Raw genomic sequence first — 72,089 nt, forward strand, 5'->3', positions numbered from 1 at the left:
GGAGCACACACACTTTCGCCCAGCCCCGGAAGGATCCAGCCCAGCTTCACTGATTACAGGTTTGAAAAGGCAAAGTGACTCTGCCTGCAATCAAACTACACTTGGGGAGGACAAGCCAGCCAGGGTCCTTCCCTCCAGCCTTTGCCCAAAGCCCCGCACCAGGAGGATGAAATTTGAATTCCTCCCCCTCCCTCCGACCCACATGTACCTTTTCCAGCTGTTTCAGAGAGGATTTCAACTCTGCTCTTGCCTCATGTCCTCTGAAGAAGTCCCGCCCAAACGAGTGCCCTCTACTATGAGGCAGGAGAACTGCGTGCCTCACCTACTGTATATCAGGAATTTTTAGGCTTTTAACCCTTGCTTAATTGCTTGAGTAATCATAAAACGCCTAAAGTCAGACTAGATGAGGCATGCAGTTTTCCTGCCTCATAGTAGAGGGCACTTTTTTAGAGGCTTTTTTAAACAGTTAATCAGAGTCATCCACGGTGAGGAAGCAACTAGCTCAGCCTGACCTCAGCTCTTGCCTTTTTCCTTTTACATTATTTTTTCTTTTCATGACAGTGGTGAGGCTGTGCCTCCCCTGCCTCACCTGACTGCACGTCACTGGTTAAATGAGGCATCACTTACAGGGACCAGTTGTCACTTGGATCAAGAAGGACCACACTAGATGTTGGAGTATCTTTTGCCAGGTAGGTTACAGGACTCAAAACGAATGGCCAAGCAACTGCAGGACTAATGGAATACATGGTTTTACTGATCTTAAATAAATATAAAAAGGCAGAAAACAAAGTAATCATATAACGAAGTCATTATCAGAAATAATAGATGCCCTTGAGTGTAGTCCCAAATCATTTATTTTTATTTTATTTTATTTATTTATTTCATCAAGCATGTTTGGATAACAGATATAAGTATAAACATGATTTTGAATAGATGAAATAAATTATACTAGAGTGCTAGCTGACTCTTATTCACTGCACAATTCAGAACAATAAAAAATTTCAAAATCACAATAAAATCAAGCAAAAAGTATCTCCCCTTAGTGGCATAGTCGCTTCCATTATCCACAACATGTGTTTATTTTTAAAATCACATGGAAGAAGCTTAATCCAAAACAGGATGCCATTTTTGGAACGACTGGCATCATTCCATGAACCTTCCGTCAACAGTGAATGAAAATATTTCACCAAATTCATCTCCTGTAAATGGAGTGCAGCTTATTCACCTGTTTTACAAGGGAATCCCAAGGCCAGTGAGGTGGAGAAGTGAAGATGCAGTATGAAGAGCGAGGAGACACAAGCTCCAACTTCAGTCGTGAAAGCTCATTGATTAGAAAAATCAATATCAGCAAAGTAGTCCAAAGAAAAAGCACAGCACATGAATTGTAGTAGTATCTTTATTGTCAGTTTGCAGTAACAGAATCTTGTACGTCTGAAAGCTCTTCTCGCTTTACTTTAACTTTCTGGAAAACTAGGGAGGGTCCTTCTGAGATACTACTACCCACTCCCCTTTTCCATTCAAAGCACCAACAATGCAATAACTACAACAAAAGAATTTTAAAAATATAGAGCGATTTTAAAAAGCTACCAGCTACAATTAATAAACAATGCAGCTTTTTGTGCGGATCCTGATAAAAATAGGCTTGTCAACATAATCACCAAGATCCAATTAGGGATATGGGGGAAGAAGAAGGAGGAGGAGGAGGAGGAGGAGGAGGAGGAGGAGGAGGAGGAGGAGGAGGAGGAGGAGGAGGAGGAGGAGGAGGAAGAAGAAGAAGAAGAAGAAGAAGAAGAAGAAGAAGAAGAAGAAGAAGAAGAAGAAATAGATTATTATTATTATTATTATTATTATTATTATTATTATTATTATTATTATTATTATTATTATTATTATTATTATTATTATCACAAGAATAGAACTCCTAAAATACACATATTAAGTTTTATTGGAGTCAGACATGAGAAAGCTGGTGTCATATCATGCTGGAAAAAAATTACTGCTGAACTGAGTTCTAATATTGGTTAGAGGATCCTTCAGGCTTAGGTGATTCCCATCTTGATGGTCCCCAAGTCGTATCCTGACCTCAAAAAGGAGAACTTTGAAAATAACAATTACTAAAAATGAAGCATTACCTGAAGATGCGAAAAATCTCCAAAGAGAATCGGCAGGTGTCTTTCGGTATCTAAGGATGAGCTCTTTTTCAATGACTCCGGTTGGCATCCACTTGATGCAGTTAATTCCTGCTTCAAAGAAAAAGCTGCAAACTTTCCCAGATAGAAAAAAAAACAAGTTGTGCCATATGCGTCTCTGACTTTCGCAATTTAAAGTGTAATCGCACACAAGATGAAAGGAAGTGCTTGAAGATACCATCATATCACAAGGGGATAGGAGTTTAAAGGTCATGAATTGAGATTTGGATCATGTGTTGACTTATGGTACGATAACTGAAGAGTAGCATTTAAGAATCCTTTTACTAGATGTGCCCTAACTACAGTTTGCCAAGTTGTTTATATATGCAAAAATGGAAGGAAGAGTACATACCCCACAGTAGAAGTACTGGAATTTGAAAGTAAGATGATGATGATGAAATTGATTGCTCTGCTTAAAGTCAATAATTAAGAACAAATGTATTGTGACTTGGGAGATCAGTTTTTTTCTGGGTTCGTATAAGGAAAAGGTTGACTTTGGTTTGTATGCAAGCCATGCTTATTAGACCAGCATATTCTGTGAAGCCAGAAAACTGAGATTAATGCCATCAACTCTGGTTTAGCTCTGTGTGTGAACTCCCCGAAGGTAGTTTCAGAGAGTTCATATGCTTTGGTTGGTGTTCCCTCAAAGCAGAAGTTTTCTTGGCTCACAGGCTATACCTAAATAAACCACACCAAAGATGGAGATGAAATCCATTTTATTCTTTCCAGAGTTGGTCACATGAGGATTCCCAAATCAAAGGACCAGGGACAAAATTTTCCAGCATTTTTATGTCCATGCTCAAAAGGAGCATGGAAGGCCATTCACAATATTACCATGGCTCATAAGTACAAAATGGCGGAATGGACCAGTTGATGCTCCCATGTGTCCCATAGTGTTCCAATATCTCAGAGGTTGCCACAAAGAAGAGGGAGTCAAACTATTCTCCAAGACACCTGAGGGTAGAACAAGAAGCAATGGGTGGAAACTAATCCAGGAGAGAAGCAACTTAGAACTGAGGAGAAACATCCTGACAGTTAGAACAATTAATCAGTGGAACAGAAGTTGCCTCCAGAAGTTGTGAATGCCCCAACACTGGAAGTCTTTAAGAAGATGTTGGATAGCCATTTGTCTGAAACAGTATAGGGTTTCCTGCCTAGGCAGGGGTTTGGACTAGAAGACCTCCAAGATCCCTTCCAACTCTGCTATTGTATTGTACTCTATGTACCCTTCAAGGGTAGTCTTGTGTAAGATTGTTGTAGTCCAGTCTGGAGTTCACGAGGGATCATGAGCAGGGCCTCTTGGTCCAAGAATACTTGCAGTGGATACACAAACTTACGCTATGCAAAGATGCTCCTAGACTACAGTAAGTGTGGTTCACCAATGGGATTAATTTTTTTTTACTGCCGGTTCTGTGGGCATGGTGTGGCTTGATGGACATGGCTTTGTGGGCATGGCGGTTGAAGAATACTATAAAATCTCCATTCTCTCCCCATTCCAGGGGGAGGATACTTCAAAACCCCATTTCCTCCCCATCAGCTGGGAGATCAGGAGGCAGAGATTAGATAGGGGCAGGGCAGTCAGAGGTGGCATTTACCGGTTCAATGAACTATTCAAAGTTTCCGCTACCAGTTCTCCAGAATTGATCAAAACGTGCTAAATACCACCTCTGGTGTGGATGCAGCCCCTCCCAGGTCGTCAGTTAGAGAGACAGGTTTGCTATGGCCCTGTATCATGGACCTCAATTGCAAAACAGTTTTAGTTATGGTACCTTCATTTTCACGATTTTTGACATGGTTCTGGGTAGTTAGTTTATAGCAGTGGAGGGAACCTACTTGCTTTCCACATTTTCCCCCATTTTTCAAGATGAACTCTGACAACATACTTTTTTGAGGGAAACAAAATAAGTTCACATTTTATTTTTCTTTCAAGAAACACATTTTTGTAGTCCAGCAATTTCCAAGATTAGAGACAAGTTAAAACTAATTTTTTACAGAGAGGTTGAAACTCTGCTTGTAGATATCTCTCTGCTTTCAGGAGCTTCATCTTCCTTGAAGACTCTTTGAAAAACGACCTTGATGCTCTCCCTGGTCTGATCTCGTTTCTTTCTCCCAACCAGGTAATAGATCACTGGGTTAAAAGTGCTGTTTAGGGAACCACCCAAAATTATGAACTCATACAAGCCAAACCCTTGAAAATAAAATCTCATGTAAGAATAAAGAGCATACAACCCCAAAATATTTAATGGAAGATTAAAAATAAGGAAACAGAGAAGAGTAATTAAGATCATCACTAACAGTCGTCCACGTTTGATCTGTTTGGGTTTATGACGTATTTTGACAAATAGGATCAGAGTAGAGATTATAATCGATGGAAGGCAAAGCACAGCAGTCACAACCAAATAGAGATTTGCGAAGCCATCATATTTAAATACAAATTGCATAATGTCTAAAATTCCAACCAAGAGGAAAGAGCAGATCCAGCTGAGGACACACACAACAGGGGACAAATATTTTGGCCGGGAACAGCGATGCCAGATTGGGAAGAGGACACACAGACACCGGTCAATGCTGATGGCTGCCAGAAGAAAGAGACCGTTGACATAGAAAATGTCGGAAAGATAAATGAGGATAATCAGGGGAATTTCTGATCCTATAAAATGTATATACTTTATAAAATAATAAATGCTAACTATTTCCCAAATTGCGAGAAAGCCAAAGTCAGCAATTGCTAAATTAAGAATCAACACGGTGAAAGGGTTTCTCTTAATTCGAAATCCAAGAAGCCAAATAACAATTCCGTTTAACGGGACTCCAATACAGCAGATGATGAATATGATAGCATCTATGATAATATAAACAGACATATTTTTGTGCTCATCTAAATAATTGACAAATAATCTAAAATAAAACACTGAATATTCTGCTCTAGTATTTCAGGCTGAAATCCATCAAGAGATTTTTGTAGTGCAGCAAGAATCTCTGCTTTTCAAATGGAAGTTCCTATTGGAAGAAAAGAGAGAAGAGTGGATTAAATCATTCCTCCATAATTATGATATTGTCATCACTTTCTTTTCTAATAATAATAATAATAATAATAATAACAACAACAACAACAACAACAACAACAACAACTCCGCCGTTGCCGGTCCCAAGCCCGGATGAGAAAGGAGGAGGGTTGGGGTCAGATTGGCAACCTGGCCCCATAAAAAAACCTTGCCAACCCATACAATATGGTGAAAGAAACGACTAAAAATTCTATACCGCATCGGTCATCGCGCTTGTTAACAAGGGCAGCGGCGGATGTTGAGGTCCCTGGGCATCCGTCAACAAGTGGGCTATAAGTGGACCAGCCAACAAAACGACAAAAATAACGTGCAGATGAAAATCGTGCGATAATGGCCTGTTATTACAACTCAGAGCCAGAAAAAAGAGGCTACTTAAAGCGAATGTATGATTTATGGAAACAACAATATCCAGATTTAAATATTAGTGAACAACCACGTGCAGATGAAAGGCCATTTATTATATGGAATAAAGTGTTTAGCGAAGTTGAACTTGAGGAAATTCAGGCAAATTGCAAAAAAAAAAAAAAAAACACCATCACAAGAGGAATTAACTGATACTCGTGACACAACTAAAGAAATCATAGAAGAACTCTCAGAGGAAGCTGCCAGAGAGGAAATAACAACACTACCACCAGAACCAGTTACCATTGAACCAACTGATGAACCAACTCAAAAACAAAAAGAACTGAAGGACAAGCTCACGGAGCATTTTCTGGCTAGTGAGGAAAGGCAACATTTACCATCATTAATAACTGTCCCTAAGAAAATTTTGGGTCCTATCATGAAAATGGTTAATGCAGTGCTTTCAACAATTGAATCGGGATCCATCTTGGAATGAATCAGTTAATGTACATTGCAGCTGTAATAGTCACTAATGAACTAGGCATTAAAATCAAAGCACCTAAGCACACAATGGAAAAGCATCAAAGCCAAAGTGGAAAATCCGATTAGAACAAAAAGTCAAAAAATTAAGGGCAGATGCTAGCAACTTAAGGAATATGCATGAGCAACGGCTTAAAAACAGCAAAATCGTAGATCAGCTAATCAGAAGATATAGATTGGATACAAGAAACATCAATGAAACTTTAGAGATTGTAAAACAGCAGATAACAGCAACAACTAGAAAAATTGAGAGATATGAGGCACGAATCATCCAATACAAACAAAATCAATAGTTGTGATCAGACCTACGGCGTTTTTATCAAAGTCTTAATGTGAATGGTGACACCAAAAGTGAAAAACCATAAAAGCAGGCCACAGCTGAATTCTGGAAAGGATTGTGGGAAAATGCAAAGGACTACAATAAGGAAGCAAAGAGGATACAGGACTTTGAGAAAAGCATTGGTAACAAACAAATGCAAGTATTAGAAATAACATCTGAGATGGTCAAAAATCGAGTAAAAAAGTAAAGAATTGGACAACACCTGGAAATGACCAATTACATGGTTTCTGGCTCAAATATCTGACCAGTTTACATGCAATATTGGCCAGGCAACTGAATGAGATTTTACAAAATGTTCAAATTGATGAATGGTTGACAACTGGAAAAACATACTTGATTCAGAAAGATGCAACTAAAGGAACAATACCAGAAATCTACAGACCAATAACATGCTTGCCAACAACCTTCAAATTACTCACAGGCATTATTGCAGATAATATTATGGATTATTTGGAAACAAACAACATCTTGCAAGTAGAGCAAAAAGGCAATAAAAGAAGGAGCAGGGGCACAAAAGATCAGCTCCTGATTGATAAAATGATGCTAGAAAATTGTAAGAAAAGAAAAACGAACTTGAATATGGTCTGGATTGATTATAAAAGGGCATTCGACTCATTGCCACATAGTTGGATCATAAAATGCTTAGAAACAATTGGCATTAGCAAAAATAATACATTCTTCACTGAAAAGGCGATGAAACAATGGAGAACCGAGTTGGCAGTAGGGAATGAGACCTACGGAATGGTTAATATCAAGCGAGGGATTTTCCAGGGTGATTCACTTTCACCTCTTCTCTTCATCATTGCGATGATCCTGCTAACGGTAATTTTTTAAAAAAATGAAATTAGGCTACCAAACAGCCAAAGAAGCTGAAAAATTTTTGCATTTATTATATATGGATGATTCGAAACTCTATGGTAAGTCAGAAATAGAAATCCAATCACTGACAAACACAGTCCGAATATTCAGCACCGATATTTCAATGCAGTTTGGCATGGAAAAATGTGCCACTGTATCCAATGGCCAACTAATTAAATGCAATGAAAATGAAGCCTACAAATACTTAGGCATTCTGCAGTTGAATAACATCAAACATGGAGAAGTAAAAACTATTGTCAGGAGAGAGTATACCAATAGAGTTAGGAAAATTTTGAAATCTAAATTAAATGGTGGAAATACAATCAAGGCCATAAATACCTGGGAAATACCAGTTACAAGATACACAGCTGGTATAGTTAACTGGACACAAGCCGATTTGGACATTTTGGACCGAAAAACCAGGAAACTAATGACAATGCACTACAGTTTACATCCACGCAGTGACACTGATAGACTATGCCTGCCCCGAAAATCAGGTGGCAGAGGATTATTACAAGTGAAGCAAATAGTTGAAGAAGAAAAACATGCACTGGCTGATTATTTAAAAGAAAGTCAAGAACATCTATTAATCGAAGTAAAGAACAAAAATCTACTGAAGGCCCAACAGACAAAACAAGAATACAGAAAAGATGTGATAAAATGAAGAATGGAAAGTTGGCAGAACAAAGCTTTACATGGTCAATTTCTGGAAAAAATAAAAGATAAAGTGGACAGTGAGAAAAGTTGGTTATGGTTAACAATAGGTATATTGAAGAAAGAAACAGAGTCACTAATCCTGGCTGTTCAAGAACAAGCTATCCGAACAAATGCCATTAAGGCCAAAATCGAAAAATCCTCTGATGATGCCAAATGCAGACTCTGCAAAGAAGTTGATGAAACTGTTGACCTCATATGCCGCTGCTGTAAAAAAATTGTGCAGACTGATTATAAATTGCGGCACAATTCAGTAGCACAAATGATCCACTGGAATTTGTGCAAAAATTATAATATTAAAACAACAACAAACTGGTGGGAACATAAGCCTGAAAAAGTCACCAAAAATCAGATGGTCAAGATCTTATGGGATTTTCGTATACAAACAGACAAAATACTGGCATATAACACACCAGACATCACACTGGTTGAGAAAAATAAGGTTACAATCATCGACATTGCAATACCAGGTGATAGCAGGGTCGACGAGAAGTAACATGAAAAAAATCGTGAAATACCAGGACCTAAAAATTGAAATTCAATGATTATGGCACAAACCAGCAGTGGTAATTCCAGTGGTAATTGGCACACTGGGTGCTATTCCAAAAGCACTGGAATTACATTTAAAACAGTTAAAACTTGACAAAATCACCATCAGTCAAATGCAAAAAGTTGCACTGCTTGGAACTGCATGTATATTACAAAATATGTTACGATGTCCTAGGCCCCTGGGCGAGGCCCGACTAGTAATCAATGCCAAATCCAGCAAAATAACTGGCCGCTGTGATACAATTGAATAATAATAACAATAATAACAATAATAACAATAATAACAATAATAACAATAATAACAATAATAACAATAATAACAATAATAACAATAATAACAATAATAACAATAATAACAATAATAACAATGATAACAATGATAACAATGATAACAATGATAACAATGATAACAATGATAACAATGATAACAATAATAACAACAACAACATCAACAACAACAGATGAAGAGGGCCTCTTCTATAAACAGTTAAATGAGGCATCACTTACAGAAACCTTTACTGGGACCAGTTGTCACTTGGATCAAGAAGGACCACACTAGATGTTGGAGTATCTTTTTGCCAAGTAGGTTACAGGACTCAAAACGGATGGCTAAGCAACTGCAGGACTAATGGAATACATGGTTTTACTGGTCTTAAATAAATATAAAAAGGCAGAAAACATAATAATCATATAACGAAGTCATTATCAGAAGTAATAGATGCCCTTGAGTGTACTCCCAAATCATTTATTTTTATTTTATTTTATTTATTTATTTCATCAAGCATGTTTGGATAACAGATATAAGTATAAACATGATTTTGAATACATGAAATAAATTAAACTAGAGTGCTAGCTGACTCTTATTCACTGCGCAATTCAGAACAATGAAAACTTTAAAAAATCACAATACAATCAATCAAAAAATATCTCCCCTTAGTGGCATAGTTGCTTCCATTATCCACAACATGTGTTTATTTTTTAAATCATGTGGAAGAAGCTTAATCCAAAACAGGATGCCATTTTTGGAACGACTTGCATCATTCCATGAACCTTCCGTCAACAGTGAATGAAAATATTTCACCAAATTCATCTCCTGTAAATAGAGTGCAGCTTATTCACCTGTTTTACAAGTGAATAAGGCCAGTGAGGTGGAGAAGTGAAGATGCAGTATGAAGAGCGAGGAGACACAAGCTCCAACTTCAGTCGTGAAAGCTCATTGAGATACTACTACCCACTCCCCTTTTCCATTCAAAACACCAACAATGCAATAACTACAACAAAAGATTTTTTAAAATATAGAGAGATTTTAAAAAGCTAACAGCTACAATTAATAATGCAGCTTTGTGTGCGGCTCCTGATAAAAATAGGATTGTCAACATGATCACCAAGATCCAATGAGGGATATGGGGGAGGAAGAAGGAGGAGGAGGAGAAGTGGAAGAGGAAGAGGAAGAGGAAGAGGAAGAAGAAGAAGAAGAAGAAGAAGAAGAAGAAGAAGAAGAAGAAGAAGAAGAAGAAGAAGAAGAAGAAGAAGAAGAAGAAGAAGAAGAAGAAGAAGAAGAAGAAAATTATTAAAAGCACAATAATAGAACTCTTACAATACACATATTAAGTTTTATTGGAGTCAGACATGAGAAAGCTGGTGTCACATCATGCTGGGAAAAAAATTACTGCTGAACTGAGGTCCATTATTGGTCAGAGGATCCTTCAGGATTAGGTGATTCCATCCCGATAGTCCCCAGTCCTATCCTGACCTCAAAAAGGAGAACTTTGAAAATAAGTTACAAAAACCGAAGCATACCTGATGATGCCAAAAATCTCCAAACAGAGCCAGCAGGTCTCTTTCAGAATCTAAGGATATGAGCTCTTTTTCAATGACTCCGATTGGCCTCCACTTGATGCAGTTAATTCCTGCTTCAGAGAAAAAGCTGCAAACTTTCCCAGATAGAAAAAAAACAAGTTGTGCCATATGCGTCTCTGACTTTAGCAATTTAAAGTGTAATCGCACACAAGATGAAAGGAAGTGCTTGAAGATACCATCATATCACAAGGGGATAGGAGTTTAAAAGTCATGAATTGAGATTTGGATCATGTGTTGACTTATGGTACGATAACTGAAAAGTAGCATTTAAGAATCTTTTTACTAGATGTGCCCTAACTAGAGTTTGCCAAGTTGTTTATATATGCAAAAATGGAAGGAAGAGTACATACCCCACAGTCGAAATACTGGAATTTGAAAGTAAGATGATGATGATGAAATTGATTGCTCTGCTTAGAGACAATAATTTGAACAAATTTCTTGGGACTTGCAGATCACTGTTTCATGAGTTCGTATATTATGCTAAGCCAAAGGTTGACTGTGGTTTGTATACAAGCTATGCTTGTTAGAGCAGCACATTCTGTGAAGCCAGAAAACTGAGATTAATGCCATCAACTCTGGCTAAGCACTCTGTGTGAACTCCCCGAAGGTAGTTTTAGAGAGTTCATATGTTTTGGTTGATGTGCCACTGATTTGCTTCAGTGTGGGAAGGAGGTTTGCTGTAACCAGTGATATTTTTAAGAGTTTACTTGGAAAATCTTGCACACTATGGCAATGCCTCACAATACCAACATCCAAACTGAACTTCTGGCCAATTGACTATAACTACAATTTATTAAACTTGAATGGCAGCTGACTCTTATTCACTGCACTATTCAGAAAAATGAAAAATAAAAATATACAATAAACTCCACCACAAAATATATCCCCCTTGTGGGGTTGTTACTTCCACTATCCATAACAACTGTTTACTTTTCAAAATCATGTTTAATTTCACTGTTCAGTTTTCAGGACGTGCTTTGTTCAAAGCCTCTTAGCAATAAGGAAGCCCCTTCAAGATTTTCACAGGTTTTGAGGGTCGGGACTTCATGTCGCAACGGCACGACATGCAATCTTGGCTCTCCAGGATTGCTGTCGATATCTCTGTTTCTGGATGGTCCTTTTGGACCTAAACTGTTCTGAAGGAACAGTGATAGAGAAGAGCATGTCCTGCTGATCTCAGGGGGATCACAAAACCTCTGACCCAGGAGAAAGCTCTTTTTGCCAGTTACAAGAGAAGCAACCAAAATGGCTGCCAAAGGTTGGGACAAGCCTCTGAAACAGAAGCTGTGCATGAGTGTGTTGAATTGGTAATAACTTTTTATTATTATTAAAGAAGGGAAAACCCCAAAGAATTGGAATTTAAAATAAAATTGAAGACAGAAGAAAACAAGCGGCAAATCAACTCTGGTTTAAGACAATTGTGTTATCTTTTCTACCTTAACTGCCTCTTACTTTTAAACTGGACTGGTCTCTTTTTCTTCCTTCTTCCTTTATACTTTCTCTATTTTTTGTATTCGTGGATTAAAAGCTTTTTCTCTTGTAAGGCTGGGACACAGCATAATTTTTACAGGTTTTTTTCTCTCAGACAGACAGGCAGAGAGGTTACGCTGCCATCTAGTGGCTAGAGGCTTGGCAATATCTGATAAAGCTATAAGCTTTGTTTACTGAAAGGCACAGTGGAAAACGTTTTGTTGATACAGGTATTCCTTTGAAGGAAAGAGAAACCTTTGATTTGAAAAACTCCACTGAATTTGTTTGACCTAAAAAGTCTCGGATGTTTTGGCAGTGTTTATAACTTGGAAAATGGCACAACATGAAGAAGAAAAAGCACCAACTTTGCAAAGAATTTTCTTTGAAATTCAAAAAGTTTTAATAATTACAGGGAGAATTGAAAAGAGATTTGAAATTATGGATCAAAATACAAAAAGTATGGGGACAGAAATGAACTTTGAGGACACAGCTGAAAAAATAACAAAGACATATGAAAGTAATAAGAAAATTGTTGACACTGACAGCAAACCGAGAGTGGAGGAAAATGACAGGTATGAAATATTGAAAGGAGAAATTGGTGAACCGGATCTTCATTTCAGATGTCAGAAAATAGATGAAGAAAGGAGAGAAAATTTGGCTAGTAGGACTGAGGCGTGAAATGAGAGTTGGAAAACTTTCTGGCTATAAAGCATCTCCAGTTGGGAAGAACTGGCTAGAATTGCATTTGAAAGCTACCAGTGGTTTGCAAGCTGCTTATTCATGTCTGAAATGTATAATTTTAGGGACCGGGTGTGCTTGGATTGATGTCCTTGCAACCTCCCCTCCCCCCCCCCCCATTGAGGTCCTTTTTCAGCTAAGGCTGCTGGGTGTCCAACTGCAGTTAAAATTGCCTTTTGCCCCCCATCTTGTGTGTGTGTTGTTTCTGCTCTATGTCTTATGTTATTTTCTGTTGTTTTGATTATGAATGGTCTGTACACCGCCCCGAGTCCCTACGGGGAGAGGGGGTGGTCTATAAATAAACTATAACTATAAACTATCTTAAAGCCACAGGCCCACCTCTGCAGCAAGAAAGCTAAAACTTCCTTGCGACAAGATCACACACCACCTTGTCGGTTTCTCTTTCATTTGGAAAATTATGTACAACGTAATAACAGCTATAGTCAATTAAATGATTAATAATGATAACAAAGCATTTATATATACTAGATTGATAATATGAAATCTTATGCAAACTGTAAGTGAGGATTATGGAGATGATCTTGAAAAGCCTTTTTTATAAAAGATAAACAATTCTATATAGAATAGATTAGAAAGACGTAATATCATTGGATGATTTCAGGATAATGTAATAAAATGTTATAATATAAATTTACTTCAAATTTAATATGCCTTATGTTGAAAGGATGTAATAATAGCTGGGCTTAATGGATGTTTAATAATTATAACAATTTGTATACAGGAATATTTGATTGATGATACTAATAATGGGGAAAAAACATGGAATTGGAAACTTAGAGAATGTTATCAATGCTAAAATGATTGAATGTCTTAGAATAGGAGGAAGCATAATAACAATGTATACAAAGAAATCTTGATTGTCAATATGTGAATTTTGATAAAATTCAAGTGAGGACCATGGAAAAGACACAGAAAGACTTTGTAACCGATCGACACACAGTGTGTAATTGAAGAGGCTTTTATGTGTTGTGTGTTTGTGTTTATTTACTTAAAAAGAAAATATTTGCACAGGTTTTCTGTTCAATTCTTAGCAATGATTCAAGCAGACTGACCCCAAAGGGTATTAGGATATCCCTTTGGATATTCTAGTTGTTTTGTCCCAGCTGAAGCACATAGAAATATAAAAGATGACATAATCCGCCAAGGAAATGCATCCACTTAGCTTGATGAACATTTGCTGCTAACTGAAGCTCTCCCTGTCTAAACCTGTGGAGGTCTCTATTACATTCTTTCTGGGGCGACCATGGATTTAATGTACAACCTGTTCTGTAGGGAGAACAAGGCAGACAGGGACTGAGGCGAGGCAGGTTGAAGCTAACACAAACTTTATTAACAGTGACAAACAGCTCAGAAGTACGGCAAATCTCAGATAGGCAAACAGCAAGCAAATGACAGCTGACAGCTCTTTTATAGTTGAGCTGTCAGACGATAGGCCAATCAGGTGGCTGGATTCTCCTGCCAGCTGGCTGCTGCGTCTTGGCCAATCAGGGGGCAGCAAGGCAAGTCTAAGGCAGGAGAGTTCAATACACAACACAATCTGTATGTATTGGGGCGGGGGGGATGAAGAAAACTAAATCTAGTCTGGTCTGGTCTAATCCGATGAGAAATGATCTAGTAAGTGGACTATGTCAACCTTTCAGAATGGACTTCTTGCTTCAGTCAGAATCTTTGACAACAAAAAGTCAGAATCCTAAGAGAAATTATGACTAATTCTAATTGTTTGAGAGTTTTGGGGAGCCAGTTCAGTCTGATGGCTAAGGCATTGCCCAGAAATCAGGGACTGTGAGTTCGAGTCTCATCTCAGGCAGCAAAGTCAGTTGAGTGACATTGCGCCAGTTATTCTCTTTCAACCCTATCCACCTCACTGAATAGATATTTGATAAGATTGCTGTCACCATAAGACACTGAGGAGAACTCTCTCCAGATACTTGTGCTGGTTTTATGTTCCATTGCCTGTAGTCATTGCTTTCACATGGTGGTCTGTGAGCTTGGCTTGAAGATAAGCTGAAAGCATCTCCTAGACAAATTTCCTCTAAGATGTTTGAAGCATGGACGTCTATTCTTCACTTTCCTTTTTTAAAAAAAAATCCTTCTTTGCCATCTTCCTGTATGCAGCAGGATGCCAGTTTTGGAATGACTGGCCAGGAATAGTAAATGAAAATATTTCACCAATTCTTCTCTTGCATAAATGGAATCCACTTTATTGACCTAGTTTACAATTGTATTCCAAGGCCAGTGAGGTGGAGAAGTTAAGGTACAGTCTGAAGAGCGAGGAGACACAACTTCCACCTTCACCAGTGAAAGCTCATTGATCACCAACATTAATATCAGCAAGGTAGTGCAGACAAAAAGTGCAAAACGTGAATACTAATAGTACCTTTATTGCAAGTTTGCAGTAACAGAATCATTCAAGTCTGAAAGCGCTTCTCCTTTGCTTTACTGTTAATTTTCCAGAAAACTAGGGAGGGTCCTTCTAAGATACTTCCCACTCCCCTTTTCCATTCAGAAGACCAACAATGCAATAACTATAAAAAGAATGTAAAAATGTAGAAAAGATCTTCAAAGATCTTCAAAAACATATTAAGACTTATTGGAGTCAGGCATGAGAAGACTCGTGTCACACCAAGCTGGTAAAAAAATTGCCGCTGAACTGGGTTCCATTATTGGTCAAAGGATCCTTCAGGATTAGTTGATCCCATCCTGATGACCCCAAGTCCTACCCTGACCTCAGAAAGAAGTACTTTGAAAATAACAGTTACAAAAACTGAAGCATTACCTGAGGTTGATAAGAATCTCTAAATAGAACCAGCAGGTCTCTTTCAGAATCTAAGGGTATGAGCTCTTTTTCAATGGCTCCCGTTGGCCTCCGCTTGATGCAGTTAGTTCCTGCTTCAGAAAAAGAAGAATTGAGCTGGACCAAGCTGCAAACTTTCTTTGTCATATGTGTCTCTGCCTTTCACAACTTAAAGTGTAATTGCATCACAAGATGCAAAGGAAGTGCTTAAATATGCCTTCGTATCAAAAGGCGATAGGAGTTTTAAGTTCATGAATTGAGATATGGTTTTAACACAGTGATTTAAGGTACGATAAATAAAAAGTAGCATTTAAGAATCTTTTTACTAGATGTGCCCTACCTAGAGTTTGCCTGGTTGTTTATATATGCCAAAACCTTTATATATACCGCACAATGGGAGAATGGAACTTGAATTTAAGATGATGATGAAATCGATTGCTCTGCTTAGAAACTATAATTATGAACAAAGTTCTTGTGACTTGGAGATCACTGTTTTCTGAGCTCATATTTTATGCTAAGCCAAAGGTTAACTGTGGTTTGTATACAAGCCATGCTTATTACATCAGCATATTTTGTGAAGCCAGAAAACTGAGATTAATGCCATCAACTCTGGCTGAGCACTATGTGTCTCTAAAGGTAGTTTTAGAGGTTCGTATGCTTTGGTTGGTGTTGCATCAAAGCAGAAGGTTTGTTGCAGTGGTGGGATTCAAATAATTTAACAACCAGTTCTCTGCCCTAATGACCAACTGGGTAGGAGGGGCTCGGTGGTCATGTGATTTGGTGGGCATGGCCAACTCAACATCACTCAGGTTGATGAGCGCTTCACCTTAGCTGTTACAATGTAATAAGGGTTAACTGGAGAGGCTGTTTCTGTAAGCAGGGCAATAAAAATTAGGCTAGAAACAACACCAAAGAGACAACTTCCTGCCTTCCTTACAGGATTAGCCCTGTTAAGTGGGAAAAACCAAAATGAGATTTCTTCCAACAACCGGTTCTCCGAACTGCTTGGAAAGTTAACAACCAGTTCTCCCAAATAGGTGCGAACTGGCTGAATCCCACTACTGGTTTGTTGCCTCCCAGGCTATTCCTAAATAAATCACAGCAAAGGTGGAGATGAAATCCATTTCATTCTTTCCAGACTAGCTCCCTTGAGCATTCCCAAATCAAAGGACCAGGGACAAAATTTTCCAGCATTTTTATGCCCATGCTTGCAAAAAAGCATCATGTGATTTTAGAGATTATCAAAGCCAACACCTCTAGCAGGCATTTCTTATCAGTACAGGAAGCATTTTTGAGATTGAGAATATCTCATAAAGGCAGGAAAAGGAAACTTTCATCAGTCACATCTGTCATCTATCAACCTCCAGTGCTTCCTCTATCACAGCTGATCCTTAAACGACAGAACAACATGACGGCTTTAGGAGTCCAATCACTTTAGCTTTGCATTATTCCCATACAGATACACAGACTTAAGCTATACAAAGAGCCTCCCAGCCTAGAGTAGGTATGTATGTGGATGCAGCTCCTCCCAGGTGGCCACTTAGAGAAACATTTGGGGGGCCAAATGTTGGGGGGCCACAAGGTGAGAGTGGTAATGAGGGATCCAGTCAGTGTTTTTTTTTAAGTTTCCGTTTTCTTTGTTTTATATACACTCACAAACATTCTCATAAATACTGTTAATATTTATATGTTATCTTTTAATATTTATCACAATTCTTTTAAAAATATAATCAGGGTTACTGCCACCCCATCCATCCATCTTATTTTACAACTCTGCTTCTTTTTCCGTCCTCCCAACCTCCCTTCTCTACTTTCTTCTTTCCTCCTCTCCTTTCTCTTTTCTTCTTCCCCTCCCTCTCCCCTACTTCTTCTCTCTTCTTCCCCTCCCTACCCTCTCTCCTACACTTACTACCCCTCCCTTACTTCCTCTCCTTTTCCATTTCTTCTTTCCCTCCTCTTCCTTCCTCCTTCCGTTGTTGTGTTTGCTTATTTTCTTCTTCGCTCAGATGGATTTTCGGGGTGCAATTCAAGCAAACCCACTTCCATATTTACCGTAAATATAAATAAATTTGAAAAGATTTCATCAAATCCATCTCTTGTAAAAATGAAATCCACCTTATTGATCTGTTTTACAATTGCATCCCAAGGCCAGTGAGGTGGAGAAGTTAAGGTACAGTATGAAGGGTGAGGAGACACAACTTCCACCTTCAGCCATGAAAGCTGATTGGTCAGCAAGATTAATATCTCTTGTATAAGTGGAATCCACCTTATTGACCTGTTTTACAATTGCATCCCAAGGCCAGTGAGGCGGAGAAGTTAAGGTACAGTATGAAGAGTGAGGAGACACAACTTACATCTTCAGCCATGAAAGCTGATTGATCAGCAAGATTAATATCAGGAAAGTAGTACAGACAAAAAAAGCAAAACATGAATACTAATAGTACCTTTATTGTGAGTTTGCAGTAACAGAATCTTTCAAGTCTGAAAGCTCTTCTCCCTTGCTTCTCATTTACTTTCTAGAAAACTAGGGAGGGTCCTTCTGAGATATTTCCCACTTCCCTTTTTCATTCCACTTGAAGCAGTTAGTTCCTTCACAGAAAGAAGAATTGAGGTGGACCAAGCTGCAAACTTTCTTAGAAAGAAAAGAACAACTTGTGTCATATGGCTCTCTAACTTTCTCAACTTAAAGTCTCTGACATTTGCAAGATAAAGTGTAATCTCACACAAGATGCAAAGGAAGTGCTTAACGATGTCGTCATATCCAAAGGCGATAGGAATTTTTAGATCAGGAATCAAGATTTGGTTTCACAGAGTGATTTATGGTACAATAAATAAAAAGTAGCATTTAAGAATCGTTTTGCTAGATGTGCCCTACATAGAGTTTGCCAGGTAGCTTATATGTGCAAAAATAGAAGGAAAAGTACATACCTCACAGTGGGAGAAAGGACTTTGAAAGTAACATGATGATGAAATTGTTTGCTCTCCTTAGAAACTATAATCAGGAACAAATTTTTTGTTATTTGCAGTTCATTGTTTTCTGAGTTCATATCTTATGCTAAGCCAAAGGGTGACTGTAATTTGTATATAAACCATGCTTATTAGATCAGCATATTCTATGAAGCCAGAAAATTGAATTAATGCCATCAACTCTGTCTTAGATGTGTCTCTAAAGGTAGTTTTAGGGAATTCAAATGCTTTGGTTGGTGTTCCCTCAAAGCAGAAGATTTGTTGCCTCACAGGTTATACCTAAATAAATCACATCAAAGGTGGAGATGAAATCCATTTCATTCTTTCCAGGGTAGGTCACTTGATGATTCCCAAATCAAAGGACCAGGGACCAAGTTTCCCAGCATTTCTTGCAAAAAAGCATCATGGAATATTAGAGATTGTCAAAACAACCACATCTAGTAGGCATTTCTTATCAGTACAATCAGCATTTCTGAAATCTGGTATATCTCATAAAGGCAGGAAAAGGAAAGTTACATCAGTCACATCTGTCATCTACCAACCTCCTGTGGTTCCTCTATCATAGCTGATCCTTAAATGACAGAACAACAAGATAGCTTTTGGAGCCCAATCGCTTGAGTTTTGCGTTTTTTCTCCGAAACTGCACGGAAGGCCATTCAAAATATTAAAATGGCTGAAAAGTACAAAATGGCTGAATATTGGCTCTTGGACCAGTTGAAACTTCCAAGTAGTCTTTCAAGGGTAGTCACATGTAAGGTGCATTGTCGTAGTCCAGTCTGGAGGTCATGAGGGACCATAAGCAGAGTCTCTTGGTCCAAAAATACATGCAATGGATCCACAAGCTATGCAAAGAGCTTCCCAGCTTAGAGCAGGTGCTTGTATGGATGCAGCTCCTCCCAGGTGGCCATTTAGAGAGAAGTTTGGGGGGCTTCTGTACAATGTGAGAGTGGTAATGAGTGAGGGCTTCAGTCAGGGTTGAGTGCTAGTGCTAAAATGATTCAGGAGTACCCTGCTATGTTTTCTGTAGCACCCACAGATGGTTCCTTCATTAGCAGCTTTATGAGTCATGGTGGCCAAGTGGTTGGAATGCAGTATTGCAGGCTAATTCTACTGCCTGCTGCCCGCAAGCAGTCTGGAAGTTCAAGTCTCACTGGCTGAAGGTTGACTCAGCTTTCCATCCTTCTGAGGTCAGTAAAATGTGGACCCAGATCATTGGGGGTAATATGCTGACTCTGTAAACTGTTTAGAGAGGGCTGTAAAGCACTATGAAAAGCTATGTAAGTCAAAGTGCTGTTATTTGTGAGTCCAATCTACCACTCTGACTTTATATGTGCACTCCTCAAAAGGAGTTTAGAATGTCATTCAAAATATTGAAATGGCCAAAAAGTACAACAAGGGCTATACAATGGCGCATCAGTTCCCTGGTGCAGGACTCACGGAGGCTTTGAAGAAGCTGTTACAGCTGAACCAGTGGAATTTCAATCTCAGGAGACACCAAGACAATAGTCACCAAAGACTCATCAAAAGCAGGCACCATTAGAACAGCTGCAGTAGTCTGATGGTGAAATATGAACTCCAAGCCCTTTGGAGACAGGAAGTAGAGCAAAGAGAGTCAATGAGGCTCCTTGCCAAAAGGGAGTAACTCTTTTAGCTGAAAAGAGAAAGGGCTGCAGTCTCATTTAAGAGGAAGTCCTGGCTCCAGTTTCTCTGTTGGAAAACATCTCAAAACTATGAATTCATTTCTTCTACTCAAGTACAGCTTCAGAAGTCATCCAAAAATCTATTCCAGTTACACATTCTTGAGCAGAGGAATTGCCTGGGAGACATTACATCCTTGAAAAACCAGAGTGGTTCTTTTCTGTATGTCAAACCTGCCTCTATTAAAGCAAAAAGCTGAAGTCTCCTTGTGTTTTCCCAATTATATTTATGAAGCTCATGAAGCTTCTGCTGGCCAAGTGATCGTATAGTTTTTAAATTATATTTCTTTCATGAAGAACATACTCCCCAGGGTTGTCCAAATTGCTACATTCTCTACTAAAGACTACATTTCCTTCCTTCCTTCCTTCCTTCCTTCCTTCCTTCCTTTCTTTCTTTCTTTCTTTCTTTCTTTCTTTCTTTCTTTCTTTCTCCCTTCCTTTGTTCTCTCTCTCTCTCTATCTATCTATCTATATCTCACTTTTCCTCTCCCTCTCTTTCTTTCTTTCTTTCTTTCTTTCTTTCTTTCTTTCTTTCTTTCTTTCTCTCTCTCTCTCTCTCTCTCTCTCTCTCTCTCTCTCTCTCTCTCTCTCTCTAGCTCAATTTGATAAGATTGCTGTCACCTTAAGACACTGAGCATAATTCAGTTGAGGTATTTGTGCTCATTTGGTCGTCTGTGCCCTGGTCTTGGCTCCCACATGGTCCATAACGTTGGCTTGAAAACAAGGGGGGAGAATCTCCTAGACATCTTTTCTCTGCTTATTTGCTTGAAACATGCAAAATTCTGTGCCCTGCCTAATCAATATGTAGCACCAGATGACATGAAGATGTGGTCCTTGGCTTTTTAAGACATTCACCAAGAGGGAAGCTAGAAAGGGGACGTTTGACATAAACCGGGATAATTAGAAAGAAAAGACTTTTAAAAAAATATGCCGGTAGGTATATGATTGACCCAGTGGTGAAACTCATTTTTTTTTTACTACCGGTTCTGTGGGCGTAGCTTGGTGGACATGGCAAAGGAAGGATACTGCATAATCTCCATTCCTACCCCACTCTGGGGCCAGCCAGAGGTGGTATTTGCTGGTTCTCAGAATCTCTCAAAATTTCCATTACCGGTTCTCCAGAACCTGCTGAATTTCACCCCTGGATCAGCCCTCTTAGCTGAGAAATGAATTTCACAGGCCAAATCTTCCATCTCGGCACTAAAACCTGATCCAAAATCCTGTTTGTTTGTTTAAACAGTTGTTAAATTCATACACAATAAGATTTTGAGTGATGGGTATGGAGGGCAAGGGAAGGCCATCAGAAAGAAGTTAAAAAGTTGTCATGTTTAGAAACTGTGACGTTGGGTTAATGATAGAAGGTGGGAAGGTTTTATTTTCCATTGCCAGTAGTCATTGCTTTCACATGGTGGTCTGTGAGCTTGGCTTGAAGATAAGCTGAAGGCATAAACAAATTTTCTCTAAGATGTTTGAAGCATGGATGTCTATTCTTCACTTTCTTAAAAAAAGAATTCTTCAGAAAGAAGTTAAAAAGTTGCCATTCTTAGCAACTGTGATTTTCGGTTAATGATAGAAGGTGGGAAGATCATCACTAAGCAATTTGTGTTTAAGACTACATGGCTTATTGATTAAAAAAAAATAAAAATTCCTGCCTCAACTGCCATTATAAGTCAAGGTCTACTTGCATTTTGTTGGAAAAAGCTATATAACTCTCATATGTCTTTTCATTTCAGTTTTTTGGCTTCTATGTTACTTTTCCTGTATGATGTACCTTTGACAATATTTACTGTGTTGGTTTGCTGGCTGTCAATTGATAGATGTGACAAGGACAGTGAAATCAAATAAAACCTTGATTTTATCCACTTTAGTTGATAATTCTCTGGTTTCTCCAAGGCAGCATTCCTATCTATGAAATACCTGAATTTGATTGAGAATCTTTTGGCTCTCATTTAGCATCTTAAATGTATAGGACCTTTTCATGAAATAAAACCCTGAAAATATCTCTCACAATTGTTAGATCTTGTCACAAGGCACCGACATATTGAGTAGGTGGATCGTTCTTTCTTATCTGTGAGGTGACCTTGTTTACTGAGGTGTCCCTTGGCTACAGTTTAACATCCTGAAGACAAATGGTCTTTCAGATCCTCCCAAAAACTCAGCCTGGACAATTCTCTCCATAATATTTCTTCAGAATTCTTGATCTACTTCTATTAAACTTCTACTCAGGATCCAGAATCAATGTGTTCAAGGAGATTGAACTGTAGACATAAGATAATAGCTTTAAAGTATAGTCTCAGTCGTGTCTACTCAAAGAGGTATCCTGTTGATCTAGTAGCAGTTACTCCCTTCACGATATGTAAATGTTCAGTAGTATATGGGGGTTGCAACTCCTTATATTATCCCTGAGATTTAGCTCTGTATAATGGATCTTAATTGCAAAAGAGTTTTCGTTATGGTGCCTGTTCTGACCTAGGCTTCCTGATACAATAAAAAGCACATGCTTAATCCCCCAAACCCTCTTTTTATTTCAATGGCTGTTAATTATATTCATTTACAGCCCTTAATGAGTCACAAATAGTTTGTAAAGAGTCTGATAGAAGTCTGCCAAAGTTTTTCAGGGTACAGCTATTAAGCACCCACCTTTATCTTACTTGAAATGCAGCCAAAGACCTAATTGGCAATTAGCTTGCAAGCCCACATGGAGCAAAGAGTCAAAAAGGAGTTTCAGAATTTAAATTGACCAGAACAAACGAAGTTGCTTCCTGCAAAGGCTCACGAGCCTTTACTCCTCCTTTATGTCTTATGGGAGGAGCCAATCACCTCCAAGCCTTACTCCTGGGTCATCCCTTTTGTCCTAACTATTCTTGCATTCTGGCAACTCTGTGCATGCGCGCACTGGGAACAGGCTCCTCCTGCCTCGCTGAAGTTCAATTCTGGAGTCTCCGGAGCCAGCACATAACTCCCAGATGTCGCTGGCCCCCTCTCTGCCTCCAATGCAGAGCTCTCATCAGAGCCTTCCCCAGACTACATGTTCCTGCCCAACCACCTCATTGTCCGACTCTGCTGTCCACACCCCAGGCAACAGTGCCACCAATCTGATAACTTTCTGGCATGGTTCTGGGTCCTGTATTTTTCGGAGTATAAGATGCACCAAGATTTTTAAGAGGTAAACTAAAAAAAAATGTTTTCGTACTCTGCAGAACTCCCAAACCCTCTGCATTCCACATTATTTGTGAAAAAAGGAGCATGCAGAGAGCTTGTGAGGCTGCAAAGTGCTCCTGGGGGCTGCGGGGGGGGGGGCAAAAATAACCCAAACTGGCCTTTTTTCACAAAAACGGGCCCATTTTTTTTTGCCAAAAAAGGGCATCGATAGCCTTTAATAGAACGTGCTCCTGGGGGCTGGGGGGGGGAGATCAAAAACAAGCAAACAATGGTCCATTTTTCCCTCCCCAGCCCCCAGGAACATTTTTCAGGCCTCCCAAACCCTGTGCACATCCATTTTTGTGAAGGGGGCAGGGTTTTGGGAGACCAAAAATGCTGTATTCAGTGTATAAGACGCACCCAGATTTTCACCCTCTTTTTGGGGGGAAAATGTATGTCTTTTACTCCGAAAAAGATGGTAGTTAGTTTATAATGGTGGAGGGGAAATTTTTTGCTTCCCACACTTTTCTTCAGGCTTCAAAACGAACTCTGACAACATACTTTTTCGAGAGAAACAAAAGACATTCATATTTTATTTTTGAAGCAAGAAACACATTTTTGTACTCAAGTGATATCCAAGATTAGAGACAAGTTAAAACTGCATTTTTACAGAGCGGTTGAAACTCTGTTTGTAGGCATCTCTCTCCTTTCAGGTGCTTCATCTTCCTTGAAGACTCTTTGAAAAACGACCTTGATGCTCTCCCTACTTTGAGCTCGTTTCTTTCTCCCAACCAGATAATAGATCACTGGATTAACACTGCTGTTTAGAGAAGCACCCAAAGTTATGAAATCACCCAAGAGAAAAAAATTGAAAGAATATCTATCGTGAGTATAAAGATCATAGAACCCGTAAATATTTAATGGAAGATGAAAAATTAGGAAACAGAGAAGAGTAATTAAGATCATCATTAACAGTCTTCCACGTTTGATCTGTTTGGGTTTAAGGCATACTTTGACAAATAGGATCAGCGTAGAGATTATAATCGATGGAAGGCAAAGCACAGCAGTCACAACAAAATGGAAATACGAGAAGCCATGATATTTAAATACAAATTCCATAGTGTTCAGAATTCCAACCAAGAGAAAGGAGCAGATCCAGATGAGGGCACACACAGTAGGGGACAAAAGTTTTGGCCGGGAACAGCAATGCCAGATTGGGAAGAGGACACACACACACCGGTCAATGCTGATGGCTGCCAGAAGAAAGAGACCATTGATATACATGATGTGGGAGAAACAAAATATGATCAATGAAGGAGTTGCAAAGTTCAAAAAGTCTATAATATACAAAGTGCAAATTATAGCCAACAATACAAGGTATCCAAAGTCAGCAATAGCTAAATTCAGAATCAACACAGTGAAAGGGTTTCTCTTAATCTGGAAGCCGAGTAGCCAGATAACAATTCCATTTAATGGAATTCCAATACAGGAGATGGCTAAGTATGTGATAAGAAAGCCAAGCATATTCTTACACTAATCCAAATAATGGATAGTATTATACTCAGAATACTCTGCTCTAGAACTTCAGGATGAAATCCACCAAGAGACTTTTGTAGTACAGCTATAATATCTGGTTTTCAAATGGATGTTCCTATAAGAAGAAAAGAAAGAAGAGCAGATTCAATCATGTCTCCATAATTATCATATTGTCATGTCTACCTTCTCTGCAAATGATGATAAAAATAGATGAAGAGGGCTTCTACTATAAACAATAAAATGAAGCATAATTTACAGAAACCCAAACCAGGACAAGTTGTTACTTGGGTCAAGAAGAACCAGGTTAGATCCTGGAGTTTCTGCATATTTGTGCCAAGTACAGGACTCAGAACTCTTGGCCCAGCAATCAGGTCCAGCAACTGCAGAACTAATGGAAGGAATGGTTTTTATTAGTCATAAATATTCAAAGACAGAAAACAAAGTACTAATATAATGAAGTTATAACCAGAAGTAATAAGTGTCCTTGAGTGTAGTCCCAAAACGTTTTAAGCACCACTTAAAATACCATCGGCATTGACCAAATCACCATCAGTCAATTGCAAAAAGCAGAGAACTTGGGAAAATCCGAACATCTGGACAATTGAACATCCAACTACAATTTATGAACCTAAAATGCTAGCTGACTCTCACTGATTGCACAATTCAGAACAATGGGGAAAAATACAATTAAATTAATTTAAAACAAAATCTTTCCCAGTGTGGTAGTTGCTGCAACTATCCATAAAAAGTGTTTACTTTTTTAAATCATGGGGAAGAAGCTAAATTTCACTGTTCCGCTTTCAGGTCATGCTTTGTTCAAAGCTTCTTAGTGATAAGGAAGCCCTCTCAAGATTTGCACAGGTTTTCTGTTCAGTTTTTATCAGTGACTCAAGCAGACTCACCCCAAAGGGTATTGGGGTTTCTCTTGGGGTATTCTAACCATTTTGTCCCAGCTGAAGCACATAGGAATATAAAAGATGACAGAATCCGCCAAGGAAATGCATCCACTTAGCTTGATGAACATTTGCTGCTAACCGAAGCTCTTCCTGCCTAAAACTGTGGAGGTCTCTATTTCATTCTTTCTGGGATGGCCATGGATTTAATGTTCAATATGTATGTATTTATGGGGGAAAACTAAATCTAGTCTAGTCTAGTCTAATCTGATGAGAAATGATCTAGCAAGTAGATCATGTTGGACTTAAAGAATCGATTTCTTGCTTCAGTCACAATTTTTTCCAACAAAAAAGTCAGAATTCTAAGAGAAATTATGACACATTCTAATTGTGTGATAGCTTTGGGGAGACAGTTTTGCCTGATGGTTAAGGCATTGCCTAGAAATCAGGGACTGTGAGTTCTAGTCCCATCTCAAGCACTGAAGTCAGCTAGGTGACATTGAGCCAGTCATTTTCTCTTACCCAACTCACCTCACCGCATAGTTATTGTGGGGAAAATAGGAAGAGAGGTATTGGGTATCTACGCCACTTTGAGTTATTTATACAACTAATAAAGGCAAGATGAAAGTATAACTAAATAAAGCTGAATAAGAAACTGAGAATGAGATTTTCATGTCACCATAGAATTATGTGATATTAGTCATTAGTATCTTAATGGTCCCCCAGTTCTATCCGGAACTCAATTACTGAAAGTGTACTTTGAAAATTACAATTACCACCACTCAAGCACTGCATTTACTCCTGACATACTTGTTGAGGATGGGAAGAATCTTCAGAGGAGACACAACAATCCTTGCCTCCTCTCCCTCCACCCTTTTCCTTCCTTCCTTCCTTCCTTCCTTCCTTTCTTTCTTTCTTTCCTTCCTTCCTTCTCTCTCTCTCTCTCTCTCTCTCTCTGTCTTTCTTGCTCTCTTTCTTTTTTTCTTTTGTCTTTCTTTTTCTTCCCAAATTTGTGTAGTATATATATATTTTTATTGAAAAAGTTTTATACAAACAAATTTTCCCCCTTTTTACCCCCCCCAACATATAATATAGATCACATACAAATACTATACCCCATTCCCTCCCCCCATCTTAAAATAAATTTCTCATTCAGATATTGTACCCCCTCAACTCCCAACAATCATAATTTAAATTTCTCTTATAGTGACAATAGGCCATTAAGCCCATCTTCTAAATTAATTGAACATATATAAAAAATCTAACATAAATGTCTCTTAAAGTAACAATATCCCATTAGTCCCATCTTCTAAATTAATTATACATATATATTTCCCCACCCTCCACCCTAACTCTCCCCCACCTTTCAAACAAACCCACCCCCCTGACTTCCGCTATGCACCACTCCAGTAGTTCCAAACATCCCATATGTTATTTACTCTGTTCATCTGTCAATCTAAACATTCTTACCTAAAGACTACATAGTACTTTCTAGTCTGATATTTATTGTGTATATAATCAATCCATTTTACCCATTCCTGTGTAGTATATTTGATAAGATTGCTGTCACGATAAGACACGGAGCAGAATTCTATCCAGATACTTATGCTGGTTTTATTTTCCTTTGCCTGTAGTCATTGCTTTCACATGGTGGTCCTTTTTGATCCCATCCTGATGATACCCAAGTCCTACCCTGACCTCAAAAAGGAGTACTTTGAAAATAACCATTGCAAAACCCGAAGCATTACCTGATGATGCTGAGAATCTCCAAACAGAACCAGTAGGACTCTTCCAGAATCTAAGGATATGAGCTCTTTTTCAATGACTCCGGTTGGCCTCCACTTGATGCAGTTAGTTCCTGCTTCAGAGAAAGAAGAATTGAGCTTCACCAAGTTGCAAACTTCCTTACAAAGAAAAAACTACAAAGTGTGTCATATACATCTCTGACTTTCGCAATTTAAAGTGTAATCGCACACAAGATCAAAGGAAGTGCTTGAAGATATCGTCTTATCAAAAGGCGATAGGAGTTTTAAGGTCATGAATTGAGATTTGGTTCACGCGGTGATTTGCGGTATGATAAATTAAAAGTTAATGCAACATTTTATAATCTTTTTATTAGACATGCCATACTTAGAGTTTGGAATAAATGTAAAACAGGATTGTTTCCTAAATTGCTCTTGGATTTGTCACCACAAGAAGCATATTTTAGAAGGGAGATGATAGCCAAACAATCATGGATAGCACAGGATGACCTCTTGCTTTGGGGTAATGTGGATTTTAGACTGAAAATGAGAGAAGAATTGAAAGTTTTGCCTATGATTTCATATACGCAACTGCCCAAAAAGTATAAAGTGGATTTTTAAAAAATGTTTTTTACAGTTAAAATAGTGGAAGAATTATGAACCAATGATAAGACTCTTATTATAAAATTTTATACATTGTTATTACAGTTTAATCTTCAGTATGTGAAACTTTGTTATGATAAGCTTGATCAATGGGAACAAATGTGGACATGAAATTTGACACCGAGTTAAAACCTGAAAGAAATTTTATAAAATGATGTGTTGAATTCCTGAAATTATCGAAGATATATATAGATGTTTCAAACTATTGAAAATGTGATTAACCTGAAGGTATTTTTTTTTAACCACCTGTGATGGACTTGTAAGAAGGCTAACAAATACTGGAATTATTATCTATTTGGGTTCTTAAAAACTAGGAAATTTATATAAAAATGAAACCTAAGGCATTTCTTTTAAGGATGACAGCTAAAGAATTTGAAACAAAACATGGGATTTTGTTTTTTATTTCTGATGTCTGCAGCAAAGTTGTTATATGCACAAAAATGGAAGGAATTGTCTATACTCCACAGTGGAAGAATGAAAATTGAAAGCAACGGAGCAAGCCGAGATGTTAAGTTATTTGCTTTAGTTAGAGACAATAATTTGAACAAATTTCTGAGTTTATATATTATGCTAAGCCAAAGTGTGACTGGTTTGTATGCAAGCCATGCTTTTTAGATCAGCATATTCTGTGAAGCCAGAAAACTGAGATTAATGCCATCAACTCTGGTTTAGCACTCTGTGTGAACTCTCCAAAGGTGGTTTTAGAGAGTTCATATGCTTTGGTTGGTGTTCCCTCAAAGCAGAAGGTCTGTTGCCCCCAAGGCTATACCTAAATAAACCACACCAAAGGTGGGGATGAGATCCATTTCATTCTTTCCAGAGTAGGTCACTTACAGAATCCCAAATCAAAAGACCAAAGACAAAAATTTCCAGCATTTTTATGGCCATGCTCACAAAAAAAAGTATTGTGTGAATTTACAGATTGTCAAAGCAAACACATCTAATAGACATTTCCTATCAGTACAGTCAGCATTTTTGAGATTGGGTATATCTCAAGAAGGCAGGAAAAGTAAAGTTACATCAGTCACATCTGTCATCAGTCAACCTCCTGTGGTTCTTCTGTCATAGATGGTCCCATCCTGTTCCATGACAGAGCAACACAATAGCTTTTGGAGGCCAATCACTTTAGCATTTAGTGTTTTTCTCAGAAGGAGCAAGGAAGGCCATTCAAACTATTACATTGTCTGAAAAGTACAAAATGGCTGCAATTTGGCTCTTCAGTGTCATGGCCCAGTTGAAGCTTCCAAGTACTCTTCAAGGGCAGTCTCATGTAAGATGCATTGCCATAGTCCAGTCTGGAGGTCATGAAAGCATGAGGGACCATGAGCAGGGACCGTGAGCAGGGCCTCTTGGTCCAAAAATACATGCAATGGATACACAACCTTCAGAACCATCTGAATACCACCCTGATGTTGCCCCTCAGAGGTAGCCAGTTAGAGAGACAGGTTTGCGGGTTTCAGGTTCAAGGTGAGAGTGGTAATGATTGAAAACTCCATGCAGTGCTGAGAGCTAGGGCTTAAAAAGTGTTTCGGGAGTACCCTGTTATGTTATCTCACTATTTGAAAATTCTAAATTTACCTGACTTGAACATTCTGACTCTACAAAAAAACCACCCTACTTGGAACAACTTATATCCTCCAATGTTAACTTAACAGTTCCTAGGTCCTTAGTTAGGACTCTAGCTGTTGAGCTACCAACCAGCCCCAAAGGCTGTGAATCTCACCAAAGATTAACATTATTATTATTATTATTATTATTATTATTATTATTATTATTATTATTATTATTATTATTATTATTATTATTATTATTATTATTATTATTATTATTATTATTAAATTCTAAATTTATCGGACTTGAACATCCTGATTTTTAAAAAAACCACCCAACTTGGAACAGCTTATATCCTCTGACCTTACCTTAATAGTTCCTAGGTCCTTGGTTAGGACTCGAGCTGTTGAATTACCAACCAGCCTTAAAGGCTGTGAATCTCACAAAAGATTAATCAATAATAACAATAATAACAATAATAACAATAATAACAATAATAACAATAATAACAATAATAACAATAATAACAATAATAACAGTAATAAAAGTAATAACAGTAATAACAGTAATAACAATAATAACAATAATAACAATAATAACAATAACAACAATAACAACAATAACAATAATAACAATAATAATAATAATAATAATAATAATAACAACAACAACAACAACAACAACAACAATAATGGTTGTACTGAGAATGAGAATACATTAAATAGATTAAAAATTAGAATTAGGGGGAATATAGTTATACATGATTTTCTATTAAGTGACAGTTAGAGGTTATGATTAGATTTTGAAAAATGATAATATTAGATATGCTTAAGAATAGTGCTATGACTATTAGAAGGATGTAGTAAATATTGATTAATCGAAAACCAAAGGAATATGTGCTGATATATATATATATATATATATATATATATATATATATATATATATATATATATATATATATATATATATATATATATATATATATATATATATATATATTCAATACTAGACTATGTTCATTTGATTAATATAGTAATGTTTATTTTTATTAATATTGGTTTTGTACCAAAATGAACGATGCTCAGACACTACATTGTCCATGCAATGATATTGATGATATTGATGATATTGGTGTATGTTTAAAAATAAAAAAAACTTTACTCAAAAAAAAAGAAGAGGTGTGTCTTCCATCCCATTTGCAGCTGCCATTTTGACTTTTTTGACCTTACTTAGGACACCTTCCCGTTGTGGTAAGGCTTGGGGACCCACAACCTTAGTTCTGACCCCTCTGAATTAGGATTGTAGTCCTAGAGCTGGGGGGGGGGGCGGATTCCACAAGCCCAGAGCTGTTCTGATTGAGATTCTAACAAAATCAGTCTTAATACATCATCTTGATTGCTTGGCTTGGGGCAGGAATCAGCTCTGGCTGCAGGTGTATTTTTTCTTCAGATCAAGTGATTCCTTTCAAGCTACCACTTTTCAAATATGTTTGTTAGGATTTTTTCCCCCCCTGCAGATAATTAAACTGCAATGACTTCACAAATAACCCCAACCAAGCAATTAGATGAAGGAAGATGAGGGAGATGCTTATAGCTGTTTTCATAAACGGTGGGTCTGGCTGGAGAGCCGGTAGTTAAAAAATGCTTTAAAAGTTAAAAAAATGTTGGCCATGCCCACCCAGTCACATGACCCCACCACCAAGCCACGCCCCACCAAGCCACGCCCTCAGAACAGGTAGGGAAGAATTTGGAATTTCACCAATGCTTTCAACCCTCTTTACAGTAAGTGTTTTACAGAGTCAGCCATACTGCCCTAAAAATCTGGGACCTCATTTTACCCACCTTGGAAAGATGGAATGTGTGTCTGTGTGTGTGTTGTTATTAGCCATCAACTCTCAAAAATACTTTACACTTTTCTCAAATGTTTTCCACAATTTTGGCCACTACTGTAGATACAGTAATGTCTTTCAACCCAGTATTTTACAGAGTCAGCCTCTTGCCCCCAACAATCTGGGCCCTCATTTTACCCACCTTGGAAAGATGGAGTGTGTGTGTGTCTGTGTGTGTGTGTGTGTGTGTGTCTGTGTGTGTGTTGTTATTAGCCATCAAGTCTCAAAAATACTTTACACTTTTCTGAAACGTTTTCCACAATTTTGGCCACTACTGTAGATACAGTAGTGTCTTTTAACCCAGTATTTTACAGTGTCAGCATCTTGCCCCCAACAATCTGGATCCTCATTTTACCCACCTCGGAAGGATGGAAGGACGACTTCCTTGTGGAAATTCCATTTTCTGGAATTGTTTTGTGTATGCAATTTATAGCAATGGAGGGGAAAAAAATCTTGCTTTTCACATTTTTTCCCAATCATCAAGATGAACTCTCATAACATTCGGATTGGAGGGAAACAAAACCTCTTTATATTTTATTTCTATAAGAAAGCGATACATTTTGACCTCATAGAGACTTGCTAAGATTATGCTTTAAATGGAGGGTTTGAACTGTCTTTGTGCATTTCTATCTGGTTTGAGGAGCTTCATCTTCCTTGAAGACACCTTGAAAAATGACCTTGATGTTCTCCAAGGATGGAGCTAGTTTCTTTCTCCCAACCAGAAAGTAGATTACTGGGTTAAGACTGCTGTTAACAGAAGCAAACAGAAAAAAATAGCTATCCAAATCAGGAAATATAGCCCAATAACCGATGCCAAGAAAATGTGTAGTGAACACATAGATCCAAAGAGGAATAGAGAAAATGAAGAAACAGAGAAGTGTAATTAAGATCATTGCTAAAAGTCTTCTCCGTTTTAACTGTTTAGGTTTAAGATATATTTTGATGAACAGGATCACAAAAGAGATTGTCATCAATAGAGAGAAAAGCACAAAAGTCACCGGTATACAGAAAAGCAGGATAGCATAATGTTGAAACACATTTTCCATAATGGTTGGAATTACAACCAGGAGGAAAGAGAAAATCCAGAGGAAGGCACACACAACAGGGGACAAATACTTTGGCCGTGAACAGCGATGCCAGATTGGGAAGAGGACAGAAACACACCGGTCAATGCTGATGACTGTCAGAAGAAACACTCCAGCAATGTACATGATCTGGGAGAAAGAAAAAAAGAATAACTCAGACATGTTTGATTTATCTTCAAAAAGAGAAATGGAATAAATAGCCATAGATAGAAGGAATCCAAAGTCAGCCACAGCTAAATTAAGAATCAACACAATGAAAGGGGTTCTCTTAATCTGGAAACCAAGTATCTGGATAACAATTCCATTTAATGGGAGTCCAATACAGCAAACGATCAGTGTGGCTGACGATATGATACGTTCGGAATTGATGGGCGTATTTTGTTTCTTATCCAAAGCATCTGGATAGCCAGACGCAGAATATTCTTCTGTATCATTGCTGTATTCCAGGCTGAAATTCATCAAGAGACTTCTGTAATGTTCCAATAGCCTCTTCGTTTAGAACGGAAGTTCCTATTTGGAGAAAAAAAAGAAAGCAGTCAGGATTTATGACTTCTCCATCATCATCATTGCTTCCTCTCTATCTTATCTCCAGCTAGACTGAGAGAACTTTTGGACCTCTCTGAATAATAATATTAAGAATTATGACTGTAAGGTCATAGATAACTAGTTAATTCTCTCCCACCCATGCACTCTCTCCCATCCCTTCTGCTCTGGCATCGTGGCAACCATTCGGACATCCCTGGGCACACTCCCTAACCCTCCCTCATACATCATACAATGCCCCCGCATTGCACTTTGCCACTCATCACCCTTCCCCAGCACTTCCCTACACCTTCACTCCCACCCTCCAGCTGCTAGCAGCACTTAAGTACCTGGAGACCTAGGCTTTGAAACTTCCTGTTGGCTTCCCCCCTGACTTTGCTTGTAGAAAGGGAGCAGGAAGTTGCCATGTTTAGAAACTGTAACATTTGGTTAATGACAAAAAGTGGGAGTGCAGAAACATTCCATCAAATAAAACCCTGAAAATATCTCTCACAATTATTAGATCTTGTTTCAAGGCACAGAAATATTGAATAAATGAAATGGTTTTTTTCCACATCTATGTGATGACCTTGCTTCCTGAGGTGTGCCTTGACTACAGTTTAACATCCTGAAGACAAATGGCCTTTCACCAGTGTCTCAGACCCTCCTAAATCAGGTGAAAAAACTCAGCCTGGACAATTCTCTCCACAACATGACTTCAGAATTCTTGATGTACGTCTCTTAAAATTCTACTCAGGAGACAGAATCAATGGGTTCAAGGAGATTGGACCCTAGATGTAATAGCTTTAAAGTATGACCTCAGTTGTGTCTACTCAAAAAGGTATCCTGTTGATCCAGTAGTAGTTACTCCTCTGACAATACATTAAAGTTTAGTAGTAAATGTAGGTTCATACTCTCTGCATTATCCCTGAGATTTATATAATGGAGCTCAATTGAAAAATGGCTTCAGTTGTGCCCCCAAAGTGCTTTTTCAGAGCTGAAGAAACTTCTTGGATGAGAAGCGAAACGTCCTCAGAGAAAAACCAGGAAGTCCATTTGCCTCTTGGGGGAAAAAAGCACCTTTGTGCCATTCATGATTATAGTTTCTCCATAATCTTAGTTATGGTCCCATTATTCTGATAACTTTCTGCCATGTTTCTGGGCTACCTAGTTAATAGCAGCAAAGGGGAAAATTTGGCTTCCCACACCTTTCCCCAATCTTCAAGATGAACTCCGACAACATCCTTTTCAAGGGAAAAAAAGATGTTTATATTTTAATCTTCTAGCAATGTGCACATTTTTGCAGTCAAGGGATAACTCGCATTGGAGACAAGTTAAAATTGTGTTTTTACAGAGGAGTTGAAACTCTGTTTGTAAATATCTCTTTGCTTTCAGGAGCTTCATCTTCCTTGAAGACTCTTTGAAAAACGACCTTGATGCTCTCCCTGGTCTGAGCTCATTTCTTTCTCCCAATCAGATAATAGATTATTGGGTTAACAGTGCTGTTTAGGCAAGCACGCAGAATTAAGCAGTTTCCCATCAAAGAAAATTGTCCAAAAAGTGAAAAATGAACACATAAATATATAATGGCAGAGTAAGAATAAGGAAACAGAGAAGTGCAAAGAAGATCCTCACTAACCGTCGACGACGTTTGATCTGTTTGGGTTTAAGACATATTTTAACAAATAGAATCAGAGTGGAGATTGTGATCAATGGAAGGCAAAGCATAGCAGTCACAACCAAATGGCGATTTGGGAAGACATAATACTCAAATACATATACCGTAATGTTCAAAATTCCAACAAAAAGGAAACAGAAGATCCAGAGGAAGGCACAGAGGACAAATATTTTGGTTGGCAACAGGGACGCCAAATTGGGAAGAGGACACACACACACACCGGTCAATGCTGATGGCTGCCAGAAGAGAGAGACCATTGATATACATGATGTGGGGGAGACAACGTACGATCAAAGAGGAAGTTCCAAAAGGCATGAAGAGTATAAAAGAAAAAAATAGCCAAAGAGATCCAAAAGCTAATTTAGCAATAGCTAAATTAAGAATCAGCACCGTGAAAGGGTTTCTCTTAATCTGGAAGCCGAGTAGCCAGATAAGAATTCCCTTTAATGGAATTCCAATACAGCAGATAATTAAGTATGTGATAAGAAAGCCAAGCATATTCTTACACTAATCCAAATAATTGATTGTATTATACAAAGAATACTCTGCTCTAGAACTTCAGGATGAAATCCACCAAGAGACTTTTGTAGTACAGCTATAATATCTGGTTTTCAAATGGACATTCCTATAAGAAGAAAAGAAAGAAGAGCAGATTCAATCATGTCTCCATAATTATCATATTGTCATGTCTACCTTCTCTGCAAATGATGATAAAAATAGATGAAGAGGGCTTCTACTATAAACAATAAAATGAAGCATAATTTACAGAAACCCATACCAGGACCAGTTGTTACTTGGGTCAAGAAGAACCAGGTTAGATGCTGGAGTTTCTGGATATTTGTGCCAAGTACAGGACTCAGAACTCTTGGCCTAGCAATCAGGTCCAGCAGCTGCAGGACTAATGGAAGGAATGGTTTTTATTAGTCATAAATATTCAAAGACAGAAAACAAAGTACTAATATAATGAAGTTACGACCAGAAGTAACAGGTGCCCTTGAGTGTAGTCCCAAAACGTTTTAAGCACCACTTAAAATACCATCGGCATTGACCAAATCACCATCAGTCAATTGCAAAAAGCAGATTTACTTGGGAAAACTTGAATACTGTGACAATACCTTTAATACCATCAAACCATCACGTCTGTCTACTCCAGGTCCTTGGGAAGGACTTGACCGATAGTGAGAAAAAACAAATTCAATGTGAACATCTGGATAATTGAACATCCGATTGCAATTTATGAACCTAAAGTGATAGCTGACTCTCACTGATTGCACAATTCAGAACAATTGGGAAAAATACAATTAAATTGATTTAAAAAAAATATTTCCCAGTGTGGTAGTTACTGCCACTATCCATAAAAAGTGTTTACTTTTTTAAATAATGGGGAAGAAGCTTAATTTCACTGTTCCGCTTTCAGGTCATGCTTTGTTCAAAGCTTCTTAGTGATAAGGAAGCCCTCTCAAGATTTGCACAGGTTTTCTGTTCAGTTCAGAGGTGAGTTCCTGCCAGTTCTAACCTCTTCTATAGAAGAGCTTCCACAAATCTACAGTGCCGTTTAGAACCGGTTCCAGCTCCCTCCCCCCGCCCGTCTGCACATCATCAAGATGAAGAGTGGGAGGAAGAATTCTGGGAGTTGAAGTCCACAAGTCTTAAAGCTGTCAAATTTGAACACCCCTTGGATTTTTTTTCTAAAGGGTTAGGGGTGCAAGGGTCTTGTAACTTGACAGCTTTAAGACTTGCGTGCTTCAAATGCCAGATTTCCTGAGCCAACATTTTGGTTGCTAAACAAGAGCGATGTTAAGTGAGTTTCACCACATTTTAAAAGTTGGCCATGCCCACCCAGTCACATGACTGCCAAGCCACTCCTACCCGGTCACATGGCTGGCAAGCCACTCCCACAAAGCAGGCGACACCTACAGAAGAGGTTCTAAAAATTTTTGAAACCCACTACTGGTTCACTTCTTATCAACGACTCAAGCAGACTGATCCCAAAGGGTACTGGGGTTCCCCTTGGGGTATTCTAACCATTTTGTCCCAGCTGAAGCACATAGGAATATAAAACATGACAGAATGCGCCAAGGAAATGCATCCATTTAGCTTGATGAACGTTTGCTGCTAACCGAAGCTCTTCCTGCCTAAAACTGTGGAGGTCTCTATTACATTCTTTCTGGGATGGCCATGGATTTAATGTTCAATATGTATGTATTTATGGGGGTGTGGAGAATGAAGAAAACTAAATCTAGTCTAGTTTATTTATTTATTTATTTATTTCTTAGATTTTTAGACCGCCCCTCTCCCAAAAAGGGACTCGGGGCGGTGTACAGTCAATACAAATAAAACCAGTCATAAAAATAAAATACATTTAAGATACATTTGGAGGGGGAGATAGGCTGTACTAGGAAATAAATATATTCTAATCCTAAAAACATCACTATTAAAACCCCAAACACAATTAAAATAAATAAATCCCCGGGAGGTAAAACTAAGGAAGTGCCAGGCCAGCTGATTGAAATAGGTGAGTCTTTAACTTTTGCCGGAAGGAACGGAGGTCGGTGGTAGTTCGGATGTCCGGGGGGAGGTCATTGCCAGAGGGTTGGGCCCATCACAGAGAAGGATCTACTCCTAGGTGTCGCCCGCTGGCATTGTCTAGCAGACGGCACCAGGAGGAGCCCCTCCCTGTGTGAGCGGATAGGTCGCAGGGACGTGTGTGGTAGGATGCGATCCTGCAGATAACTAGGTCCTATGCCATGGAGCGCTTTAAAGATGGTAATCAATATCTTGAAACGCACCCGAAAGGCCACAGGTAGCCAGTGCAGCTCGCGCAGGAGAGGTGTTACGTGGGAGTAACGAGTACTTCCCATAATAACCCGCGCGGCTGCGTTCTGAACTAGCTGCAGTCTCCGGATGCGTCCCAAGGGAAGCCCCATGTAGAGGGCATTGCACTAGTCCAGGCGAGACGTCACCAGCGCATGAGTGACCGTGCGCAGGGCACTCCGGTCCAGTAGGGGGCGCAATTGGCGCACCAGGCGAACCTGGTGGAACGCCCCCCTTGCCATGGCTGCCACATGGTCCTCCAGTGACAGCTGGGCATCAAGGAGGACGCCCAAATTGCGCGCCCGCTCCACAGGGGACAGTTGTTCGCCCCCTATGGCCAGCGATGGTGTCAGCTGGCTGAACCGAGGTGCCGGTACCCACAGCCACTCGGTCTTGGAGGGGTTGAGTTTGAGTCTGTTGTCCCCCATCCAGACCCCGACGGCTTCCAAACACCAGGACATCACTTCGACAGCCTCGTTGGGGTGGTTTGGGGTTGAAATATACAGCTGAGTATCATCAGCGTAAAGATGGTACTCAACCCCAAAACCACGGATGATCTCACCCAGCGGCTTCACATATGCGTTGAACAGGAGAGGCGAGAGGACCGACCCCTGTGGCACCCCACAAGTGAGTGGCCTCAGGGACGACCTCTGCCCCCCTGTCAACACACATTGCTTCCGGTCGGAGAGGTAGGAGCCGAACCACCGCAAAACGGTGCCTCCGACTCCCATCCCCTCCAACCGGCGCAATAGGATACCATGGTCGATGGTATCAAAAGCCGCCGAGAGGTCTAATAGGACCAGGATAGAGGAACAACCCCTATCTCTGGCCCTCCAGAGATCATCAACCAATGCGACCAAGGCTGTCTCAGTGCTGTGCCCGGGTCGGAAGCCGGACTGGCGTGGGTCTAGATAGTCGGATTCGTCTAGGTGTCGTGGAAATTGCTGCGCCACCACATTCTCAACAACCTTCGCCAAGAAGGGGAGGTTGGAGACTGGACGATAATTAGCTAGCTCCATTGGGTCGAGCGAAGGTCTCTTGAGCAAGGGTCTCACCACCGCCTCTTTCAAGGCGGTTGGTAAGTATCCCTCACCCAATGAGGCGTTCACCAGGCCCAGGAGCCAGCCTCGTGTCACCTCCCAGGCTGCCAGTACCAGCCAGGAGGGGCACGGGTCCGTTAAACATGTGGTAGGTCGCAGCCGTCCACGCAACCTGTCCAAATCCTCGGGGGCAACAGAGTCAAACTCCTCCCAGAATGGTCTCTCAAGACTCGCTGTTGGCAGCTCGTCTGGTCCACTGGCGGAGGCCCACCCGCTCCGGATCTGATCGATTTTGTCCTGCAGATATTCCCCAAACTCCTCTGCTCTACCCTGTAAGGGTGTCTCCCGCGCCCCCTGCGATAAAAGGGAGCGGGTCACCCTAAACAGGGCGGCAGGGCGGTTATCCGCGGACGCAATAAGAGCAGCACAATGTCTACGTTTGGCCGCTCTTATTGCCACAAGGTAAGTCCGCAAGTAGGCTCTTACCTGTGTTCGGTCAGATTCGGAGCGTGAGGACCTCCATCTGCTCTCTATACGTCTCCTGTGGCGCTTCATCACCCTAAGCTCCTCAGTAAACCAAGGAGCCCGGGTGGATCGATGCCGCATGAGAGGTCGCAAAGGCGCCACCCGGTCCAAGGCCCCAGTCGTCGCCCTATTCCAGGCAGTCACTAGGTCCTTGGAGCGGGAGCGGGGCAAGGCTACAGGTATTGGCCCAAGCTCCGTCTGGAATCTATCAGATTCCATCAGGTGCCTGGGGCGGTACCAGTTTATAGAGTCTGGTTCCGCCTCCTCGCGGTGGGGGATAGCGCCAGGGAAGTCCAGCCGGAGGGATGAGTGGTCTGACCATGACAGGGGCGTGATGACTAAATCCCCTATTCCCAGATCACTCGTCCACTGTTCAGATACAAAAATGAGGTCCAGTGTGTGGCCCCCTTCGTTAGTCTAATCTGATGAGAAATGATCTAGCAAGTAGATCATGTTGGACTTAAAGAATCGATTTCTTGCTTCAGTCACAATTTTTTCCAACAAAAAAGTCAGAATTCTAAGAGAAATTATGTCACATTCTAATTGTGTGATAGCTTTGGGGAGACAGTTTTGCCTGATGGTTAAGGCATTGCCTAGAAATCAGGGACTGTGAGTTCTAGTCCCATCTCAAGCACTGAAGTCATCTAGGTGACATTGAGCCAGTCATTTTCTCTCACCCAACTCACCTCTCTGGATAGATATTGTAGGGAAAATAGGAAGAGAGGTATTGGGTATCTACGTCACTTTGAGTTATTTATACAACTAATAAAGGCAAGATGAAAGTATAACTAAATAAAGCTGAATAAGAAACTGAGAATGAGATTTTCATGTCACCATAGAATTATGTGATATTAGTCATTAGTATCTTAATGGTCCCCCAGTTCTATCCGGAACTCAATTACTGAAAGTGTACTTTGAAAATTACAATTACCACCACTCAAGCACTGCATTTACTCCTGACATACTTGTTGAGGATGGGAAGAATCTTCCGAGGTAAAACATCAATCCTTGCCTCCTCTCCCTCCACCCTTTTCCTTTCTTTCTTTCTTTCTTTCTTTCTTTCTTTCTTTCTTTCTTTCTTTCTTTCCTTCCTTCCTTCCTTCCTTCCTTCCTTCTCTCTCTCTCTCTCTCTCTCTCTTTCTTTCTCGCTCTCTTTCTTTTTTTCTTTTGTCTTTCTTTTTCTTCCCAAATTTGTGTAGTATATTTTTTTATTGAAAAAGTTTTATACAAACAAATTTTCCCCCTTTTTACCCCCCCCCAACATATAATATAGATCACATACAAATACTATACCCCCTTCCCTCCCCCCATCGTAAAATAAATTTCTCATTCAGATATTGTACCCACTCAACTCCCAACAATCATAATTTAAATTTCTCTTATAGTGACAATAGCCCATTAAGCCCATCTTCTAAATTAATTGAACATATATAAAAAACCTAACATAAATTTCTCTTAAAGTAACAATATCCCATTAGTCCCATCTTCTAAATTAATTATACATATATATTTCCCCACCCTCCCCCACCTTTCAAACAAACCCACCCCCCTGACTTCCGCTATGCACCACTCCAGTAGTTCCAAACATCCCATATGTTATTTACTCTGTTCATCTGTCAATCTAAACATTCTTACCTAAAGGCTACATAGTACTTTCTAGTCTGATATTTATTCTGTATATAATCAATCCATTTTACCCATTCCTGTGTAGTATATTTGATAAGATTGCTGTCACCATAAGACACGGAGCAGAATTCTATCCAGATGCTTGTGCTTGTTTTATTTTCCTTTGCCTGTAGCCATTGCTTTCACATGGTGGTCCTTTTTGATCCCATCCTGATGGTACCCAAGTCCTACCCTGACCTCAAAAGGGAGTACTTTGAAAATAACCATTGCAAAACCCGAAGCATTACCTGATGATGCTGAGAATCTCCAAACAGAACCAGCAGGACTCTTCCAGAATCTAAGCATATCAGCTCTTTTCAAGGACTCCCGTTGGCCTCCACTTGATGTAGTTAGTTCCTGCTTCAGAGAAAGAAGAATTGAGCTTCACCAAGTTGCAAACTTCCTTACAAAGAAAAAAAACCAACTTGTGTCGTATGCATCTCTGATTTTTGCAATTTAAAGTGTAATCGCACATAAGATCAAAGGAAGTGCTTGAAGATATCGTCTTATCAAAAGGCGATAGGAGTTTTAAGGTCATGAATTGAGATTTGGTTCACGCGGTGATTTGCGGTATGATAAATATAGTATGATAAAGTTAATGTAACCTTTTATAATCTTTTTATTAGACATGTCATGCTTAGAGTTTGGAATAAATGTAAAACAGGATTGTTTCCTAAATTGCTCTTGGATTTGTCACCACAAGAAGCGTATTTTAGAAGGGAGATGATAGCCAAACAATCATGGATAGCACAGGATGACCTCTTGCTTTGGGGTAATGTGGATTTTAGACTGAAAATGAGAGAAGAATTGAAAGTTTTGCCTATGATTTCGTATACGCAACTGCCCAAAAAGTTTAAAGTGGGTTTTAAAAAAATGTTTTTTACAGTTAAAATAGTGGAACAATTATGAACCAATGATAAGACGCTTATTATAAAATTTTATACATTGTTATTGCAGTTTAATTTTCAGTATGTGAAACTTTGTTATAAGGATGACAGATAAACAATTTGAAACAAAACAAGGCATTTTGTTTTTTATTTCTGATGTCTGCAGCAAGGTTGTTATATGCACAAAAATGGAAGGAATTGTCTATACTCCACAGTGGAAGAATTAAAATTGAAAGCAACGGAGCAAGCCGAGATGTTAAGTTATTTCCTTTAGTTAGAGACAATAATTTGAACAAATTTCTGAGTTCATATATTATGCTAAGCCAAAGGTTGACTGTGGTTTGTATGCAAGCCATGCTTATTAGATCAGCATATTCTGTGAAGCCAGAAAACTGAGATTAATGCCATCAACTCTGGTTTAGCACTCTGTGTGAACTCCCCAAAGGTGGTTTTAGAGAGTTAATATGCTTTGGTTGGTGTTCCCTCAAAGCAGAAGGTCTGTTGCCCCCAAGGCTATACCTAAATAAACCACACCAAAGGTGGGGATGAGATCCATTTCATTCTTTCCAGAGTAGGTCACTTACAGAATCCCATATTAAAAGACCAAAGACAAAAATTTCCAGCATTTTTATGGCCATGCTCACAAAAAAAAGTATTGTGTGAATTTACAGATTGTCAAAGCAAACACATCTAAAAGACATTTCTTATCAGTACAGTCAGCATTTTTGAGATTGGGTATATCTCATGAAGGCAGGAAAAGTAAAGTTACATCAGTCACATCTGTCATCTATCAACTTCCTGTGGTTCTTCTATCATAGATGGTCCCATCCTGTTGCACGACAGAGCAACACAATAGCTTTTGGAGCCCAATCACTTTAGCTTTGTGTTTTTCTCAGAAGGAGCAAGGAAGGCCATTCGAACTATTACATTGTCTGAAAAGTACAAAATGGCTGCAATTTGGCTCTTCAGTGTCATGACCCAGTTGAAGCTTCCAAGTACTCTTCAAGGGCAGTCTCATCTAAGATGCATTGCCATAGTCCAGTCTGGAGGTCATGAAGGCATGAGGGACCACGAGCAGGCCTTCCTGGTGAAAAAATACATGCAATGGATACACAACCTTAAGCTGTGCAAAGAGGCTGCTAGCCTAAGTTAGGTATGGATGTAGCCCAGTGGTGGGGTTCATTTTTTTTACTATCAGTTCTGTGGGTGTGGCTTGGTGGGAGTGGCATGGGAAGGATACTGTAGAATCTCCATTTCCATCTCACTCCAGGGAAGGATACTGCAAAATCCCCCATTCCCTCTTGATCAGCTGGGACTCGGGAGGCAATGAATAGATCAGGGGCAGGGCCAGCCAGAGGTGGTATTTGCCGGCTCTCTGAACTATTCAAAATTTCCACTACCAGTTCTCCAGAAATGGCCAGAACCATCTGAATACCATACCTGATGTTGCCCCTCAGAGGTGGCCAGTTAGAGAGACAGGTTTGCGGGTTTAAGGTTCAAGGTGAGAGTGGTAATAATTGAAAACTCCATGCAGTGCTGAGAGCTAGGGCTTAAAAAGTGTTTCGGGAGTACCCTGTTATGTTATCTCGCTATTTGAAAATTCTAAATTTACCTGACTTGAACATTCTCCATCGAGCTGTTGAGCTACCAACCAGCCCCAAAGGCTGTGAATCTCACCAAAGATTAACCATATTATTATTATTATTATTATTATTATTATTATTATTATTATTATTATTATTATTATTATTATTATTATTATTATTTGAAAATTCTAAATTTACCTGACTTGAACATTCTGACTCTACAAAAAAACCACCCGACTTGGGACAACTTATATCCTCCGACGTTACCTTAACAGTTCCTAGGTCCTTACTTAGGACTCGAGCTGTTGAGCTACCAACCAGCCCCAAAGGCTGTGAATCTCACCAAAGATTAACCAAATATAATAATAATAATGATAATAATAATGATAATAATAATGATAATAATGATAATAATAATAATAATAATAATAATAATAATAATAATAATAATAATAATAATAATAATGGCTGTACTGAGAATGAGAATACATTAAATAGATTAAAAATTAGAATTAGGGGGAATATAGTTATACATGATTTTGTATAAAGTGAATGTTAGAGGTTATGCTTAGATTTTGAAAAATGATAATATTAGATATGCTTAAGAATAGTGCTATGACTATTAGAAGGATGTAGTAAATATTGATTAATCGAAAACCAAAGGAATATGTGCTGAGATATATATATATATATATATATATATATATATATATATATATATATATATATATATATATATATATATATATATATATATATATATATATATATATATATATATATATATATATATATATATATATATATATATATATATATGTTTGTTTTCGTAGATTTTCATGGGTGTAGGTATGCTGGTTTTGTTGTATTTGGGTCCTTTCCCATGTAGGATTGAGATTGTCTTTGCAACGTTTCGGCAAGATCTCACCTGCCATCTTCGGGCTTGGGTTTAATAATAATAATAATAATAATAATAATTTTATTTGATTAGCCGCAACCCTCTCCCGAAGGACTCGGGGCGGCGTACAATCAAAACAGATAAAATACAGATAAAGACAAACATATATACATAAAGAACAAAGACATGTACATGTGCATGGAGGAGGTAGACTCATAAGTGAAAGACAATTAAAAAACACAATTTAAAATCCCATTAAATAAAATTACTGAATTAAAAAACCCATCAGGAGCGTTATGAAGTTATGATTGAACCAGGCCGGCTATTTGGAATAGGTGGGTCTTGAGCTTTAAAATGGGAACGGAGCTGCCATCTTTCTGTAAATCTTGGTGGGAGGGGATGGGGTGCTGGCTTTGTTTCAGTAAGTGGAACGATTGGTTGTATGGTTGTATCATGATTGGTAGATTGGTGCTGATTGGTGCTGGCTGTGTGTGCATTGTTGTTTTGTATTGTAACGGCTTGGGTGGTGGGTGGTGTTCGTTTGTTGGCTAGGGCTGGTTTCCAGATGTTTGGTAGGCGGGAGGTATCATCACATTTATTCATGTTGTGGGGGTGTTTCCAATAATTTTGGAAGCCATCGAAATAGAGAAACACCCCCACAGCTGACATTTTGACTTTTTTGACCTTGCTGAGGACACCTTCCCATTGTGGTAAGGCTTGGGGACCCACAACCTTACTTCTGACCCCTCTGAATTGGGATTGTAGTCCTACAGCTGCGGGGGGGGGGAGTTCCACAGCCCAGAGCTGTTCTGATTGAGATTCTAACAAAATCAGTCTTAATACATCAGCTTGATTGCTTGGCTTGGGGCAGGAATCAGCTCTGGCTGCAGGTGTATTTTTTCTTCAGATCAAGTGATTCCTTTCAAGCTACCACTTTTCAAATATGTTTGTTAGGATCCCCCCCCCTGCAGATAATTAAACTGCAATGACTTCACAAATAACCCCAACCAAGCAATTAGATGAAGGAAGATCAGGAAGATGCTTATAGCTGTTTTCACAAACGGTGGGTCTGGCTGGAGAACCGGTAGTTAAAAAATGCTTTAAAAGTTAAAAAAATGTTGGCCATGCCCACCCAGTCACATGACCCCACCAACAAGCCACACCCCACCAAGCCACACCCACAGAACAGGTAGGGAAAAATTTGGAATTTCACCAATGCTTTCAACCCTCTTTACAGTAAGTGTTTTACAGAGTCAGCCATACTGCCCTAAAAATCTGGGACCTCATTTTACCCACCTTGGAAAGATGGAATGTGTGTCTGTGTGTGTGTTGTTATTAGCCATCAAGTCTCAAAAATACTTTACACTTTTCTCAAATGTTTTCCACAATTTTGGCCACTACTGTACACTTCACAGTGTCTTTCAACCCAGTATTTTACAGAGTCAGCCTCTTGCCCCCAACAATCTGGGCCCTCATTTTACCCATCTCGGAAGGATGGAAGGACGACTTCCTTGTGGAGATTCCATTTTCTGGAAGTTTTATGTATGCAGTTTATAGCATGGAGGGAAAAAAAATCTTGCTTTTCACATTTTTCCCCAATCATCAAGATGAACTCTCATAACATTCGGATTGGAGGGAAACAAAACCTCTTTATATTTTATTTCTATAAGAAAGTGATACATTTTGACCTCATAGAGACATGCTAAGATTATGCTTTTAATGGAGGGTTTGAACTGTCTTTGTGCATTTCTATCTGGTTTGAGGAGCTTCATCTTCCTTGAAGACACCTTGAAAAATGACCTTGATGTTCTCCAAAGATGGAGCTAGTTTCTTTCTCCCAACCAGAAAGTAGATCACTGGGTTAAGACTGCTGTTAACAGAAGCAAACAGAAAAAAATAGCTATCCAAATCAGGAAATATATCCCAATAATCCATGCCAAGAAAATGTGTAGTGAACACATAGATCCAAAAAGGAATAGAGAAAATGAAGAAACAGAGAAGTGTAATTAAGATCATTGCTAAAAGTCTTCTCCGTTTTAACTGTTTAGGTTTAAGATATATTTTGATGAACAGGATCACAACAGAGAATGTGATCAATGGAAAGGAAAGCACAACAGTCACCAATAAATAGAAATCTACAATAACGACATATAGAAATACATATTCCATAATGTTTGGAATTACAACCAGGAGGAAAGAGAAAATCCAGAGGAAGGCACACACAACAGGGGACAAATACTTTGGCCGTGAATAGCGATGCCAGATTGGGAAGAGGACAGAAACACACCGGTCAATGCTGATGACCGTCAGAAGAAACACTCCAGCAATGTACATGATCTGGGAGAAAGAAAAAAAGAATAACTCGGACATCTCTGATTTATCTGCAAAAAGAGAAATGGAATAAATAGCCATAGATAGAAGGAATCCAAAGTCAGCCACAGCTAAATTAAGAATCAACACAATGAAAGGGGTTCTCTTAATCTGGAAACCAAGTATCTGGATAACAATTCCATTTAATGGGAGTCCAATGCAGCAAACGATCAGTGTGGCTGACAATATGATACGTTCGGAATTGATGGGTGTATTATGGTTCTCATCCATATCGTCTGGATAGCCAGACGCAGAATATTCTTCTGTATCATCGCTGAATTCCATGCTGAAATTCATCAAGAGACTTCTCTAATGCTCCAATAGCCTCTTCCTTTAGAACGGAAGTTCCTATTTGGAAAAAAAAGGAAAGCAGTCAGGATTTATGACTTCTCCATCATCATCATTCCTTCCTCTCTTTCTTATCTCCAGCTAGACTGGGAGAACTTTTGGACCTCTCTGAATAGTAATATTAAGAATTACGACAGATGAAGAGTGCCTCTCCTATAAACAATAAAATGAGGCATACTTTACAGAAATCCATACCAAATTGGTTGTTGCCTGGGTCAATAAGAAGAAGGACGATGGATCAGAGACAGAACATTATCAGATATGGGGGAAATAATAATAATAATAATAATAATAATAAATTTGGATTTATTAGCCGCTCCCTTTCCAAGTAGGACTCGGGGCGGCGTACAATGGAGCATAAAACATAAAAAATATATAACAACACCAAACGTACATACATACACAACATACCTACATACATACACGGAGGAGGAAACAAATTACATCAATAGACAGTTAAAAATCAACTTTAAAATACCCCAATTGTAAAAACCCAATAAAAATTAATATTTAAGGACAATTTAAAACAGTTTGGAGGAATGGGAAAATTACGATTGCGATTGAGCCAGGCCGGATAATTGAAAGAGGTGGGTCTTCAGCTGTACACGGAAGGAGCGGAGATCGGAAGTAATCCTGATGTCACGGGGGAGGTCATTCCACAGGGCTGGGCCCATCACAGAGAAGGCTCTGCTCCTGGGTGTCGCCCCCCGACACTGTTTGGCGGACGGCACCCGGAGAAGTCCCTCTCTGTGTGCGCGAATTGGTCGTAGGGATGTGTGGGGCAGGATGCGATCCTGCATATAACTAGGCCCTGTGCCATGGAGCGCTTTAAAGATCATAATCAAAACCTTGAAACGCACTCGGTAGACCACAGGCAGCCAGTGCAGCTCGCGCAGGAGAGGTGTTACAGGGGAGTATCTAGTCCTCCCCATAATCACCCGCGCGGCCGCGTTCTGGACCAACTGTAGTAGTTGGATGGAGGAAAGAAACAAGGATCAATAAAGAAGCCAATAAGGGCCAAAAATAGAAGTTAAGAAGCATTTTCATACATACATACATACATACATACATACATGCATGCATGCATGCATGCATGCATGCATACATACATACATACATACATACCAGTGACGTGCGGTGAGGTTTATGGCTGGTGAGGCTGGTGACATCATCAAGAAGGCGGGGAATGGGACCAGGTGTACTGGAGGCTGAGGCTGCCTCAGCCTCCAGCACACGTGATCCCATTCCCCGCCTTCCTGAGCGCGCTCCGCTGGCTCGCGCTCCGCAGTCCCCAACAGCAGCTGCTTTTCAGTGCTTTTCTGAGCGTCTGGCGTTTAGGACATCCAGCTATCTACCCAGTGGCGTAGCGTGGGGGGTGCAGGGGGGGCCGGCCGCACCGGTTGCAACATCTGGGGGGGCGCGCTCGCACTAGCAGCTCTCTGCCCCTGCCTGGTTCACTCACTCTCTCTCACTGCAGTGCTGGCTGTGCGAATCCGATCCGAGCCGCCGGGTCGCCTCCCACTGTGGGGGGGGGGGTGCCAGGCGTGCGGTGCGGAGAGAGAGCGAGGGACTATCTGGGGGAGGGACAGTGCAGCGGCCGCCCAGCGCAGCGCTGAGCGCGGGAGAGAACCACACCAGACCAGACCAGGGCCTCACCTCACCCTGGCCTGCTGTAAGGGGGGGATCTACATGGGGGACCCCAGAGTGACCTCACCTCACCCTGGCCTGCTGTAAGGGGGGATCTATATGGGGGACCTGCCCTGGCCTGCTCTACAACAATCAGACAGAACATAACTGAATAACATTGATCTCCTTACAATGGCATCTTGTGTCTGTAGCTGTTGAGAGCAGAAAAATGAAGAAGCAGAATACTACACCTATATCATGCCATACAAAAAAGAATCTGGTGGACAAGGCAGGAAAAGGAGAAAGATAGAGACAGAGCAACAAGCTAAGTTAGCTGAAACCCTCCACCGGTTTTTGGTGAGTACTGCTGAAATTGCAGCAGGACCATCAGCAGCACCACAGGAGACTCATAATCCTGATCCTGTGTCGGTGGACATTCCTGTTCCTGCATTAGAAGCAGAGACAGTTTCATCTAAGGATGTTTATACTCAGCCAAATCTGCCAGAAAATATTGACCAAAAAGTTTATACTGATATTGGCTATTGGCCTGAAACCATGGATGAAACCTTGAAAACTGAACTTGTCAGGCGAGGGACAGAGGAACTGCAGAATAAGGATGCATGGTTTCCAAGAGACAGTAATGGCAGGTCATTTTCCAAGGATTGGTTCTACATACATTTGGAGAATGGTGAGACTATGTTAAGGACATGGTTGGTGTTTTCTCCTGTAAACAATGCTGCATATTGCTTTCCTTGCATGCTTTTTCAGAAGGCTAAAGGGAAAAGTTCATTTGGAAAGTCAAGTGGATTTAATGCATGGAGAAAGTTAAGCCCTAGATTACTAGAGCATGAGCGCAGTTCATATCACTTGAGTGCATTTACAATGTGGAAAGAATTAGAAATGCGGCTGCATAAACAGGAGACTATTGATGCTGCTGCCCAGCTTGCACAACAGAGGTCGTTTGAAAAATGGAAGGCAATCTTAGTCAGAATACTTGATTGTGTTCTGTATCTAGCCAGGCAAGCCTTACCCTTACGTGGTCACTCTGAAGATTTAAATACAGATGGTAACTGTGGAAATTTCTTAGAAACTTTCAAGTTACTCGCCAAATATGACCCAGTTGCCAAACAACATCTGCACATTGTACAACACACAGATGGTTACATTGTGTCCTATCTCTCTCCACAGAGCCAGAATGAGTTTATTAGCCTGCTCGGCGATCACATTCGAACAGTCATCTTTCAAAATATCATAAAGGCCAAGTATTTTGCTATAATGTTTGATAGCACTCCTGATATTTCACACACTGACCAAATGTCCCAAGTGATTTGATATGTGCATATTGAAGATTCAGGAGTCCGTGTGACAGAGTCTTTCATTGACTTTATTCAGTTATATGGAAAATCAGCTGATGTCATTACAAAACAAATTTGTGACAAGTTGCAAGCTGATGGCCTTAAACTAGAGCATTGCTATGGCCAGGGATACGACAATGCTGTGACTATGGCTGGACACATTAGTGGTGTACAAAAATGTATTTTGGATATGAATCCCAAAGCAATGTTTGTGCCATGTAACAATCACTCGCTCAATCTTGCTGGGATGCAAGCAGTTGGTGTTGGGACAAAGTCTGTTACTTTCTTTGGCACTGTGGAAAAGGTGTATGCATTTTTCTCAAGCTCCACCCACAGGTGGGATGTCCTTAAGAAACATGTACCAATTCATGTAAAGCAATCGTGTAACACAAGATGGAGTTCAAAGCATGAAGCTTTATGCGTACTTGCTGAACACACTGAGAAAATAATAGACGCTTTGGAAGCGTTGAGAGATGGGCCGGAAGAAACCTCTGAAACCAGGGGTGATGCAGGAAGTCTTTTAGTTTGCATAATGACATATGTTTTTTTTCTCTTTCTTGCATTTTTGGAACCCAGTACTAACCGAAGTAAATGATACTCAGATCTACCTGCAGCAAGAAGGACTTGCGCTTGATCAATGCGTGCAAAAGTTAAAAGCATTGGCTTTATTTTGTCATGAAAAACGTGATAGTCTAGTGTCAAAGGCAACTGAGAAAGCTCTGCAGGTATGCAAAACCTATTGCATACCTACAGAGAGAAGAGTTGGAAGACGCAAGAAGATGGATGGTGAGAACAGTTGCGATGCTGGCTTGACCTTAATACAGGAAACAAGCAGAGAACAACTGGAAGCAATTGATCAGCTTCAGGCAGAAATTAAAAAACGTACTACGCAGATGAATACGCTTCACCAGCGATTTGCTTTTTTGCAAATCCAAACATTGTTGGATACTGGAAAAGATGATTTTATTAAGAAACAAATTCAGCACACGTGTGCTCAGTACACAGAATTGAATGCTGCATCCATGCTCACCGAAATAACTCGACTTCGGCACCACATTATCTTGTATAAGGAGGTCAATCCTGATGAGCAGGTTGCAAACTGGTCAGCTTTAGATTTGCTTCGCTGGGTATATAAGTGGAAGCTGCAAGAAAGTTTAACTAACTTTGTTGTCACATTAAGAATCTTTCTTACTATCACTGTTTCTACAGCGAGTTGTGAAAGAAGTTTCTCAAAACTTAAACTAATTAAAACATATCAGAGATCTACAATGAGCCAAGAAAGACTGAGTAATCTAGCAATACTGTCCATTGAGAGAGACTTTAATGTAGATTTCAATTCCGTTGTTGAAAAATTTGCGCTAATTAAAAGCAGGCGAATTTAAATTAATCTGTATATACAGATTGATATCTTGCACTTCTATTAAAGAATTACAATTAGAGGTACAGGATTGAGGAAGTTGGCTCCACTAGCCCAGTCTTGGATCATCTCCAGGGTATGGTTCCATTTTGATGTTTAGTTTTTGTTCTTGATATTTTTTGTCGTTTACGATGGTTGTGAGACGACATATAATAGCATGGCCCATGCTAGGTTACTACATTTGTAGATTTGTATTCATAGACCTGCTGAAAATGTGGAGAATGTGTAATGCATGTTCGCACTCAATAAAGTGTTTGAAAATAAACTTGTATTTAGATGCATTTTACTTTAATTACATCAGTATTTTCATAACAAACAATACATGTGCTTAGGGGGTAAGGGTTTCTTTAACTAATCTAGTGGAAGAGACTCGAGTGCTGAAATCCACGGGTTAGGGGGCGCAAATTACTTGCCTTGCCCCGGGTGCTGACAACCCACGCTACGCCACTGTATCTACCTAAACGCCAGACGCACAGAAAAGCACTGAAAAGAACTTCGCCTCCAAGCCACTTTGTCTTGATGACGTCGCCACAGCGGCTGGGCGTGGCCGGCCCTCCAGAGTGGCGCCGAGGCGGTCCGGACAGACGAAAGAGCGAGCGAGCGATGGAGGATCAGGCTGCCTGATCCTTGTTCACTCGCCCGCCAGACTGCCTCGGCACCACTCTGGCTACCTCCGTCCATCCCGGGAGCTGCGGCGACATCATCAAGACGAAGTCCAGCAGAGGCAGAAATGTTGTCGGTGCTTCCGGACTTCGTCTTGATGACGAAGCCACAAAAGTGACTGGGGAACGACGAGAACCTTCCTGCTTCTGCTGGAGAGAGTTCGCGCACTCCTCGTGACTGCAATATATGTCCAGAAGTGGCTTTTGTGGCTAATGGGGTTTGGGCTTCCAGCCCCTGCCACTTCTGGACGTCTATTGCAGTCGCAAGGAGCGTGCAAAGTACAGCGGAGGCAGGAAGGTTATTGGCACTTCTGAGAACCCTCCTGCCTCCACCGGTTGCCCAGCTGACACCACCCCGCGTGCGCACCTCCTCCTTCTCCCTCCTCTTCCTCTTCACACCCAAAAGCTCTTCTCCTTACCGGAGCTTAGCGGGAACCGTGTAAAAGGGATGGGAGGAAATATATATTATAATTTATTATTATATATTATATATTATTTCATGATGAGAGATGAGGCTCTGCCTCCCCTGCCTCCCCTGACCGCACATCCCTGTTTGATTAGTGCCAGGCAGTGCTGGGTTTTAATTTTTTTTAGAACCTATTCTGTGGGTGTGGCCTATTTGGTGGACGTGGCTTGGCAGTCATGTAACCAGGCGGGTATGGCCAACTTGACATCACTCATGCACACTCCGTCACATGACACCCCCCCCCAGGCCATGTGGCAAAAGATTTTAGGACTCCTATGAAGGTGGGAGGGGGGAAGAGAGGGGAAAACCTCCCAAAAATAGACAACTGGAGGATTAAGGGCCAAAATTAGGGAGATTGGAGGAGGCAAGACAGAGTGGAATCCAGTAGAAAGCTATCACATGATGGGGAAAGAACTTTGGGAGATCGGAGGAGGCAAGACAGAGTGGAATCCAGTAGAAAGCTATCACATGATGGGGAAAGAACTTTGGGAGATCGGAGGAGGCAAGACAGAGGGGAATCCAGTAGAAAGCTATCACACGATGGGGAAAGAACTTTGGGAGATCGGAGGAGGCAAGACAGAGGGGAACCCAGGAGAAAACTCCTGAGCTTGCCACTGCTGTCTGGTGGATTGTGCCACTGGACCTCTCCATGCTTCTCCGTTCACCACCTCCACTCCCAGGTATGGGACGTGACACCGAATTGGGCTATGATAGTGCAGATGGGTTGGGGGGAGCATGCGATGGAGCGGCTTCTGGACGGGCGGAGTGATAGGGCCAGGACAGGCATTCCGGAAGTTACTTCCCGGTCCACCAGTCCAATCTCCTCTCACCGGATCAGTAAATTTCACCATCCGGTTCTCCAGAGCCGGTGCAAACCGGCAGAAACCCACCACTGGTGCCAGTTCTCTACAGCCTCAGGCAGAGAAGGGCTCTTCTACATCCCTCCCTGAAATGTTCTCTGAAGTACAGAGTTTCCCAGCATTCCTTTAGGAACCTCCAACATGCAAACTGGTTGCTCATCCTAAAATGAATCCTCTTTACCTGGAACTTCAAAATTTGCTGTTTGCTGGGAAGGTGTATAGCTAAAAGTCAGTCTACATTTAGTCTACATCTGACTTATGATTTCTTCATAAGCAAACAGAGTGGCGCCAAGGCGGTCTGGGCGGACGAAAGAGCGAGTGAGTGAGCGAGTGAGCGATGGAGGATCAGGCAGCCTGATCCTCGTTTGCTCGCCCACCGGACTGCCTCAGCACCACTCTGGCTACCTCCATCCATCCCGGGAGCTGTGGCAACATCATCAAGACGAAGTCCAGCGGAAGCAGAAATGTTGTTGGCGCTCCCGGACTTCGTCTTGATGACGAAGCCACAAAAGCGACTGGGGAACGATGATAACCTTCCTGCCTCTGCTGGACTTCACACGCTCCTCGCGACTGCAATATATGTCCAGAAGCGGCTTTTGTGGCTAATGGGGTTTGGGCTTCCAGCCCAACAGCCCCTGCCCCTTCTGGACGTCTATTGCAGTCGCGAGGAGCACGCAAAGTACAGCGGAGGCAGGAAGGTTATTGGCGCTTCTGAGAACCCTCCTGCCTCCGCCGGTTGCCCAGCTGACACCGCCCAGCACGCGCACCTCCTCCTCCTCCCTCCTCTTCCTCTTCACTCCCCAAAAGCTCTTCTCCTTACCGGAGCTTAGAGGGAACCGTGTAAAAGAGATGGGAGGAAATATATATTATAATTTATTATTATATATTATATATTATTTCATGATGAGAGGTGATGCTCTGCCTCCCCTGACCACATGTCCCTGATACATACATACATACATACATACATACACACACACACACACAAACACACACAGACACACACTTAAGAGAGTTTAAACGTATTATAGGTAATCACCCAATCTATCAGATAGATGAGTAAAATAAGATGGTTAAAAATGGTGAAACTCAAATGAAATATATTAGAAGGGGAAATAACATAAGAAGAACTATACCGATTTGAAACTGCTATTAGAAGGAACAGGAAGTTCCAATGTACTGTGTAAATGTAGCGTACGTCTAAGTTCTGTGCGTGTGTGTTTGTGCATTTTGTATGTTTGTAAATATATTTTTTTAAAAAAAGAAAGAAAGCAGTCAGGATTTATTACTTCTCCATAATCGTCATTTCTTCCTCTCTATCTTATCTCCATGTAGACTGAGACACCTTTTGGACCTCTTTGAATAGTAATATTAAGAATTAAGACAGGTGAAGAGTGCCTCTCCTGTAAACAATAAAACGAGGCATACTTTACAGAAATCCATACCAAATAGGTTGTCGCCTGGGTCAATAAGAAGGACACAAGATGCTGGAGTGCCTGGAATCTGGTTCCATGTAGGCTGAAGGACTCAGGAATCTTGGCTGAGCATCTAGGGCCAGCAGCTGTAGGGCTAATGCAACAAATGTTTTTACTATCACAAATATGCAAAGATTGAAAGCAAGTAATTTTTGCCATAAAGTTATTGTTAGAAGTAATTGGTGCCTTGGGTGCAATCCCAGAACATCTGTCACGCCACAGGATCACCATCAGCATTGACAAAATCACTATCAGACAATTGCAAAAACAAGCTTTTTTTGGAGGGGGGAGAAGCGTAACCCTGCAATAAAACATTTGCTACCTCTCTTACTGACATACTATCAGATGACAATTTCTGTCTATCCCAAATCCTTGGGAAGAATTGGATAGGTGGATAAAAATGTCAAATCCAAGCCAAACATGTGGGGCATTGAGCATCCTATTCTATTTCATTGAACTTGTATGCTAGCAAATAGCAATAGCACTTAGTAACAGCACTTAGACTTATATACAGCTTCACTCTAAGTGGTTTACAGAGTCAGCTTATTGCCCCGGACAATTTGGGTCCTCATTTTACCCACCTCAGAAGGAAAGAAGGCTGAGTCAACCTTGAGCCTGGTGACATTTGAACTGCCAAATTGCACGCAGCCGGTGATCAGCAGAAGTAGCCTGCAGTATTGCATTCTAACCACTGCGCCACCTCTGTGCCTCATCCTCAATGACTCAGTGCAACTCACAACAATGAAAACTAAATTACTTAAAATCAATTCATACCAGCCGCAAGGGAAAGGGGTAGTCTCAATCCTTTCTTTGCACACATCCTAGAAACATCTGCTTGGCTAATTTTAGAAGCAAATTAGTAGACTAAAATAAACTTTGATTAATTCAACTCAGCAAGTTGAGTACTGGCTCCTTTGCCCATGCAACAATGCATTGTTCTTTGGATTGAGTTTTGATTCTCCTAAGCACAACAGGAGAGAGTAACAGAGTTGGAAGGGACCTTGGAGGTCTTCTAGTCCAACCCCCTGCTCAAGCAGAAGACTCTAGCATTTCAGACAAGGGCAGTCGTGGGAATCAAATAATTTAACAACTGGTTCTCTGCCCTAATGACCAGTTGGGTAGTTGTGGCTCGCTGGTCACGTGACCATGTAGGCGTGGCCAAAGCAATGTCACTCAGGTCAATGGGCGCTTTGTCTTAGCTGTTACAATGTAATAAGGGTTAACCGGAGAGGCAGTTTCTGTAAGCAGGGCAATAAAGACGAGGCTGGAAATAACACCAGAATGTTTCCTTCCTGCCTTTCTTACAGGTTTAGCCCTGTAAAGTGGAAAAAACAAAAAGAGATTTCTTCCAACAACCAGTTCTCTGGACTGCTTAGAAAGTTAATAACTGCTTCTCCCGAATAGGTGCAAACTGGCTGAATCCCACCACTGGACAAGGGATTGTCCAATCCCTTCTTAAAAACCTCTCGTGATGGAGCACCCACACTTCTGAAGTCATTTATAATCTTCCAAATTTTCTCAATACTGCAAGTCACGGTGACACAAGTTGAATTGGGAATGCAGGAGCACAGATTCTCTGGCATGAGGGGGACCACAGCCAGCAAGATTGAGATTCTAGGTTCTGTCATATCTCAAGAATTAAAAGGCACACCTATCATCAAAAACATCATCCCAAAAGCACAACAGAGAATGTTCTTCTTGCGTCAAGTCAGAAAGCCCAGGCTCCCCAAAAAGCTGCTGGAACAGTTCTACAAAAGAATTATTGAGCTTGTCATTTGTACGTCTGCAACTGCCTGGTTTGGCACTGCAACCAAACAAGACAGACACAAGGGTCTAGGACATTTAGGCATGGACCCTTGGGTTCACCTCCTTTCCCCCCCGCCATCTGCCTCAGCCCATTTACAGCTGGCTTTCCTCCTCCATTGACCCTTCCCTGGTTATTCTCCATGGACAATGGGCCCCTGGCCCTCCACCCCCTCACCTTTTGTCCCTGACCATTTGCCCAAACACTGTTTGACCCAGACCTTTGGCTGCATGGGACAAATAGTTCCAAGACAATCGAGTGGAAGCAATGGCATTGTGGGGACACCATGCAATGGACAATGGGTGATCCTAGAGGCTGTGAGTGCAGGGTGCTATGCAAGATATATTTTTTAAGTGTGAAAGCATCCCGCTGCTTTGGGGACCTTGCAGATCTGTCACCAGGCCCGGAGGGGAAGGGGTGGCAGGAGTAGCAGCTTCCAGAGCCACTGGGTTGCAGACAGGTGCGAGTGAGTTGGGGAGAACAGGAAAGGACAGCTTGGCTCACAATTCATTACCAACAAAAGAGGGGAGACGGAGCAAGGCTGGCATAGTTTCTGGTCTTGCAGGGGGCATGCTGGGCACAGCAGGCCAAAGGAGGTGGTGCACAGCTTGGGGCATTGCCTGGAAAGTGACGGGGTGCAGTAGATGAAGGGACGTGGTGTGCAGTTTTTAGCATTGGGGGGGGGCATGGGGATGCAACAGGTAAATAGAGGTGGCATGCGGCTTGTGAGGGGCCCCCATTCCCACTACAGCCTGACACCTAATGGACAGTTTTACTGCACCCACACACACACCACCTCTGTTCATCTGTCACATGCGCCGCAACATTCAACAACACCAGAAGCTGCGCCCCACCTCCATTCCCCTGGATTCCCAACCAGCTTTTCCATTTCCATATAAAAATAATAAAAGGCAGGATAAAAACCTAACTAAATAAATAAAATTAAAAACTGGATAACAAACTGAGAATGAGATTTTCATTTGGCCGTGGGATTCTGTGGTATTAACCAATACCATCTTACAATACAATACAATAGTAGAGTTGGAAGGGACCTTGGAGGTCTTCTAGTCCAACCCCCTGCCTAGGCAGGAAAACCTATACCGTATCTTCATGGTTCCCAAGCCCTATCCTGAACTCAAGAACTGAAAAGGTATTTTGCAAATAACCATTACTACCACTCAAGCGCTCCCTTTGCTGCTGACATACCTTGCGATTGTAGGAGGAATCTCTAGAAAAGACAGGCCCAGATCTCTTTCAGAATCTCATGACAACAATGACAACTGGAACAGAGATTAAGTGACAAACATAGGAAGACAAACCCCAGAGAACTTGCTTAATATCCTTCTCTGAATTTTGAAAGTGAAAATGTTCACACATACAATTTGCAAAGGCTTAAACATGTGATAGTAACTTGGAAAAAGGAACAAAGTAAAATATATCTGGGTATCTCTAGTTTAAGGAAAAGAAGGACTAGGGGAGACATGATAGCAGTCTTCCAATATCTCAGGGGTTGCCACAAAGAAGGGAAGGTCAACTTATTCTCCAAAGCACCTGAGGGTAGGACAAGAAGCAATGGGTGGAATCTAACCGTGCATTAAAAAGACCTGGTTGGGCCATGAGGGGGATGTTTCCCTTAGTGAACTATGGCCACCAGGCTTCCAGGCATTTCACCAGCTGAGAGCCCAGGGCAGGGGCGGAGTGGTGGTGGCGGTGGTTATTAGGGAAAGTCTCGGACCTCAGGAGGTCACTGTGCCTCAGATAGGTGGGTGTGAGTCCCTTTTTGTGAAATGGGGCCTTGGAGTTCAGGTGGGCCTTTTTGTTACATACCTGTCTCCCTGCTACGTTTCATCAGTCCTGCCGGAGGCTGCTGGATGTGTTAGCTGGATTGGCGGTTGATTTCCCCAGGCTTATGATCCTGGGGAATTTCAATCTGCCTTCCATTGGCGAGACATCCGAGTCAGCTCGGGAGTTCATGGCTTCCATGACGGCTATGGACCTAACTCAGTTAATTCAAGACCCCACCCATAATAAGGGACACACGCTCGACCTGATTTTTGTCTCTGGGCAGTGGATGAATGATTTAGATTTAGGGGATATTTCTATTCAACCCTTGTCATGGTCTGATCATTTCCTCATCAGGCTTGACTTCCATACTGCTACCCCTCGCCGCAGGGAGGCAGAACTAACTAGATGGTTCCGCCCCAGGCGCCTGATGGACCCTGAAAGGTTTCTGATGGAGCTTGGGACTTTTCATGAATCCCTTGCTCACAACTCAACCGAAGCCCTAGTGGAAGCCTGGGATAGGGCCGCCACTGAGGCCTTGGATTACGTTGTGCCTTTGCAGCCTCTGATCCAGTGTCGATCCCAGGTGGCTCCCTGGTTTACCGAGGAGCTCCAGGAGATGAAGCACTGGAAAAGACGCCTAGAGAGTGGTTGGAGGACCAGCCGGTCTGAATCTGATCGAACACTAGTAAGAATTCATATTAAATCCTACTTAGTGGTGATAGAAGCGGCAAAACAGCAACATTTTTCCGCTCTTATCGCGTCCGCAAATAACTGCCCAGCCACCCTGTTTAGGGTGACCCACTCCTTACTTAACCAAGGAACTGGGGAAGATCCCTTGCAGGGTAGGGCTGAAGAATTTGTTCAGTATCTGCAAGATAAAATCGCTCAGATCTGGACAGGCTTGGACTCTGACTGGGGTGAATCTTGTGGAGACAATCTAGGATGAGTTTGACCCTGTGACACCTCCCGAGGGCATGGACAGGGTTATGGGGGGACTCAGTGCTGTCACTTGTGTGCTGGACCCGTGTCCCTCTTGGTTAGTTTCGGCTTCCTGGGAGGTGACACGAGACTGGCTCCAGGCGATTACCAACGCTTCATTGAGAGAGGGGTTCTTTCCCACCACCTTGAAGGAGGCGGTGGTGAGGCCCCTCCTTAAGAAGCCTTCCCTGGACCCAGCTTCTTTAGCCAACTATCGTCCGGTGTCCAACCTTCACTTTGTAGCAAAGGTTGTTGAGAGTGTGGTTGCACGTCAGCTTCCCCAGTACCTGGATGAAGCTGTCTACCTGGATCCATTTCAGTCGGGTCTCAGGCCCAGGTACAGCACAGAGATGGCATTGGTCACGTTGGTCGATGATCTCTGGCGGGCCCGGGATAGGGGCTGCTCCTCTGTCCTGGTCCCATTAGACCTCTCGGTGGCTTTCGATACCATTGACCATGGTATCCTACTGCGATGACTCGGGGGGTGGGAGTGGGGGGCACTGTTTTATGGTGGTTCTCCACCTACCTGTCAGATCGGTCGGAGTTCGTGTTGACTGGAGGGCAGGGATCAAACCCGAGGCTTGTGGGGTGCCTCAGGGGTCAGTTCTCTCACCCCTCCTGTTCAACATATATATATGAAACCGCTTAGAAGATCATCCGTGGTTTTGGGGTATGGTATCATCAATATGCTGATGATACCCAACTTTTCATCTCTACCCCAAACCACCCAAACAATGCCCTCGACGTGATGTCCCAATGCCTGGAGGCTGTGCGGATCTGGATGGGGAGGAACAGGCTCAAGCTCAATCCCTCCAAGACTGAGTGGCTGTGGTTTCCGTCATCCCTATGCACAGTCACTCATGCCCTCGTCCTTTCTCGCCTGGACTACTGCAATGCTTTCTGCAAGGGATTGCCCTTGAAGAGCACCCCGAGGCTTCAGCTGGTCCAGAATGTGGCCACGCGGGTTGTCATGGGGGTACCTAGGTGCTCCCATGTTACAGCCCTTTTAGGCGGCCTGCACTGGTTGCCGGTTGTTTTCCGGGTGCGATTCAAGGTATTAATTATGACTTTTAAAGCGCTCCATGGCTTAGGCCCAGGGTACCCACGAGACCACCTACTGCCACCAGTAGCCTCCCACCGTCCAGTGCGATCCCACAGAGTTGGCCTCCTCAGGGTGCCATCGGCCAGACAGTGTCGGCTGGTGACCCCCAGGGGGAGAGCCTTCTCTGTGGGAGCGCCTTCCCTCTGGAATGAGCTGCCCTGGAGCTTTGCATAATCCCTGACCTCTGGTCCTTCCGACACACCCTAAAAAGTAGGCTTTTCCAGCAAGCTGGCCTGGCCTGTTAATTTTATCTAATTTTTTAAATGTTATTGTTGTATTAATTGGGTTTGTTTTTTGGATTGTTTCTAATTTACTTTTAACTTTTGTAATATGTGCTTTTTAATGCTGTATGCTGCCCTGAGTCCTTTGGGAGGAGGGCGGCATATAAATCCAATAAAACAAACAAACATAACCAAGGAGAGTAGCAGTTTAGAACTAAGGAGACATTTCCTTACAGTTAGAACAATAAATCAGTGGAACAACTTGCCTCCAGAAGTTGTGAATGCTCCAACACTGGAGGTCTTTAAGAAGACATTCTCTGAACCATTCGTCTGAAGTGGTGTAGGGTTTCCTGCCTGAGCAGGAGGTTGGACTAGAAGACCGTCAAGGTCCCTTCCAACTCTGTTATTCTATTCTATTCTATTCTATTCTATTCTATTCTATTCTATTCTATTCTATTCTATTCTTCTATTCTATTCTATTCTATTCTATTCTATTCTTCTATTCTATTCTATTCTATTCTATTCTATTCCATTCCATTCCATTCCATTCCATTCTATCAGACATCCAACCTAATGTGAAAGTCATATTCTTCTTTATTTGGAAAAGTTTTTCAGTTGACCAAGCTGAAGAAGACTGCTCTACTGATTTCTAGAACAGCTTGAAATTCTTAAATTGTTTCTGCAGGAAACTTGTGTGAGAAAATTCTCTTAATGTACAACTATTTCTTTCCCTACTTTCTGAAGCTTTTTCAAAATTGTGGATTTTGGTAGAATGCATGCTCAACCCTAGGGGGATGAGTCTGTTGGAGGAAAATGTGTGTGTGTGTGTGTGTATCTTTCCTGGTTGTGAGTTGCAGAAAAATGGCAGAATGGGAGAAATACCATTATCACATAGAGGATGATGAAGGAGAAGGCTGAGTGGAGAGACAGTAACATGGTTAAGGAAAAGAGAATCATACAAGTTCTATGAACAGACAAATTGGATTTTCTTAATCTGGGTTTTTGGATTGGGGCTGCAGATTTCACTCTGTTGTCCACATATTCTCCTTCAAATCAAAACGGAAAGAGACAGAAACATATCTCTTCTGGTATGTTGGAGCATGGGTCCCCAGTCCCCAGTTCATAGGTCACTACCGGGCTGTTGCCTGTTTGGTACCAGGCCACATGAGTACATGTGTGTATGCAACTTGACTTGCACAAGTGGTAGGCCAGCTGGCATAGGTCATGATTCCGAGTAATGGGCCCAATCAATTCAGGACTCTGAGGCTGCAGTTTTTCTCAAAGACCCATTTTATCGGGTACATCATGTCGGCACGTTCAAATGTGAAACCAACTCTGAATAATTCCCGTGCTTTGGTACAATTAAAGAATAGATATTGTCCACCATTCCCCTTGTGCCCCAGGTCACATTCACCAACCAAGCAGACAATGTGCTTCTATAATAATAATAATAATAATAATAATAATAATAATAATAATAATAATAATAATAATAATAATAATAATAATAATAATAATAATAATAATAATAATAATAATAATAATAATAATAATAATTAAAAAAAATATTTATTTCTTAGCCGCACCCTCTCCCGAAGGACTCGGGGCGGCGTACAACAAAACATAGGAAATAAATATATCGGCATACATATAACAAAACATATACCAAGACATATACACGACATATACTCCTCTTGCTGTTGCTAGGCCACATTGAGCTGACCTTGGTTCTCAAGAGCCTTATCGCTGTTAGGTCTTGCATTGTAGGGGAAAACATTTAACCTTCTCAAAATCTCCCTCTCCCCCATATGCATGGCAACTTAGAAATGAAGCAAAGTCAAGTATGACCTCAGCTAGTGTCATTTCAAGAGTTGACAGCATGCCACCATGTGCCAGGCCACCAGTTGCGCAAGCTGGTTCCCCTCTTCCCTTCCACCAGGCTGCCAAGCCTGTGAGAAGAGAGCTATTTCCGTTGGAAAGTTGCAGGTAATAAAGCCTAGGAGTGAGCTTACAGGCCTCACTGAACCAACGTTTTAAACAAACATTATTGCAAAATGTACCAGTCATATTTTTAATGGGCTGATTTGTGTTTGCGTTTTCTGCAAAGTTTGCACTTGATATGGATATATTTAGAGCAGGAGGAATGAGATGGTGGGAAATGATGAACTGAAAGTAACAAATAGCTGAGAGTTCAAATGTACAGGGGTGTTATCAGAGAGTGACGGTCAGTGACAGTCAATAAGAAAATGAGAAAGAGCAAGGAAGTGAAACCATGGAATCCGTAGGTCAGTAAAAAAGAAGGTATAAGTTAATGTGGCTTGAGATGAGAATGGCGTCCTTTGGCAAATAGCAGTCCTTGTAAGACTTCCTATTTGTTTTTTTATTATTATTATTATTTTATTTATTTATTTTTTAAACACAATATAGGAAGTTAAAACCCACCCCTTTCCTAGAAAAAAAAATGAAATATCCTGGGAAATATTGAAAAGGCAGAATATTATATTTCCCTGGATCAGAAACGGAGAGACATGTTTTTAGGCAGGAAGCAGACTCACTCTAACTAGCCCCCATCGTTGTCAATGGGCCATTAAAAGGCCTGAGCCAGTCTATTCTACATAACAAAGAACTCCCCCTTCACCTCCAGGGTGATGGGATTAAGACATGATAGTATTAGCCCTTTACCCATCTCACCACAGGGCACCTGGGAAGAAGCAATGCTCAACCATACCTGGACTCACAGCCTAAAGAGTTGCCCCTGCATGGCCCCATGGGAGTCTGACAACCGATCACAATACAAGATCAAGATCAAAGGCCAGAGAAGACATAAAACCAGGAACTTTCAGCATCTCGCTCTCTTTTTCTTCTTCACCCAACATCTGGAAGCGTGTGATCCCCCTTTTCTATTCAGGAGTTCAAGCCATGTGATCCTGTCCACCATTAAACCATCTTTCCAAGCAGCCTCCATGTTTCCAGCGTCTTTTTCCCCACTTGGAACTGAACCCAGAAGGACATTTCTCCCAACAACAAATAATACAAACAGTACATATACAACTGAATACAAAAAAAGAAAGACAAAAGAAAAAGGGGGGAAAACACATATTAGAGTGCACACTCACCCCCTGGAGACTTTTTGTACCCTTATATTTTTTAGATATACAATATATTCCAATTGTGCCCTTATCCACTCCAAAACAATATATATTCTTGAGTAGGTTTATTCCCTTTGCCTTCCACCAACACTGATTTTATAAAATCCTCCCATATTTCATTTTTCACAAAAACGGGCCCATTTTTTTTTCAAAAAGAAGGCATGAATAGCCTTTAGTGCTCCTGTGGGCTGGGCGGGGGGGGCAAAATTGAGCAAAAGGAACGGCCCTTTTCTTTACCTGCATCTTTCTCAAATATTTGTATATTTACCATTTAATTTATGTGGTGTTAGGTACCACCTCCATCTCACTTTATATCCATTTTCCTTAACTCTAGATGACATATTTTTATATACTCTTCTATTCCAACTATTTTTCCAATCATTATCATTTATTTCTCCTAAATCTGATTCCCAAATTAATTTTAAACCTTTTGTCTGCTCTTCTAATTCAATTAAAGAATATTGTCTACCCCACCCCTTGTGTCACAAGTCACATTCACCAACCAAGCAGACAATGTGCTTCTCATCACTCCTCCTGCCGTTGCTAGGGCACATTGAACTGACCTTGATTTTCAGGAGCCTTATCATTGTTATGACTGGCACTATAGGAGAAAGTAGAAAACATTCTACCTTCTTCAAATCTGTACTTTCTTAATCTGGGTTTTTGGGTTGGGGGCTGCAGATTTCACCCTGTTGTCCACATATTCTCCTTCAAATCAAAACAGAAAGAGACAGAAACAGATCTGGTATGTTGGAGCATGGGTTCCCAAACCCCAGTTCATGGGTCACTACCGGGCTGTGGCCTGTTTGGAACAAGGCCACATGAGCAGCTGGCCAGTGCCCATGTGTGTGTGCAACTTGACGTGCACAAGTAGCAGGCCAGCTTGCATGGGTCATGGTTCCGAGTAATGGGCCCAATCAATTCAGGACTCTGAGGCTGTGGTTTTTCTCAAAGACCCATTTTATTGGGTACATCATGTCGGCACGTTCAAATGTGAAACCAACTCTGAATAATTCCCACACTTTGGTACAATTAAAGAATAGATATTGTCCTCCACCACCACCCCTTGTGTCCCAGGTCACATTCACCAAGCAAGCAGGCAATGTCCTTCTCATCACTCCTCCTGCCGTTGCTAGGCCACATTGAGCTGACCTTGGTTCTCAGGAGCCTTATCGCTGTTATGTCTGACACTGTAGAGGAAAACGTTCTACCTTTTTCAAATCCCTCTCTCCCCCATATGCATGGCAACTTAGAAATGAAGCAAAGTAAAGTATGGCCTCAGCTCAAGTCATTTCAAGAGTTGACAGCATGCATCCATGTGCCGGGCTGCCAGTTATGTAAGCTGGTTCCCCTCTTCCCCTCCACCAGGCTGCCAAGCCATAATGGTTGGGGACCACTGTTTCCCCTTCAAAATCTTGTGGGAAATAGAAATTTGAAAATAATACCGCAGCATGGTAGACAGAATCAGTGACCTCTGTTTGTATTATTTATTCTGAAATAAGAAAATGACCTCAAGGTGAACTGCCATTGACTTAGGTGTCTTGGGAAGAGAAGGTTAGGAGTAGACAAGAGAGCAGACATCATCTATGAAGACCCACCTGTTCCGATTAGCAGGCCTGGCATAATTACAACTGTCCCTCCTGGCAAATGTATTATCATCTGGTTATTTTAGGGGTTTTTTAATGTACTGTGTCTATTTTAGGGGTTTAAAACTTATATTTATATTAGCTTTGTACAGTTCTTTTAATTGCATTTTAACCTCCTCCATGCCAACTGTACATATTTAACTTTTTTATTGTATTTTGTTATATTCTGTATGGACTGTACACCGCCCCGAGTCCCTTTTGGGAGAGGGGGCGGTCTAGAAGCATCAAATATAAATAAATAAATAAAATAAATTTGAAGAACTTTAGAGGAAAGGGGTGATTAATTTGCCTGGACTATCTTCAGTTACAACTGAAGAAGCTTCTTGGATGAGAAACAAACTGTTTTCAAAGGGAAAAAAATCAAGAAAGTCCAGTTGCCTCCTGGGAGAAAAGAGCACCTTTGGGATACCCATGACCTGAGTGATTTAGAATCTCCATAGATTATTAAGATGAAGTGGGTTACAACTAGTGGTAGTATTCAGCCAGTTCAGCCTGGTTCGGATGACCTGCAGGTGGGGATGGCCCTGCCCACCCACCCCAGTGCTATGCTGTCCTATTTAGCCACGTTGTCTAAGCCGCATGCATGAGTGCAAGATGTACACATGTAGCAAAGTGCATGCACAGAAAGCCAATTGCACTCAAATTTTTGGTGCGCAGCGAACTGGTAGTAAAATTATGTGAAACCCATGTCTGGTTACAACCCATTTAATCTTTTCTTCAATTTCCGGACCCTCAATGAAAGTATCTTGAAAATAATTTGTGTCTTAAACACAAGTATAGTTTTGAGGGTAATTGAAGAATCTATTTCATTCATGTTCCAGATTCCTCGGTTTAATCCCTCCACAACTATGACAAATTCTTGAACAGAGGAAATGCATGACAAAATAAATAAAATATACCAAGGAAAGCAAATAAACATACCCTTGCTTTTTCAAAGAAGCCATTTAATATGTTTATTTGCTTTCCTTGGTATATTTTATTTATTTTGTCATGCACGGATAAGTTAACAGATATAAGTATAAACATGATTATGAATAGAGGAAATTGATACAAAGAAGTGGGGACAGTAGGGAGGGATGGTAGGCACATTGGAGCACTTATGCACGCCCCTTACAGACCTGTTAGGAATGGGGTGAGGTCTGAGAAGGAATGGAAAGTTTTCTTTCCACCTTCGATTGAGGTGCGGACCATCGCCCCTCCTTGTTAGCATATCTCCAGATAAGAAACAAAAACCCGATAACATGTTCTAATTAAAAACAAACTTTAGTATGAGAATAAAAATAAACAAATCTATCAAATTGTTACATTTTGGCAAGAGCAAATGTCGCCCACCTTCTTGGCAGACGAACAGAAGAACAAAAGTCTCTGGAATGTGTGATGTATTAAGAAACGTGTTAAGAAGCATGCACAGTAAATCATTGTCAGATAAGAAAAACTTCTCTACAGTATAACTCATAATAGAGGCTCAAGTAGACAAACAAAATAACGTAGTGACAAGGTCAACAGTAGACAATTTAAGGTTAAAGTTTTGGGGGTTTGGGGATGAAAGCAGAGAGTTAGGTAGAGCATTCCAGGCATTGACCACTTTGTTGCTGAAGTCGTATTTTCTGCAATCGAATTTGGAGCGGTTTACATTGTGTTTGTATCTATTGTGTGCTTCTGTATTGTTGTGGTTGAAGCTGAATTCGTCATTGACAGGTAGGACATTGTAGCAGATAATTTTGTGTACTATGCTCAGGTCGAACCAAAGGCAGCATAGTTCCAAGTTGTCTCAGTCCAAAATTTCAAGCCTGGTGGCATAAGGATTTTCTGTTGCGAGCATAGGAATAGAGGACTCTTCTCGTGAAATATCTCTGAACTCACTCGATTGTATTAATGCCTAATAGGCAGTATGGGTTCCAGACAGATGAGCTGTATTCGAGAATAGGTCTAGCAATATGCCCTAGTTTGCAATACAATATTACCAGAGAAGAAGCTTTGCAAGATTACATTAACAACTCCTAATGCCTTTTTGGCAATGCTGCTACAGTGAGCTCTGGCACTTAGATCATTAGAAATGAATACTCCCAAGTCCTTGACAGAGTGGGAGTCACCCACGAGGTCACATCCAGACAGCTTTTATTTGGTGTTCTAATTATTTTTGTCAGTGTGTAATTGTGTAATGTGTTTGTTTCCTTGTTTTATTTTGTTTATTTTTTATTTTGGTCAGAATCTCCACAAGAAACACATCCTTCCATCCTTCCGAGGTGGGTAAAATGAGGACCCAGATTGTTGGGGGCAATATGCTGACTCTGTAAAACACTTACTGTGCAGAGGGCTGAAAGGCACTGTGAAGTGGTATGTACAGTAGTGGCCAAAATTGTGGAAAACTTTTGAAAAAAGTGTACAGTATTTCTGAGGTTTGATGGCTAATAACAGTACTTTTTTTTGAAGTAGTACCATGTATGTATGTGTGTGTGTGTGTGTGTGTGTGTGTGTGTGTGTATATATATATATATATATATATATATATATATATATATATATATATATATATATATATATATATATATATGTATATATATGTATATATATGTATATATATGTATATATATGTATATATATGTATATATGTATATATATAGTAGATTTTCACAGATGTAGGTATGCTGGTCTTGTTGTATTTGGGTCAGAGCTGCCATCTTTCTATAAATCTTGGTGGGGTGTGTGTGTGTGTGGAGTGCTGGCGTTGTTTTAGTAAGTGTATTGATTGGATGTGTGGCTGTATCATGATTGGTAGATTGGTGCTGGCTGTGGGTCCGTTGTTGTTTTGTGTTGTAATGGCCTGGGTGGTTGGTGGGGCTCATTTGTTTACCAGGGCTGGTTTCTAGATGTCTGGTAGTCGGGAGGTATCATCATGTTTATTCATGTTGTGGGGGTGTTTCTCTATTTAGATAGCTTCCATAATTATTCTCTTGTTCAAGTGTTCAGTTTTGGAGATTAATTAATTTTGAAGGATCCAGGTTAATCTCCAAAAGTGAACACTTACTGAAACGAAGCCAGCACTCCACACCTCCCCCACCAAGATTTATAGAAAGATGACAGCTGTGGCCACTGTTTAAGCCAAAAACACCAGCCTGAAGATGGCAAGTGAGACCTCGCCGAAACGTTGCCAAGACAATCTCAATCTTACAGGGGAAAAGACCCGAATACAACAAAACCAGCATATATAGATATGTGTGTGTGTGTGTGTGTGTATCAAGAATGTAATGCAATAACTTTTATGAAGGATTTGCTGTTAGAATAGCAGTTATAAAGAAGAAAAGTGAAACACGTAGAAAAAACTGAGATATACAAAAATCATATCTGACAAATGTCCTCCTCTCAGCTTCAATACATGACATCAATAACTGAATCCTACTGTGATCTAATTGGCTCATTGCCCAAATAAGATGACATCTCATTGGCTCTCTAAACACTCACGCTCATTGGCTACAATCAGATGAAGGAAAGCTACCTGTTATCAACCTAAGCAAGTGCTTCCTTTTCCTGGTTATTCAACTAAAGCTTTTCATAGAATACAGTTAACTGAACAACCTTCATTGCATTACATTCTTGTTTAAATTATCTTTACACACACGTGTGCACACACACACACACACACACACACACACGGTACTACTCCAAAAACAATGGTGTTGTTAGCCATCAAACCTCAGAAATATTGTACACTTTTCTCAAAAGGTTTCCATAATTTTGGCCACTACTGTACATACCCCCTCACAGTGCCTTTCAGCCCTCTGTAGAGTAAGTGTTTTGCAGAGTCAGCATATTTTCCTCAACAATCTGGGTCCTCAATTTACCCACCTCAGAAGGATGGAAGGACGACTTCCTTGTGGAGATTCCATTTTCTGGAAGTTTTATGTACGCAGTTTATAGCATGGAGGGAAAAAAAACTTGCTTTTCACATCCTTCCCCAATCATCAAGATGAACTCTCATAACATTCGGATTGGAGGGAAACAAAACCTCTTTATATTTTATTTCTATCAGAAAGCGATACATTTTGGACCTCATAAGAGATATCCAGCATTAGAGACAAGCTAAGATTAAGCTTTTAATGGAGGGTTTGAAATGTGTTTGTGCATTTCTATCTGATTTGAGGAGCTTCATCTTCCTTGAAGACACCTTGAAAAATGACCTTGATGTTCTCCAAGGATGGAGCTAATTTCTTTCTCCCAACCAGAAAGTAGATCATTGGGTTAACACTGCTGTTAAGAGAAGCACACAGTTCAAAATAGCTATCCAAATCAGGAAATATATCCCAATAATCCATGCCAAGAAAATGTGTAGTGAACACAAAGATCCAAAGAGGAATAGAGAAAATGAAGAAACAGAGAAGTGTAATTAAGATCATTGCTAAAAGTCTTCTCCGTTTTAACTGTTTAGGTTTAAGATATATTTTGATGATCAGGATCACAACAGAGAATGTGATCAATGGAAAGGAAAGCACAACAGTCACCGGTAAACATAAAAGCAGGATAGCATCATATTGAAACACATTTTCCATAATGGTTGGAATTACAACCAGGAGGAAAGAGAAGACCCATAGGAAGGCACACACAACAGGGGACAAATACTTTGGCCGTGAATAGCGATGCCAGATTGGGAAGAGGACAGAAACACACCGGTCAATGCTGATGACCGTCAGAAGAAATACTCCAGCAATGTACATGATCTGGGAGAAAGAAAGAAAGAATAACTTAGACATGTCTGATTTATCTGCAAAAAGAGAAATGGAAGAAATAGCCATAGATAGAAGGAATCCAAAGTCAGCCACAGCTAAATTAAGAATCAACACAATGAAAGGGGTTTTCTTAATCTGGAAACCAAGTATCTGGATAACAATCCCATTTGATGGGAGTCCAATACAGCAAACGATCAGTGTGGCTGACAGTATGATATGTTCGGAATTGATGGGCGTATTTTGTTTCTCATCCAAATCATCTGGATAGCCAGACGCAGAAAATCCTTCTGTATCATCACTGTATTCCAGGCTGAACTTCATCAAGAGACTTCTGTAATGCTCCAATAGGTTCTTATTTTAGAATGGAAGTTCCTATTTGGAAAAAAAAGGAAAGCAGTCAGGATTTATGACTTCTCCATAATCATTGTTGCTTCCTCCAGCTAGACTGAGAGAACTTTTGGACCTCTCTGAATAGTAATATTAAGAATTACAACAGATGAAGAGTGCCTCTCCTATAAACAATAAAATGAGGCATACTTTAATGTTAAGTTAAGAAGAATTTTCATATATATATGCACTTAAGAGAGTTTAAACTTATTATTAGAGGTAATCACCCAATATATCAGATAGATGAGTAAAATAAGAGGGTTACAAATGGCGAAACTCAAATGAAATATATTAGAAGGGGAAATAACATAAATAGAACTATACAGATTTGAAACTGCTATTAGAAGGAACATGAAGTTCCAATGTACAGTGTAAATGTAGCGTACGTCTAAGTTCTGTGTGTGTGTATTTTGTATGTTTGTAAATATATCTTTTTAAAAAATAGAATGGAAGTTCCTATTTGAAAAAGAAAGAAAGCAGTCAGGATTTATTACTTCTCCATAATCGTCATTTGTTCCTCTCTATCTTATCTCCAGCTAGACTGAGAAAACTTTTTGACTTCTATGAATAGTAATATTAATAATTACGACAGATGAAGAGTGCCTCTCCCATAAACAATAAAACGAGGCATACTTTACAGAAATCCATACCAAATCTGTTGTCGCTTGGGTCAACAAGGAGAAGGACACTAGATGCTGGTGCTTCTGGAATCTGGTTCCATGTAGGATAAACGATTCAGGAATGTTGGCTGAGCAACCAGGGCCAGCAGCTGTAGGTCTAAGGGAACAAATGTTTTTACTAGTCACAAATATGCAAAGACTGAAAGCAAGTAATTTTGCAATAAAGTTTTTGTTAGAAGTAATAGGTGCCTTGGGTGCAATCCCAGAACATCTGTCATGCCACATGAACACCATCAACATTGATAAAGACATCCAATTGTACTTCCAGCACCTTCAGAAATGAGGATCGTGAGCTCTGCGGCCCTGCTCCGACCTCTCCTCATCGGAGGGCTCAAATTGAGCCATAGCCACCATGGAGGAGTGGTGAAGTAAAGGGGGACTGCCTAGCAGGTCGAGAAGAGCCACATCTCTCCAACCTGACTAGGAAAGCCTCCTCACCCGAAGACGAGGAGCAGCGGAAACAAACATGACTGCCATGAAGCCAGGGCTGCCTAAACACTTAAGACTGCTGGAGCATAAAAAGTGAGTTGTGTGTGAACTGGGTGAGATAATATTTTATATTGAAAAATGACCCCAAGAAATATAAGGAGGAAGCATGTTCAAACAATGGTGGGTTTCAATTTTTTTTACTACCGGTTCACTCGTGTGCTCATGCGCAGAAGCATCTGGGCAGGTGGGTGGAGCCTCCCCTGCCGCGACTAATGGTTTCTCCTATCCTGGCTGAACCAGCAGAAATCTTCCTCTGCCTTAAAACCAATTGCTAGCACTGAATA

The 72,089-nt window shown here is 40.7% G+C and overlaps 4 protein-coding genes and 1 pseudogene across 6 annotated transcripts; all 5 read right to left on the reverse strand.

Moving 5' to 3' along the window:
- Nucleotides 1-4,177: 4,177 nt before the first annotated feature.
- LOC309391664 (proto-oncogene Mas-like) lies at nt 4,178-10,435 on the reverse strand (the record flags this gene model as incomplete). Its single annotated transcript, XM_081952329.1, has 2 exons — nt 10,398-10,435; nt 4,178-5,189 (listed from the first exon to the last, which is right to left on the reverse strand). The coding sequence occupies exon 2, from the start codon at nt 5,051-5,053 to the stop codon at nt 4,178-4,180; it is 876 nt and encodes a 291-aa protein (XP_081808455.1). The 5' UTR covers nt 5,054-5,189; nt 10,398-10,435.
- A 13,516-nt stretch (nt 10,436-23,951) lies between these two features.
- On the reverse strand, nt 23,952-24,809 carry LOC309391665 (mas-related G-protein coupled receptor member H-like; the record flags this gene model as incomplete). The annotated part of the gene is made up of 1 exon (XM_081952330.1): nt 23,952-24,809. One exon carries the CDS (start codon nt 24,807-24,809, stop codon nt 23,952-23,954), a length of 858 nt encoding a protein of 285 aa, XP_081808456.1.
- A 7,361-nt stretch (nt 24,810-32,170) lies between these two features.
- On the reverse strand, nt 32,171-57,912 carry LOC309392135 (proto-oncogene Mas-like). Of its 2 annotated transcripts, none has more exons than XM_081953131.1 (3): nt 57,851-57,912; nt 54,811-54,934; nt 32,171-33,156 (listed from the first exon to the last, which is right to left on the reverse strand). In XM_081953131.1, exon 3 carries the CDS (start codon nt 33,103-33,105, stop codon nt 32,188-32,190), a length of 918 nt encoding a protein of 305 aa, XP_081809257.1. In that variant the 5' UTR covers nt 33,106-33,156; nt 54,811-54,934; nt 57,851-57,912; the 3' UTR covers nt 32,171-32,187. The 2 variants fall into 2 exon arrangements, with proteins under 2 accessions (XP_081809257.1, XP_081809256.1); XM_081953130.1 differs by lacking the exon at nt 32,171-33,156 and adding an exon at nt 45,981-46,979.
- LOC309391666 (mas-related G-protein coupled receptor member H-like) lies at nt 34,384-35,344 on the reverse strand (annotated as a pseudogene). Its single transcript has one exon. The product of its transcript is annotated as a mas-related G-protein coupled receptor member H-like (transcript).
- An 11,589-nt stretch (nt 57,913-69,501) lies between the features above and the next one.
- On the reverse strand, nt 69,502-70,570 carry LOC309391667 (proto-oncogene Mas-like; the record flags this gene model as incomplete). Its single annotated transcript, XM_081952331.1, has 1 exon — nt 69,502-70,570. The coding sequence occupies one exon, from the start codon at nt 70,568-70,570 to the stop codon at nt 69,653-69,655; it is 918 nt and encodes a 305-aa protein (XP_081808457.1). The 3' UTR covers nt 69,502-69,652.
- Nucleotides 70,571-72,089: the final 1,519 nt, after the last annotated feature.

The sequence above is a fragment of the Natrix helvetica genome (assembly GCF_964273705.1).
Source record: "Natrix helvetica genome assembly, chromosome: 4".
Taxonomy (NCBI): Eukaryota; Metazoa; Chordata; class Lepidosauria; order Squamata; family Natricidae; genus Natrix; species Natrix helvetica.

Coding starts and splice junctions, on each gene's coding strand:
- LOC309392135 (XM_081953131.1), bottom strand. CDS start 33,105: ATGAATTTCAGCCTGGAATACAGCAATGATACAGAAGAATATTCTGCG.